The sequence below is a fragment of the Apium graveolens genome, chromosome 6 (assembly GCF_009905375.1).
Source record: "Apium graveolens cultivar Ventura chromosome 6, ASM990537v1, whole genome shotgun sequence".
NCBI lineage: Eukaryota > Viridiplantae > Streptophyta > Magnoliopsida > Apiales > Apiaceae > Apium > Apium graveolens.
This window is the reverse complement of record NC_133652.1, coordinates 43,109,552-43,181,640: the sequence shown is the minus strand read 5'-3', so window position 1 is coordinate 43,181,640 and position 72,089 is coordinate 43,109,552. Positions and strand designations below refer to the sequence as shown.

Below are 72,089 nucleotides of genomic sequence, written 5' to 3'. Positions count from 1 at the left end.
CTGGGCTACCCTAGTCTCCGAACTAATAAAAAGATCAATGTGCATATCCCTCTCAATAGCTAACTAAGTGAGGGCTCTCACCCGAGCCTGGATGTCTGGAGAAGTTGCGAGTACTCCCTAGTAGGGGGACCAACCGGTACACGGTCTAAGTGTACGACTAAATCAGGACTCTGCTCTCGAATCAAGGCCCTATTAACGGCCTGATGCACATGAAAAGGAATAGGAGAGAAGGTACCCGAAGCATGAACAGTCGGCACCAGTGGTTGAGGGGATGCACTACTAGGTCCACATCCTGTAGAAAAGTCTCTAACAGCAGATACAGGGCGCTGAACCTATCGAGATTGAGCACCCGGTCCAGCGATGTCACTAGGTCTAGAGTGAGTGACAGGTGGAGGTGGTAGTGGAGTCTCCTCGTCTATAACATCAAGAGTCCTTTCGGAGTTTGACCTATCGGAATTGGATCTATTATCTCAGGAGGGAGAACTAGATATCACTATAGGCCACTGTCAAATATATATATATATAGGGAAGACACAATAAGGTTAGGGCAGTTCCATCAAAAGATCAATAGATGCAAGGGTCACGCCTTCGAAACCCTCGACTGACTCTTAGGTTCGCTCATCTATATAAGTTACTGACTCACACTTTTGAACACAATTCCGACACCTTCCTGACACTATTCCTAACCTAAATCAGGGACTTAAAATTGTAGCTCTGATACCAACCTATGACAACCTCAACCCCGGGGTCAGGAGTTGACGTCACGGACAACAATAATAACAAACATAATATAACCCAACTCAATATAAATACATAAACACGACCCCCTCCTTCCTAAAATCTTTGTCAGGTTTAAGTATGACTTAGGTTATAAAACTATACAACCAAACTTATTCAACAAGTCTGACACACTAACTTATTACAACAACTCATCAGACATCAGACCACATCTGGTCTGACACAACTACCTCTGCGAAGCTAGATACGGGAGGGACAAGAACTCTGCCCTGACTGTGACGGATGGGTCTCCTAGGCATCTGCAATATATATATATATATATATATATATATATATATATATATATATATATATATATATATATATATATATACAAACACACAAAACAAGCTGCAAGGGTGAGCAATCAATTGCTTAGCAGTACCATTTTATGAATAACAAGTAAAGCAGTTTATGATAAACAGTTATAGGAACAGAAATCATAAATCATTTATGAAAACTGTAAAACAGGTATAAACTGGATATCTACAACTGTTAGGTCCCAATGTGTTTGTAGAAGGGGGGGTTGAATACAAACAGTATCGAATAATCGAATTAAATGCGGAATAAAAATGTGAAACAAAATTCAAGTTAAATAAGAATATTATTAAACTTGAAAGGTGTTACAACAACTGTATTGATTACAAGGAATTAATCTCAAATTAATTATCACAAATCTAAAATAAATTCGACATGAACTTTTTCTATTTTTGCAATAAAAAGATCAAATGCTAAACGTAATTTGAGATTAAGTTCTAGGGATTTTGATCCGCTAGATAGTTACATAAGAACAAGATAAAGATTTCTAGTGGTTTGGATTTAACTTTACAAACTAGAAATTATGATCTTGAAGTTTGCAGATGAAGGATAAAATATTTCTTCTGCGGCTGCTTTGTTTTTGTTCTTAAGTTGTGTTCTGTATGTTGGATAATGAATGTATGATGCTTCTGTTCTTTTTAAATCAATCAACAGACTCTCATTGAACTGGCAAGACAATCCTGAGCTCAGCAAGACAATCGGTAGGACTATTGATTGTACTAGCAAGACAATCTGATTGAACTATAATGACTTTCGGTATGACAATCAGTTGAACTAGCAAGACAATCTCCTTCCCAGTAGAACTTTCGGTATGACTATTGAAATGACTTGGCATGACAATCGGTATGACAATCCAGATTGTCATGCTAGTTCATTTTCAATTGTCTTGCTGATTTAAGACTGTTTTTAATCCAATTAAACTTCTGAAAATTCTTAATATTAATTCTGAATTAATTAATCAATTAATTCAATTAATAAATAAATTAATCTTTGCAGATATAATTTATTTTCTTAATTAAATTATATGACTTAATTAATTAATAGAGAATTAATACTAATCCTGAGCAGCAACCATTCTTCTGAAAATCTTCTGAAAATCACTGAGAATTATGAATCAATTCCACCACTTCAATGTTGACACTCGATGTACTGTCTGGTTCATGAGTGACTAACTTCCGTGATGTTTCTTCATGTCTTGACTTTGATAATTGATTTTCTTCAGATTAAATCCTTATAATTCTTTGATACCCTGACGAGATCTCTGTCACTTGATTAAATCCACAATCTTGATTTATATCACTGAGGCTTGATCAATTTCTTGAGCTTTTTCCAGTGAATTAATTCCTCAAGTCTGTAGATGAACCTTGTTTCTGAATCCTTTGACAGATGTTACTTTGTGAGATCTCTTTGACGGTAGATCCACTATTTACTTATTACATTCTTATTTGAGTTGAGTTAAATCCTCGAATATACAAATAGGCTATGACATATGCCTTACAATCTCCCCCTATTTGTTTGTTAGACAATAACAACAAATACCTAGAGGATAACTCAACTAACAAATAAGAAAAAGATATAAACAGAAATGCAAAGTAAATAGCAGAAAAGTTATGGATTAGATTTAACATATTCCAGATTCCAAATAGATGTTACTCTAGACTGAACATATCTTCAAGTAGTTTCATCTTCATTTGTACAACCACATTTCATGTTGAGAAGCGCATATCTCTCTTGTTTCTCCCCCTATGAGAATTAACTGATTAAAGAAGATCACCTTCGTTTACCACATCTCCCGTACAATAAGATCCGTAGATAAAAACCAATGGTACTCCCCTTTTAGAAAACAGCTTATTCCCTTACTAGAAAATCACCTTGTGTTTACCACCTCTCCCGTACAATAGGATTCGTAGTTACAAACAACAATGGTGTGGTGTAGTGTACATGTTTGATCTTTTTCTTCCTCCCTGCTATTTCTCCCCCTTAGTTGAGGAATCCTCCAAACTATTACTTAAGCTTTTATCTCCCCCTTAAAGAAGGAAAGTATGCCATCATCTGAAGGAGTTCTCATATTTCACTTGGTTGGAAAAGAAATAACAAGTAGTTTCATCTTTCTTCCTCACTGTGAGTGTGTGATTCTGTTTAGTGTACCTCACATGTGTTTCACTCTTCTCTCCACTCATGTTTACACTCATTCTCACAAGTGTATCACTCATTCTCACAAGTGTATCACTCCTCTCATAGCTCCAAACTTCAGCTGTACCTGCAAGGAAAATCACCTTAGCCATCTTTAAGGAGGTCACAGGTGGTGCAATGGGAGTTCGCAAATCCCCATCCTTGTTAAACTCGTCAGATGAATCTGAGTCATAATCTACAAGTTGCTAGTTTCCCTTTTAGGGTTCCAGATTTGAATTCTGTGAAGGTAAACAATGATCCAACGAATTTAGCATAAAGATCAAAGTTCCCTTCTAATTTCTGTGAAGACATTTCCTTGTGACTCATTAGGTAATATCTGAATCATTGTCAACAAGTTGTCGATCTGCACCTATGTCAGATCCACTATCCGCAGATGCATCCAGGGGATTTAGGCCTGGGGAGGTAGACACCGACCACTAACATATGGCTTTTGGATCAGTATCCTCTCCTAACACCTGTAAAGGAAATTGGTCCATTAACGAACCTTGAACAATCGAATCTGACCTTAAAATGGTCGAAAATCTTGTTTCTGTCAACTCATCCTTTGTGTGTGTAACATTTCCTTGTGTATCAAGAATTGTTTATGTTTGAGGTGGTGACACTATATCGGATACCCTGGCCGACAGGCAAATTTCAATAGACACACCCTTTTGAGAGAATGAATCTAGTAACTGTTTTTGAGCCTTTTCAGCCATTACATATTTTTAAGAAGATGTATGGGGGCTAGCAATTGTCTCGGTTTAAATACTACTCATCTATGTAGGAGACAGAGCTACTGGGTTGACTACAGAACCTTCCTTATGTGGTGCACTAAGGCACTATCTCCCTCACGCTCATTCATACTACATTTAGTGGTAAGAGAGTGTTGGTTGGTTCTGTTTCTGTGTTTGTCTTTACAGTCTGGGATAGACGTTGTGGGTTTTCAACCTCATGACTTTCAATGAAAGAAAGCCATTGGAGACTGAACCTGTATCACAGAACATAGGGCAATATAGAGAGATAAAATGTACTTAAGATCTATAATGAATGAAAATTATACATTTAATCTTTTGAGAGTAATGATGTACAATAGTGATTTCAAAAGATTTTACATGAAATAAGAAATCACTAATGTAGAAAGAAGTTTGATTTACTCCTAAAACTCACTGCACATATAAAACAATATGATTGTGCCTAGTGATTAGAGAGTTATAAATATGACGATTGCTTGAGCAGTACACTAGTTCATACCAACTTGAAGTGAGATTGTGAAGAAGAGATTGCATAGTCCAATAGATCTGCAACTGCAAAGTCCATGAACTGAGGTGCATTGACTTCCTCTTTTGACTCACCAACCAGGAGTACACTTGTACACATCTTACTAGAGTCCAATTCCAAGTGTAATGTGCATCAGGTGCCTGATATGTCGTAATATTCTCAAGTCTCGTCACTGGTGCTATATGTTAGATACTACTTCCTGATAATAACCTAGCACAATATACAAAATTTCACTAATAACATATCCAGCTTGCAAACAGCCATATCCCTCAGATAAACCTTTGTTGTTATCTCCAAATGTAATCAGAGGGCCAGCTTTCTCAACCACATTTAATAGCAGGGCTCTATCTCCGGTCATATGTCTTTGACTATCCACTGTCAAGAATCCACACTACCGGTTCCACCTGTTTAATGCCCTGTACTACAAATGGATTAGACCTTCTTCGGAACCCAAACTTGGTTGGGCCCGGCATACTTGTAGAATTGTCCTTTGTCAGGCAAAACAACATTCTTAATTTTCATGGTCTCAACTTTCTCAATGACTGAACATTTGACCTTGTAAACAGCCTTAACAAATTTCTGTTTAGGCTTAGGCACAAATGTCTCCTTTCTAGCCTTAAAAGGACTAGCAGTCTTAGACCTATCATACTTCTTATTATTCACATGCTGACGAGGAGTAGTCTTATCACTAGAAACATGCATACCATTAAAATAAGCATACATCAAATTAAAAGCACAAGACATACAATTAGCAACACCACATATTTTATGAAAGTGATTAACAGCAGGCAATTTATGCATGGTAGACATGGCATTTTTGTTATCCAACTCATGTATGTCTGAGTTAGTCTCAGTTGCTTTCACAACTTTGACTGGAACTTTCGACACACTTGACTCGGAAACAACCTTCTCATTAGCATGATCTTCAGCACGTATTTCTTCTTGAATAACAGAAGAGGTCGCATCAAATGGTTCAGCAATTGATGCTTTATAGAGGGGTTCATCAACACCCTTAAGCACATGTGGTACTTCCCTACCTTTAGCACAGACATGAGGAGGGGAGTTTATGCCTAATTCTCCAATAGCAGCATTGTAATCATAAACTATTCCAGATGTTTGATTAACAGCTTGCTTACTGTAGAACTCTTTAGCCTTCGAACAAGAATTGAAGCAGGCTCTAACCTTAGTCTTAAGACTGGTGATCTTGTCTTTGAGAATAGTTTCGAGTTGTCTATAACAGTCAACTATATTCTCTAGAAAAGATACTTGTTTTTTTAACTTGTCTTGATTAATGTGCACAAGTCTTAATTCATTGCCCTCTTTCTCAAGGTCTTTGATCTGCTGACTTAACAGTTCATTATCACGACGAGCACAATCTAAGGAACCTCCTAGATGATAAACTAATTCAGCATCAGTAAATTTTACCTCTTTTCTTGACGATGAAGCTTTTCCATCAATAGCCATAAGAGCAAGATTATCATCTTCTTCATCTTCACTATCAGTATCATCCCAGCTTCTTCCCTTTGCCAGGTAAGCCCTTTCAGAGTTACTCTTATGATTTGAATCATAAGAGTTCTTCCTTACTTGCTTTGGCTTCCTGCATTCTGTGGCAAAGTGTCCTAACTCATTGCAGTTATAGCATCTAATGGTGCTCCGATCAACCATCCCTGTTTTGTATCCACCACTACTGGTGTTAGAGGATGAAGATCCACCTGTCTGGAATCTGTTGTAGTTAGACTTGTACTTGAACTTGGGATTTCTCTTGAATCTGACATTGGAGAATCTCTTGACAATTTGGGCCATTGACTCATCTTCCAATTGCTCCAGCTCTTCCAAGGAATAAAAATCATCACTGGATTGATTTGTAGTAGGAGGATCATATTCTGCTACTATCACATTTTCCTCAGCCTTGGAAAACTGTACCATTCTCTCCGACTATTGAGATTGTTGTTGTTGTTGACCTTCAGCTACAAGAGCAGTAGATGTGCTGACCATTCTATCTTTCACGTAGACTTCCTCAAACTGAATCTGCTCCAACTCATAGGTTTTTAACACACCATAGAGTTTATCCAAAGAAATTTCACTCAGATCTCTAGCTTCTCTTATGGCAGTGATTCTATGTTCAAGATGAGTTGGCAGTGTTAAAAGAAACTTTTTGTTGACCTCCCTGATTGAATAATATTTTCCATTTATGTTCAGGTTGTTGATCAATGCATTGTACCTCTCAAATACTTCAGTAATTCCTTCTCCTGGATTGGATTTAAAATGTTCATACTCAGAGGTTAGGATCTCCAACTTGTTCTCCCTAACTTCCTTTGTACCTTCATTAATCACCTCAATAGTTTCCCAGATGTGTTTGGAATTTTTACAGTTCATCACATGTCTATTCATCAAGGGATCGAGGGAATCAACTAAAATTAACTGAAGGCTGGCATCCAAGGAGGCTTCTTCTTTTTCAGCAGGAGAAAAATCCTCAGGCTCTTTTGGATAGATTCTAGCTTTGGTAATCACAACATCATCTTCTATCACCTCTGGTTCAATAACCATCGGAGTTTTTGGACCCTTCTTTAACAAGTTCAGATATTTGTGATCTGCAACTTGTAAAAACAAGAGCATCTTCTTCTTCCACATAATATAATTTTCTTTATCAAATAGTGGAATTTTAACGGTTCCAACTTTTTGTGAAGTCATTATGAATTTTTGAATAAATAAAAATTCAAGGAGTTGAAAAATCACAAAAGTCTAGGATCTTGATTTGTTCGTTAATTAGAAGGATCTGATACCAATTGTTAGGTCCCAATGTGTTTGTAGACGGGGGGTTGAATACAAACAGTACCGAATAATCGAATTAAATGTGGAATAAAAATGTGAAACAAAATTCAAGTTAAATAAGAATATTATTAAACTTGAAAGGTGTTACAACAACTGTATCGATTACAAGGAATTAATCTCAAATTAATTATCACAAATCTAGAATAAATTCGACATGAACTTTTTCTATTTTTGCAATAAAAAGATTCAAATGCTAAACGCAATTTGAGATTAAGTTCTAGGGATTTTGATCCGCTAGATAGTTACACAAGAACAAGATAAAGATTTCTAGTGGTTTGGATTTAACTTTACAAACTAGAAATTATGATCTTGAAGTTTGCAGATGAAGGATAAAATATTTCTTCTGCGGCTGCTTTGTTTTTGTTCTTGAGTTGTGTTCTGTATGTTGGATAATGAATGTATGTTGCTTCTGTTCTTTTTAAATCAATCAACAGACTCTCATTGAACTGGCAAGACAATCCTGAGCTCAGCAAGACAATCGGTAGGACTATTGATTGTACTAGCAAGACAATCTGATTGAACTATAATGACTTTCGGTATGACAATCAGTTGAACTAGCAAGACAATCTCCTTCCCAGTAGAACTTTCGGTATGACTATTGAAATGACTTGGCATGACAATCCAGATTGTCATGCTAGTTCATTTTCAATTGTCTTGCTGATTTAAGACTGTTTTTAATCCAATTAAACTTCTGAAAATTCTTAATATTAATTCTGAATTAATTAATCAATTAATTTAATTAATAAATAAATTAATCTTCGCAGATATAATTTATTTTCTTAATTAAATTATATGACTTAATTAATTAATAGAGAATTAATACTAATCCTGAGTAGCAACCATTCTTCTGAAAATTACTGAGAATTATGAATCAATTCCACCACTTCAATGTTGACACTCGATGTACTGTCTGGTTCATGAGTGACTAACTTCCGTGACGTTTCTTCATGTCTTGACTTTGATAATTGATTTTCTTCAGATTAAATCCTTGTAATTCTTTGATACACTGACGAGATCTCTGTCACTTGATTAAATCCACAATCTTGATTTATATCACTGAGGCTTGATCAATTTCTTGAGCTTCTTCCAGTGAATTAATTCATCAAGTCTGTAGATGAACCTTGTTTCTGAATCCTTTGACAGATGTTACTTTGTGAGATCTCTTTGACGGTAGATCCACTATTTACTTATTACATTCTTATTTGAGTTGAGTTAAATCCTTGAATATACAAATAGGCTATGACATATGCCTTACAACAACTAGCATGCTCTGTAAAACATAATATCAGTCGTGTGCTGTGTAAATACCAGAGTCCAATTTTAGCATGCTATTTTCCTTTCCAAATCCATTGTTCTATTACAGGAACAACAAAACCATATGTTCCGTTACGGGAACCACAAAATCAAAAATCTGATATACATTGGACGAATCCTAGGGACAGCTGATCATTCTATCCCACCACAAACTTATTCCGGAACTCGGAGACTAACCAGGTCTCTGTCACGCTGGACTAAGCGGTTCAAACAGGGCGCGCAACCGATTTAGCCACTTACGCTAACCTGTTGGGATGTTACGGGCCTCTTACGCAACCATCCAATATCTGATCCATTTTATCCAGTTTTCAAAATAACTTTTACCTATCTCTTTTTAAAACAATTCTATCACAGCACACTTTCCAAAACCTTTTTCCATATTAATCACAGTTTAGAGATAGGCATTTTCAGGAGTTACTTTTCCCCAAAATATAATTTAAACAAACATTTTCAAATACAGGGGATACGTAACTTAAAACATTTTGTTCCAATATGCAATTTAAATGAACAGTTATTCATATAGTACTGAATCGTAAAAGATTTGTTCAAGGGTACTTGCCTTGTAGAGCTATACAACTAAATGCTAGTCTTACTTTAAACCGACTTTAACTCTCGAGGCCTTCGACTGGAACCTACATAATCGAAATACCCTATTTTAGACGACCAGTAATGCTTGAAACATCCTCGCTATCAACTCTACCCTAACGATATCAATTATTTGCTCGTAATTATAAATATTATTATTATACATATAACAAGTAGGGTTCATAAAATATTTATAACAATTATATAAATATATACGCGTGAATGGCATTCCCGATAATTATAGATTACGTTCCCGTATTTTCAAAATTAATTTCTCAAAAATCGGGCAGCGTCTCCTTTATTTATCGAACTTCCCGTCAAAACATAACCAATGTAAAAATCACAATTTCGCAAACCAGATTTCGATACGACTCTAATAATAAATAACTATTTCTCATCTCGAAAATAATTTTATGAACTAAATTATTATTTTATAATTGTAGGAATCATAATGAATCATCACCGTACATCGTCAACGCATCGAAATTCATCGTTGACGGCGGCAAAATTTATTGGTGTCCGATAATATTCGGATTTCCAAATAAACTCTACCAATAAATAAAAAATTTCCCGCACAAAATATATTTTTATTTTACGAATAATAATCAAATATTCATGCAGAAATAATAATAAAAATTCGATCAGCAATAACCGAATCAAAGTAACCTAACCAACAAAACACTGCACACTCGCGCCTCACGCACCACCAACACACACACAATCGCAGCACGCATAAAACACACACATACGCACAGATTACACACACAGCACACCATTACACACACACATATATACACAATTGTGTATATGTATATATATGCAAGCACGCAATCACAATATCACCGAATCAGAGTCAGCGGCCACTCACCGGAAAAGCACGGCGGCGGCAACCAAACTAAGCAGGGGAAGAAAAAGAGAGAACGGGGAGGAAGGAGAGGAGGGAGAGAGAGTAGAGAAGAGAGAGAGAGAGAGAGAGAGAGAGAGAGAGAGAGAGACCGAGAGTGTAGAGAGAATGAGAGAGACGCCGAGAGAGTGTAGAGAGGGAGAGAAGATATTACGGGGAAATAAAAGTTTTATTTTATTATTTTTTTTCTAAATCACCAGATACTGCCACGTACACAATAGAGGGACACACAGGAAAACTTAACCTGAAAATTAAACATCTGTCCTGCAAGCCTGATTTTTCGATATGCATTCGCAATTTAACGAACAAACTTACGGGTAGATTTATCCCGAAAAATTACAAAATAAATTTTAAAATTCTCAGAATAATTAAAAACTAATAAAATAAAATTTTCATAATTTTTAAATCATTTTTGAAACGCGCATCAGACCGGCATTTTACGATTTAACAAACAAACGTGCAAGTGAATTTAATCCGAAAAATTTCTGAAATATTCCAAACTTAAGAAAATATAAGTTTCGTAATTTTTGAAGTATTTTGGAATTTAATACTAAATTTACTCATAAATACAATCGGAAAATCATTTAGGAATAAATAATTGATGAAATATTATTTTCTAAATTTTATAAATAACCTAAAATAATTATTGCAATTATAAAGAAATAGAAATAATTTAAAGATAATTCCAATATTTGCAAAAATAATTCTTCAATGAAACCATTTTAAAAGTAAAAAAATACAATACTGCTCAACAATTAATTATACAAATAATTCTCGAACACCAGTAAGTCATACCGAGTTAATAGTAAGGGCAATACATAGCTGACGGAACCACAACATATTTTATTTATTTAATTATTCAATAATTACACTTTTAATAATACAGAAATATGAGTTGTTATAGTTGATATTTTAAATTGAATAGAATATCGTACCATTTTAAAATTTTAAACCATAAAAAAGTAGGTATCCTAAACCAAATTGAATACTTATGCAAATTCTTAATTATTTTTTTCTCCAAATTCTGGATAAATTTTTTGGACTAAATTTTTAAATCATCACTTAATTAAACATTAATTTGTGAGCTTTGCGTGGCTTATAAAATCGTCAAAATCTTATTTACGTTACCGAGTATAGAACCGAAATAAAATCTAATGAAACTCGATATTTTTTTGTTTGTTTGCACTTTAATTTGTTTATTTTCAATTTCAAATTAATAAATAATTGTTAAATAAAAAATAAAATATTCGTGCATTATACGCCAAAACATTAAAAATTTGGTAGCCGTTTAATGGTACTGTATTTAGGTTTATATAATACTTGAATTTATTTAATACACGAGATTGCTTTTGTATTTAAGTTATTCATAATAGTTTTTTTAAAATTTAAATAAAGATAATTTGTTCATTTTGACTCAATATTATACACTATTCATCTTGGTTAAAAGAAAATTATACTATTAGTTCACATTAAAATAAATTTTACACAAACTAAATATAATAGTTTACTATAGTCGGTGTTTTGGGTTTAAACAAAATCATAGCTACTATTGATTCGGCTGAAAAAATTATTTTTATTGAACTGATAATTCGTTGATCGGAATAATAGCATTAGCTTGAAACAAAGTAATTTATCATATTTATCCAGGCTAAGAAAATTATAGAACTAATCCACGGTAATATAATTTAAATTAAAATAATATTCGATTAGTTTAAATAAAATAATATATACTATCCATATGAGTTGAACAAAACTATATATTTATCCTTCCTTAAAAAAAATAAAATCAAACTAAATATCGTTAGTTTGATTTGATCAGTATAATGGGTCTCGGGATAAAAAAAATATTAAATTAAACTAAACATGATTTTAATACTATTGAACGAGGATAAAAATCATCTTTTAAATTAAAATTAATTATATTTCGTAAATATAAATAACAATAATAATATTGATAGGGGTAAATAAATTGTGATAGTATAATTAAATACTGCAAGGTATGGACTGCTAGGCCCAATAAAAAGATATGTGATACTCAGACCGGAAAGGTTAAGCCTGATGGGCTAGATCAGGCCTAATGAAGGCCCAAAAGCCCTGATTATTAATTAATTTCGTAATTGATTAATAAGGGAAAAATCAGCTATTGAGAAGAGTCCTGATAAGGATATAAATCCTTATAGATTAGCCTCAAGGGGACCTAAAAGGATAAGGAATCAGTTTCCTACTATCTAGGACTCCAAAGTCCATTCTAATTATGAGACTTGCCCACCAGGTCTCCTATACCAAGTCCAATTCTAGGACTCCCAACATCTATATAAGGGGTCTCACCCCACAAATCAGAACTACGTTTTTTGGCTTGATTCTCTAATTCACAGAGATACGTAGGCATCTCGTAAAGGCAGAATTAAGCTATGAAACACGAGAACAGCCATTAAAGGCCTTGAGCTCCTGAATCTTAGCAATAAATACAGCAATTATATATATTAGTTTTTAATCCATAACATTTGGCGCCGTCTGTGGGAAAGCACAACAACAACCATGGCGAGAACACGGAGAACAATTAGAGCTCTGGAGGAAGGAACACCATCAGGGACAACTCAGGTGATTTCGTCAACCGTGGAGATTCCTCCTCACTCCACTTATGCATCTGCTCAAGGGGAAGCCCAGACAGGGGCAACTCAACCTCAACCACAAGGGACAACTCCCCCGACTATTCAAGGGATGCCCCTTCACCCTGAGGTTGGAGGAAGCGGATATGATGGGCGAAGCGAAGCACGAGGGCAGTCGCCCCCTATATACGAGGTTTGGGTCCTATCCCTGAGGATCGGGAATTTTCTGGTCCTTACACTGAGAGAGACTCCGAATCTTCGGATGATGAAGTGGCCCCGAGAAGAAGGCGTCCTGGAAAAGAGCCAATAGCCAATTGAAGGCAACGCCCCCAAAGCACCCCAGGGGCGAATCCCCAAGAAGTGCAGGAAAGGATCAGGGCTCATGAGGCTGAAATCCAAAGGCTGAGGCGTGATTTGGAGGCTCACCAGGCCACCAGACCCCAGATACCTCCTAGGGGGAGAAATCCTCCTCCTGTCATAGACCTGGATGGTCCGGTAAGAAGAAGGGTTGTTGTCCCAAGAACTGATCCAAGCAATCTCCTTCCCCTTGGAGATCTTGATGATCCAACTCCACCCTTCACAGAAGAGATAATGAATGCCCATATCTCAAGGAAGTTCAAGATGCCCACTATCAAAGCCTATGATGGCACGGGAGACCCCGCTAATCGTGTTAGGACGTTCTCTAATGCACTGCTGCTGCAACCCGTGAATGATGCTATAAAGTGTCGGGCCTTCCCTCAAACCCTGTCGGGTATGGCTCAAAGATGGTACAGTCGCTTGCCCCCAAACTCTATTGGATCGTTCAGAGAGTTAAGTCAGGCTTTTATTAAGCAGTTCATCAGTGGAAAAGTCCATGAGAAAAGTTCAGCATCTCCTATGAGTATTGTGCAGGAAGCTAAGGAATCCTTGAGAGATTACCTGAATCGTTTTAAAAAGGAGGCTTTAAAAGTCCCAGACCTTGATGATAAGGTAGCTATGATAGCACTGCAACAAGGAACTAGGGATGAGTTTTTCAAGATGTCCTTGGCCAAACGTCCCCCTGAAAATATGTTGCAGCTCCAAGAGAGGGCAGGGAAGTATATCAAGGTTGAAGAAAGCATGAGGAAGACCGTAGTAAGTAATGAGCCCACTGGAGGCAAGAAGCGGAAAACTGATCTGGAGTATATCGCTAAGGATAAGTATCCTAGAACCGAACAAAACCCTGATTCAACCCCCAAGAAGGGAGGACCTGGGCAAAAGTTCACCGAATACGCTAAGCTGAATGCTCCCAGAAGCCAGATCTTGATGGAGATCGAGAAAGATCGAGATGTTCGTTGGCCTAAGCCCTTGAAGGTCGATCCGTCCAAGCTAGACAAGAGCAAATATTGTAGATTCCACAAAGATGTTGGCCATGACACCGATGAGTGCAGGCAATTGAAGGATGAAATTGAGTTTTTGATTCGAAAAGGAAGATTGAACAAGTATACTAGAGAAGGAGGGGATAGAAATAATAATGGAAGGAAGAACTTTGAAGATCGTAGGAGGGACCAAGACGATCAGGGGCTGAATCCCCAACCTAGAGGGCCGGTTATAAATGCAATTTTTGGAGGACCGCGACGCCCTCGAGGACCTGTGATAAACACGATCTTTGGAGGTCCAACTGCTGCTGGATTGTCCAAAAATTCCAGAAAGGCATATACTAGGGAGGTTATGCATATTGTTGGAGAAGCCCCGAAGAGGGCCAGGACAGAAGTAACATTGGCTTTTGATGATTCTGACCTAGAGGGAGTCAAGTTTCCTCATGACGACCCGCTGGTCATAACACCAATAATAGGAAACAGCCCGGTCAAGAGGGTCCTTGTTGATAATGGTGCTTCTGTGGATATCCTGCTCCATGACGCCTTTCTAAGGATGGGGTATAACGATTCCCAGTTAACACCAACCGACATGCCGATATATGGATTTGCTGGAGTAGAGTGTCCTGTAGAAGGGATAATCAAGTTGCCAACCACCATAGGTACGGAACCAAGGCAAGCAACGCAGATGCTGGATTTCGTGGTGGTAAAGGCTAGTTCAACTTATAATGCTATCATGGGGAGAACAGGGATACATGTCTTCAAGGCAGTCCCCTCTTCCTACCATTCAGTCATGAAGTTTCCCACCCGAAACGGGATTGGAGAAGAGAGAGGAGATCAAAAAATGGCTAGAAGCTGTTATGTGGCCTCTTTGAGGGCAGATGGAGTCAGGGGGCAGGTTCTTCCTATTGAAGATATGGATGTTCGAGAAAATGACGAGAATAGAGGAAGGCCAGCAGAAGAATTGGTTTTGGTTCCTTTAGACCCCGAGAATCCAGAGAGGATGACTTTCATTGGAGCCACATTAGAGGAGCCCCTTAGAGGGAAATTAGTGAAATTTTTGCAAGGAAATAGTGATGTGTTTGCATGGTCAGCAGCTGATATGCCAGGCATAGACCCGGAGTTAATTACTCACAAGCTAAATGTAGATCCAAGCCGGAAGACAGTGAAACAAAAGAAAAGAAATTTTGCCCCGGAAAGGCAAGAGGCTATAAAACAGGAAGTAGAAAAGCTCTTAGAGGCTGGTTTCATTGAGGAGATTCAATTTCCGGAGTGGTTAGCAAACCCTGTAATGGTGAAGAAGGCTAATGGAAAGTGGAGGATGTGTATAGACTTCACTGATCTGAATGATGCATGCCCCAAAGACTGTTTTCCACTGCCAAGAATTGATACTTTGATTGATGCCACTGCTGGACATGAGATGCTGAGTTTCATGGATGGATTTAGCGGATACAACCAGATCAAAATGCATAAGGATGACATTCCAAAGGTATCATTCATCACTGACTTTGGTGTTTATTGTTATCTTGTTATGGCGTTTGGTCTCAAGAATGCAGGAGCCACCTATCAAAGGCTGGTAAACAAAATTTTTAAGGATCTCATTGGTAAGACTATGGAAGTCTATGTTGATGACATGTTAGTCAAGAGTCTAGTAAAGACTGATCACATAACCCATTTGAGGGAAGTTTTTGAGGTCCTGAGGTACCACAAGATGATGTTGAATCCTACGAAATGTGCTTTCGGAGTAGGATCTGGAAAATTCTTGGGATTGATGGTCTCAAAGAGGGGAATTGAGGCTAACCCCGATAAAATAAAGGCAATCCTGGACATGGAACCCCCAAAAACTGTCAAGGATGTTCAGAAGCTCACAGGAAGGGTTGTTGCGCTAGGACGATTCATCTCCAAGTCAGGAGACAAGTGCTTGTCATTCTTCAAGTCACTAAAGAACATCAAAGACTTTGTATGGGGTGAGGAAAATCAGAAGGCATTTGAAGATTTAAAGAAGTACATGGCCCAAGCCCCGTTGTTGGCCAAGCCAGTTCTGAATGAAGTTTTATTCTTGTACTTGGCTGTTTCAGAAAGCGCCTTGAGCGCGGTGTTGGTTAAGGAGGAACTGAAAGTCCAGAAACCCGTATACTATGTCAGCAAAATTTTGCATGGTGCTGAATTGAATTATTCAACTATTGAGAAGTTTGCTCTAGCCTTGGTAATGGCTTCGAGAAAACTGCGTCCATACTTTCAGGCTCATCAGATTGAGGTGCTGACAAATCAGCCACTGAGAAATATCATTCACAGTCCCAAGGCAAGTGGGAGATTGATTAAGTGGGCAATAGAGCTGGGAGAGTTCGATCTCAAGTATAAGCCACGTACGGCAATAAAAGCCCAGGCACTAGCTGACTTCCTGGTGGAATGTACTATACCCAACCAAGAAGTCGGGGGCAGGAAGATGCCATACCTCAAGACAAGGGAGTCGATAATGGGGGCAAAGGAGTCGATAATGGGGGCAAAGAGAAGGATGAGAAAGAATATTGGGTTCTCTATTTTGATGGAGCATCAAAAACAAACTCCAGTGGAGCAGGGTTGGTTTTACAAAGCCCTGATGGGTTCTTGATTGAGTATGCTATGAAGCTAGACTTCCCAACCACAAATAATGAGGCAGAGTATGAAGCCCTGATAGCTGGCCTTGGTCTAGCTGGGACACTTAGAGTCAAAAACTTAAAGGTCCGTGGAGACTCGAAGCTGATCATATCCCAGGTAAAGGGAGAATTTGAGGCAAGGGATGATACGATGGCTAAGTATGTCCGCCTAGTAAGGGCTGTGATGACCCAATTTAATGAATGCCATGTTGAACACATTCCAAGGAAAGAAAATGTTAAGGCAGATGCGTTATCAAAGTTTACTTCATCTAAGATAGAAGAAAGTTCAGGAAGTGTGTACTTCCGTGTTTTAAAGACGCGAAGCATAGATGTTAAGCTTGTGGCTCCCATAGGCCTGGGGACGTCATGGATCGATCCCATTAAGGCTCACATTCAAACCGGATGGTTGTCAAGCGATGCAACTGAAGCACGAAAGTTAACTGTTCGAGCACTAAGATACTCTTTGATAGATGGGATTTTGTATAAAAGATCTTTTGTGGTTCCTTACTTAAGGTGTCTCAGGCCCGATGAGGCACGCTTGGCTCTCGAGGAAGTGCATGAAGGTATTTGTGGACAACACTTGGGGGGCAGGGCCTTGGCTCATAAAATAACCCGTTTAGGCTTCTATTGGCCAGAAATGATGGCTGATGCCAAAGAACATGTGAAGAAGTGTGATCGCTGTCAGAAGCATGCACCAGTTGTTAGACAACCCCCCGAGATGCTGACCTCTATCAACTCGCCTATTCCCTTTGCTATGTGGGGGATGGATATTCTAGGGCCTTTTCCTATGGCCACGGCACAAAGGAAGTTTCTGATTGTAGCCATTGATTATTTCACCAAGTGGATCGAAGCCAAACCTTTGGCCAAAATCACAACTAAGCAGGTTGCACAATTCCTGTGGGAAAACATTATGTGCCGATATGGAATTCCCCGTATCCTCGTCACTGACAATGGAACACAATTCAACAACGAGGAATTCAAGAAGTATTGCGAAGAAAATGAAATTGAGTTACGATTCACCTCTGTGGCTCACCCACAAGCCAATGGGCAAGCGGAAGTAGCAAATCGAATAATCCTGGATGGACTAAAGAAGAGGATCGAGAAGTCAAGAAATAATTGGGTGGATGAGATACTTCCCATATTATGGGCCTATAGGACCACCTGTAGAGTCACGACAGGAGCAACTCCCTTCATGTTGGCATATGGGGCAGAAGCAGTAGTTCCAGTGGAAATATCACATTCCTCTCCAAGAATCCAGGCTTTTAATGCTGAAGAAAATGAGGAAGGGCAAAGATTAGCCTTGGACTTAATTGATGAGGTACGGGACGAAGCACATGCAAAGATAGTGGACTATCAGAAGAAAGCCTCGTTCTATTACAACCTAAGGGTTAAGGAAAGGTTCTTCAAGCAAGGAGATTTGGTCCTTAGAAAGGTGGAAGCTTCTGGTGTAGGGCAGAAAGGGAAGCTTGCCCCAAATTGGGAAGGGCCATACAAAGTTAAGAGTGTTCAGGGTAGAGGAACCTACAAGCTGGAGACTATGGATGGTTTTGAAGTCCCGAGAACTTGGCATGCACAAAACCTGAAGGTTTACTATGTGTAAGGCAGTTGGATACGATTCTCACTTGTCATGATGGAGAGTAGGTTGAAAAGCACCTTGAAGCTTTGCTTGCTTAGGATTTATATGTCTTATTATGAAGTTTATTAAGACTTGTGTAAGGGATGAATCCCAAACAATTTTTGAAGCTCAGAGAATTTTTCGAAATATGTTTGAATCTCTATGGCATGGCAAGTAAATTAGATGCATGATATGAAAGCCCTATAAAAAGGCCCAATTCAAAAAAAAAGGTTAAATCTTGTTGGGCCTGGAGGTATGTCAAGCCCAGATAAGGGCCCCAAATATTCAAAGCCCAGCACCCGGGGTCCAAAAACTGGAAGAAAATATATATGAGTATTATCTTCAAAAACCAGAAATAAGTCCCAAATCCAAAAAGGATTTGGATAAATGAAGGCCCAAAAACAAGGCCTAATCCTACTTGAATTAGGAAAAAACCCAGTATAGGGATCAATAAATCAAGCCCAGGGTCAATACTAAGTGCCCAATTAAAGATCAAAGCCCAGAAGGGCCCAAGTTAAAACCCAATACAAGGTTTCATAAATCTAGCCCAGGTTTAGGGCAAAGATCAACCCAATAAGAGGTAAGCCCAGAAAAGGGCCCAATTAGCTGAAAATTAAGTGGCCCCAAATTAAAGACCAATTTAGGGTGGACCAAAGAAGCCCAGTTAAAAGTAAGGGGCCTAATACAAAAACCCAGTCAAAAAAGGGGAAGGCCCAAGGTAAAGGCCTGGTTTAGAAAAGGCCCAGGGTCAAAAATAAAGTACCCATAAAAGAATTCAGGCCCAAATCTTAGGCTCAAATTTGAGATTGGAAAAAATCCAGCCCAGACTTAGGGCCCAAATCAAATATATGGAGTCACAGAAAGTAATATATCCCAAATTCCAGACCCAATTCGATCAGGTTTCATGTTGTATTCATCGTCGAATAAGTTGAGATCGAAAAGGCTTCGACCAAGGCTAGAAAAGGAGGTTAATTCGGTCAAAAATATTTATCAAGACCAAAATGTTCCTGAGGAAATAATCATGCCCAGTTGACAACCCAAGTGTTTGAAAAGCCTTGTATGAATCCCACTTGATTTTTAGGAAAAAAGGGTGAAAAGAAGCCCAGCTAAATTTTTGGCCCAAATTGAAAGCCCAGAGTTGGGAGCCCAATTGAAAGGCCTCTGAAGCCCAATATAAAAAAGAAGCCCAGTTAAAAACAAAAGTTAGCCCAATAAGAAATGAGCCCAGTAAAGGGCCTATATAATTGATGTGGGAGGCCCAGGGATAAGGCCCACTAAATTAAGGCCCAAAGATCAGCCCAGTTTTAAGGGCCCAAATCCATGTGTATATTCCTGACCTGTTCGACCAGAAAACACAAAGAAGTCCTGGTCGAATTGCTTGAGGTCGAAATCCTGTCGATCAGGGTAAATAAAGGCCTTAATTCGACCAGGACCAGGACCAATTCGACCAAAAAGTGTGAAAAATTCCTGGTCGAAATCCTCGAGCTCGAAATATCGTCGACCTGGGCATCTAAAAGGGGGCTAATTCGGTCAAAAATGGAATCTTGACCGAAACAGAAGTTTCCTACTCGAAAATTCTTGGTGGAAATATTTCAAAAAAAAAAAACAAACAAACAAAAAAAGGGAAAAAAATTCCTGGCCGAAATTCGACCAGGACTTCTGCTCGAAATACTCCTGCTCGAAAGGCTGTCGACCAGGGCAATATGGAGGTTAATTCGACCAGGATCCTGGTCGAATGGATTCCTAGTCGAAAATTGTATAAAAAAAAAATTAAATAAGGAAATTCCTTAAATAATTTCTGAAAAATGTTAATATTTTCAGAAATAAGGAATAAATTCAGAAAATTAAAGGATAAATCCCAGAAATTAGGGAAAAAATCCAGAAAAATAAGGAAATTCCTTAAATAATTTCTGAAAAATGTTAATATTTTCAGAAATAAGGAATAAATCCAGAAAATTAAAGGATAAATCCCAGAAATTAGGGAAAAAATCCAGAAAAATAAGGAAATTCCTTAAATATTTTCTGAAAAGTGTTAATATTTTCAGAAATAAGGAATAAATCCAGAAAATTAAAGGATAAATCCCAGAAATTAGGAAAAAAATCCAGAAAAATAAAGAAATTCCTTAAATAATTTCTGAAAAATGTTAATATTTTCAGAAATAAGGTATAAATCCAGAAAATTAAAGGATAAATCCCAGAAATTAGGGAAAAAATCCAGAAAAATAAGGAAATTCCTTAAATATTTTCTGAAAAATGTTAATATTTTCAGAAATAAGGAATAAATCCAGAAAATTAAAGGATAAATCCCAGAAATTAGGGAAAAAATCCAGAAAAATAAGGAAATTCCTTAAATAATTTCTGAAAAATGTTAATATTTTCAGAAATAAGGAATAAATCCAGAAAATTAAGGAAAAATCCCAGAAAATTAGGGAAAAATTCCTGGAAATTAAGATGATTTCTGAATAAAAGGAAGATTCATTGTAAATGTGTAGGTCGCTCCACACTTTACGCAAAAACAAAACCCTGTAAGGGAACGAGTAGATTTAACTTCTGCGAAACCTAATCAATGTTTCCCAAAAGTTGGGGGGCAAATGATAGGGGTAAATAAATTGTGATAGTATAATTAAATACTGCAAGATATGGGCTACTAGGCCCAATAAAAAGATATGTGATACTCAGACCGGAAAGGTTAAGCCTGATGGGCTAGATCAGGCCTAATGAAGGCCCAAAATTCCTAATTATTAATTAATTTCGTAATTGATTAATAAGGGAAAAATCAGCTATTGAGAAGAGTCCTGATAAGGATATAAATCCTTATAGATTAGCCTCAAGGGGACCTAAAAGGATAAGGAATCAGTTTCCTACTATCTAGGACTCCAAAGTCCATTCTAATTATGAGACTTGCCCACCAGGTCTCCTATACCAAGTCCAATTCTAGGACTCCCAACATCTATATAAGGGGTCTCACCCCACAAATCAGAACTACATTTTTTGGCTTGATTCTCTAATTCACAGAGATACGTAGGCATCTCGTAAAGGCAGAATTAAGCTACGAAACACGAGAACAGCCATTAAAGGCCTTGAGCTCCTGAATCTTAGCAATAAATACAGCAATTATATATATTAGTTTTTAATCCATAACAAATATATATTTTAATTAGTAATATTATTATTTTTTCAAATTTAAATACCTCTGAATAATTTATGTGCTACCAATTTAATACGGGTCGTGAGATCTTTTTGTCAATATATGTGTATATATATAATTATTATCAAATCATATCATATGTAAAATATGAATAAACAAATTCTGCATCATAGAAGTTGTAATTCAATTAATATTTAAAAAATTATATAAATTAAAAAAAATATGTGCATCGCTCGGGTTCTAAACTAGTTATAATATAATAACAAAAATGAGCTATATTTCATTTCGGTCCAACAGTCACTTTTTATTATTATTAAAAAAAATAATGTTATACATGTGCTAACTACTAAATTGCTAAATTATTAGATATAATCTCTTATTTCGCTAAACTACGACCAAATTTATTCAAATAAACTACGATCACAGCTTCTTCCTAATTCTTTTATTATTATTTATCATAAATATATATTTATTATATATTTATATAAATATATTAAAATTAATATATGATTGAATAAACAAAATTTAAAATTTATTTAAATATTAACGAAAGTCGTGCATCGTACGGGATTTAAGCTAGTAATAATAATATAAAAATAAATGATTTTTAATATTATATATCTTCTTATCTCATCTATGGATATGTAATAATCAGAATGAAGTGTATATTGATTAAACAGTTATCCCCTTATATTAGTTATTAAAAATAAAAAATATAGTATCTTAATTATTAGAAATAGTCTTCTTATCCCATTAAATTACAACTAAAACTTATCCTAGTAAATTAGGATCACAGCTCATTCCTAATTTTTTTTACTATAAATCTATAATTATTATATATATATTAAAATTAATATATGATTGAATAAATAAAATTTAAAATTTATTTAAATATTAATATAATCTTCCGTCGTACGGGATCTAAGTTAGTAAAAACAAATGAGTATTTATTTTATGCATCTTCTTTCTGGTTCAAATTTTTCGTGAAACCCTGCACAAAAATATGGGGACAAAAATATTGGATTGTTCTTATTTTTTCCTAAATGATAACACCCCATCAAAACATAAAGCGGCATGTGAAACGTTGTCTACAAGTTCACTCCGATGACTCATTTCAATTCATTTATTCGATCTTTGCAGTTCCACTATTCATTAATTATATTAGCAACAATTTTTTTCTTATTTAGATAAAAAAAATACACTACACTAAATATCACCGAGCTATGATTTTTCTTATAATAATATGTCACACTATTAGTGCGAAATTCAATTGTTATTATCATGGAACTATAATGCAAAAGCCAAAACACAAAAAACAGCAAATTTTAATATCATGAACAAACAGTCAAAATTCCAAAATAAAGCAAGCCCAGCCTACTTCTGGACTTCCCCTTGGGCCTAATAACAACCAGCCCAAAGCAAAGCCGGTATGCATATTTATAGCTCAACCACTTGCTCCACCTCCAAAATTCATTATTGCATTGCATCTTTTACTCAATCACGGTAGAGTATAATTGTGATCTAATTGATAATGAAGAGATCACATAAGATGATGCTTGGACCATGATCGGAGCTTATTAAAAAAAACGGTCTGGTCCGGCAACAAATTGAGTCGTTTGATGAGTTTATCGGTAACACGATACATGATATAGTTAATGAACCTGGAGAGATCGAGGTTCGATCTCGGGCTCAGCATAATTCCGATCATCAATTGGATTTTGCTGAGGTATTTTCTAGGGTTTGTGGTATGTGTGTGGAGTATAAACGAACTAATTAGTCAAGGAGACTATTAGTATTACTTCTCAGGTTGTCATCTGGACTAGTTATGTTCGATATTGTTATAAGGTACTTGATTCTATATTTTAAGAAAATCAATTTTTGGAGAGTCAGTAACTTAACATCCACTATTCGAAAAACTCTAGGACATGATAATGCTATGAATTTAATTTGTTTTGGAAATTGAGGTCGAATTTTCAGATATATTGATCAATTAATCAATACTTGTCAGGACAGGGGATATAGTTTGGAGGTTGAAGGAAAAAATAAAAATATACTTATATTAGTGAACTTGTTTATTCAGGATAAAAAAAATATATTATACAATTGAATCAGATTAACACAAAATTAAAATAAAAATATAGTTCGACCAACAAAAACAAAATCATATTTTCTAATTATTCAGTCCAAATCAAAATTATCTTATTGATCCAGATTTAAAAAAAAATAAAATTAACCTAAAAATAATTAGTTTTATTTGGTCGGTGTATTGGACATCGGGTTAAAACAAAATAATATAAACCACTTATCCGAGATAAATCAAATTAATATTAAACAAAGTATAATTCGTATCATATTAATGTGAACTAAAAAATCAAATTTAATTAAAAACATTAATATTATTTTTAAAATATATATATATATATATATATCAATAAAACTATATCGTTAAATCGATAATATTGTATTTTTCAAATATCTTTTATAAAATTATAATTAATCGATTAAGTAATTCATGCTATAATAATATATTTTTTAAGGTCTCACCATAATGGAGAAGTTACATTTTTATCCTCAATAAAATAATAATTTTGTTATAATAATATTTCCCATGCTATCACTTTAAATAAGTTTAAATTTTCTGAAAAGTTATGAACATATATGTATACTAATATAATTATAATAAAATAATATTATTTAAAATTTTAAATGAACAAAATTTAAAATTAAATTCAAAATATTTTTTAAAAATATATATTATTAAAAAAATCTGGGTATCCGTGCATGCCTAGAAGGCTTCTAATTTAGAAGATGTTTAAACATATAATATGATATAAGAAAACTCCTCATGTTCACATTTAGGAGTATTAGATTCCGTACGTACTTTTACCTTGCTTGATAACTTGGACAAAATAAACATATAGAATTTAGAACATAAGATTAATATCTATAGGAGACACTAACATTAAAATTTGGGGAAGTATGAAACTTAACAGAAATAGTTTCAAGAATACAAGACTATATATAATCGAGTTTCGAGATATAAAAGAAAGTGAATGTATATATGTTGGAGCTACTTTATTGCTAATTTTGAAGAAAAAAACTGTTCTTAGATAAGTTTTGGAGTAACTAGATTGAGCCCGTGCAATACACGGACATATTCTATATTTCATGAATTGATGTTATTTTGACCGTAATGATTGACGATATATTCATGTTTCTTTCTGATGGATTGATTAACTAAATATCTGTTTTTATGAAATTGAGATCGATGACATAATTAACGTGTTTTCTTTCAAAATGAATTGAATGTGCGGTCTTGAAATGGAAACAAACGATCAAAATATCATGCAAATGAAAGCACACATTTCTCATGAAAATGATTACAACTCATAAGAATGAAATATTACTAAGTTAATTAAAGAATTACTACAGTTGTTTACATGGTACAGTTACAGATACGATGAATATGAGATAATTCTTACTTTACTTAGCACAAAATGTAATGATTGAATATGAAAACCAATATATTAAATTTAATATTATACAATTGACAATATGAATACATTTTCCAATATACTTCATTTTCTATGTTAAATATATTAATAATTAAGTCAGTAATTAATGGTTATAAAAATTAGAAATTGGAATAAATCGGTTGATCTACCGAATTGCGATTTATCAAAAATGAAAAATTTATCGAAATGTTAAATCAAAATAAAATCGGACATATTTTTATATATTTTAAAAATATATAAGTAAATTAATTATACTTGAGATGTGTAAAATTGCCATATTATAATTTCTCCATCTATACCAAGTTAGAACATTATTTTGTGTGCATTATTAATTAAAATAGTAAGAGTCTTAATAATCTTTATGCCTCTCTCTTCATTTTCCTAGTCTTCTTCCCTTATCGTTCCGGTTTTTAGTCGGCGGTCGTCTGTATCTTCATTTAAAATCACCGCTCTTCATCAACTTAAGGTTAAGTATATTTCTTCTTCTACTTCTTCTTTGCAGAGCCTCAAATCATGTGCTTGATTCGTCGAATTTTGACCGAAAAATTGCCAATTTTGATCGAAAATGACAAAAATATTTTATTCTCTGATTTTGCTCTATAATATTATTTGGTTATCTTCTAGCGATTAATCGATGAAATTGTCAATTTTTGTAACACTGCAGTAATCTTATAAATCTTTTATTTATACCTCTATTTTTTTTAAACCGGTTAATATAAGAAATATGAATTATCTTACTATTGTAAAAAATTGTTATAACCGCAATGAACTTGATATTTTAATATTTTATCACATATATTCAAAATCTTAAAACCAATATTAGTTAATATTCAATTTGACCATATAATAAGAATCTCAACTTCAGTATAAATCCCCCTCATACCTCACTCTTTAATTTGTATAGAAGGATCTCTTATAATTCTTGGGTTTAATACTTGATACACTAACATTATCGTTTTCAGATTATCTAACATATTAAATATATTTGTTGAAATAAATTTATTTTATATAGAGTCTTAAAAAAATAAGAATTTAGTTTATATATTGGCAAATATGATTAAATTTTAGATATATATTTATGGGTTGTTAATATTCAATAATAAATGGTAACATATATAAAATTAATAATATTAATCAGTTAGGTGTAATTAACATATGTTATTAAACATGACAATTATTGATTTTTATTAATAAATGGTAATAATGACTTAGGTGTAATTAATACATGATATTAAATTTCATAATTATTTGTAATTATTAATTAGGGGTAATTTAGTAATTTTAAGTGGAATAAAATGTCTCATCCAACCCCCTATTTGCTCTATTATATATATAATAATAGATAGATGAGTATGCAGGATTTCAGTATTTTACTATTTTTTCCTGTGTTTTTCGCTGATTACCTATAAGATTACCTTTGGTCAGATATCTGTGAGCAAGCCGGTGATGATAGAATCATATGGAGAAGTAGCAACTTCAGAGCATCTCCAATAGGGGTGTCAAGGAGGTTGTCAAGCTTATGTGTCACCCTTGGTTGTTTACCTATTGGAGTTGGGATGTTGCCAAAAGGTTGCCTACTAAGGTTGTCAAATTTTGGCAACCCCTTGACAACTTCCTAAATTAGCAAAAAGTCATAAAAAATATATAAAATGTATATTACTCAACCCCCTTTTATATTGAACTAAATATAAAATTAATATAGAGGGACCACATGGGAAACCTTTAAAGTTGCTTAACTATTAGAGCAAAATTTTAATAAATATTGCCAAGAGTGACATGGATGTGATAGAAAATTAAAAAATAATATATTTAATGATTTGTCATGGTTGAGAAATCTTACATACTATGCTCCACTATATACCAATCTTTGTAATAACCATAATTTTTGTAATTATATGTATATACAATTTTTTCCATTTTAATTATTTGGTTAGATAAAAAAAATATTTTATTATATAGATTTGTTATTAAATATAAAAATGCGTATTTTTATATTAAAAATAAACATTTCTAGTTATCCAAAATATTTAAATAAGGTTAAAAAAACTGTTTTAATTTATATGTGCATAATTTTAATTTGATATATATTTATTTTATGACTAGAATTTAAAAATAGGTGTAGTTATGTTGTGTATATTTATTAGTACTTGTTATGTGTATTTGAAAAATTCAGTCAAACACCACATGTTAACAAAGAAATAATGTTTGTTTAAATTTGTGATCACGTACCCACTAACCCATTGAATCGGAGTATTAGTTGAACCAACTTGTGTATAAATACGCTATTAGTGTTAGGTCACACACACTGTAGAGGGGGTGAATACAGTGTATAGTACACTTAAATCGAACTTTAAGAACTTAAGTAACAGAAAACAAACTTTATTGAAATAATAAACTCTGTTACAGTATGGAACTGTTACCTCTCAGTGATGAACAAATATCACGAGAGCTGCTAGGGTTACAATGAATAATCTTTTCTAATAATGATAACACTTATAGTGTAAACCCTATGTCTGTGTTTATATACTACACAGTTACAAGATAATCGCTAATTGATATGGAATATAATTCTGCTTCCTAAAATATATCAATCAGATATCTTTTCTTCCAAGTATTCCATTTTTCACGGAATTCCTTCTTCATGCATATCTCTTCTTATGTTTATCTCGATCTTCTTTCCTTTAATCAGCTACTGTCCTTATCTGATTGTCCTTCAGCACTTAAGTTCTGATATCTATCTTCTGATGATTATCTCCTGATAATATAAGTACTGATATCCTTAAGTCCTGACTTCCAGTATAAGTACTGATCAACAGTTAAGTACTGATTTATCCTGTTCACGTAAGATCTGAAAGCTAAACATAAAACATATTAGCCATGACATTATCAAATTTATCTAACAATCTCCCCCAACTTGTAAATTAACAAAATATACAAGTTTAACAGATATTTGATGATGTCAAAAACATTAAGTATAAATGCATGAGAAATAGACTAGATAACTACAACTTACAGTCCTTTAAGTTTTTACCAATTTCAACTTCTGATAACAACTTCAATCTGTATAAATATCAGAATTTAAGCAGTTGTAGATCTTCGACTTGGCTTCTTCATTTTCTGATCTCTCTGATGTCAGGAGTTGTTCTGAGATAGTTCTTCAACAAACATTTCTCAGCATATCTTAGTTCATCAATCATTCTCCTTTTAACACCTTTAAGTTCTGCAGTATCTTCACCAGTTTGAAAGATTTCAGCTCTGAGATCATTAATCTTTGCTTTTCTCAACTCCTGATCTAGTCTTATGACATAAGCTTTGTCAGACTCAAGATTGAATTCAAGTCCCTTAATACCAAGATACGTTCTGATCTGTGCAGTATTAGGCTTCATATCAACAATATCACCATTGTGATCTCTGTACTTTGGAACATATATGCTGTCAGACTTAACAGAATAAAGCCTTTTCTGACTCTGAATCTGTTGTTTTAAGTAGTTTGCAGCAGTCTCTGTTATTCTGTCATCCACTTGAAGTAAGAAAAGTACATGCTCCAATTCTTCAAAATACTTCAAAGGAATGGCATTTTGTCTTATATGATAAATCCTACCATCTGTCATGAAATACAACATGATGTATTCTTTCAAGTAGGTATGGTAAACCATCTGTACAGATTCCAGTTGATTCAATCTCTCATGAGTTGCTCCAATACCTGGTTCACTCAAGGAAGTTGGATCATTGGTAGTGTTGTGTACTCTTCTTTCATCAGCACTTCCCAATCCAGTTTTATCTCTAGCTTCCTTTCCAGTAACTACTCTTGCTTCAAAATCACTTGCAGTAGTCTTCAAAGATTGAGTCTGTTTTGCTTTAGTGAATCCTGGTAGGAGTGTCTTTGATCTATTTTCTGATATCAAGTTAACTTGAGCTCTGTCAGAGGTTACTTGCTTCTTCTGAATATCAGAACTTATAATTTCTTGACTCTGAACAACTTGAGCCATGTTAGAGGTTGTTTTAAGAACTTTTCTTGAAGTCAGAGCAAGATCATCTTTTCCATCAGTAATTTCTTCTTCCTCAGGAGGTACATAAGCCTTGATAGGTTCACCAACCTTTTCTTTACCCTTGGATCTTGGATCTATCTGTGGTTGTGATCTAGCCAATGTTGCTTCAATATGTGTCCTTTCTTTGATCACAATGCCTTTAAGTTTTGGAAGTAACTTTTTACCAGAAGCTTCAGATTTAGATGTGACTTTCTCTGATTTAAGTCTGGCTTCTTCTTCCTTTAAACTTTCCAAGTCCATCCCTGGATTTTCTTGAAGAAATAATTGTCTTGACATTTCCTCATCAAGATCTAGAAGTTCATCAGAACTTATCCTTTTACCAGCAGCAGAACTTATTCTTTTCCCAGTATCAGAACTTGTTCTGTGACTAGCTTGTCTTGATATAAACCTTCTACCTTGACTATGACCACTACCCATTCCAGAGTTTCCTTGGTCATCTTTTCCATCATCCTTTCCTTGCAGTGTCTTGTTGGTTTTGCATTTGGACTTAATTACCTTCTCCCCCTTTTTGGCATCAGCAGGTAATAAAAGAGAGATAAGTAGTTCCACTGAGGTCTGGATTTCAGTAAGTTGCGATTGCTGAGAAGCTTGATTTGTCAGAATTTGATCAATCTGAGCTTGTTGTTTCTCTTGAGTTTTCTCAATATAAGCAATCCTGTCAATGGTAGGTTGAAAGAACTTTTTCTTATCAATTTTCCAAACTTGTTCCTATTTGATAAAGTTCTCCTGAATCTTGTGTAGTTCTGCATGAGTATTGGAATGAAGACCTTGTAGATGTTTAGTACTCAATGCAGTGACTCTAAGCTGGGTTTTAAAATCATCAGAATTTAACATTTCATCAGCTTTAGTCAAGTGCTCAGCAAGATGTAAAGCATTTGGAACATATGAAACTGAGTTCCATTCCTTAGTCCACTCCTGACCTGCAGGAGTTTCACTCCAAAGCACTGGTGCATCCCTGATAACAAACTCCTTTACCAGTTCAGACTTAGGAAGAGTCGGTGGAGGAGTATGTCCTGAAGGACCTGCTTCATCAGCATCTACAGTTGTAGCAGCTTCACCAGTATCTCCAACATTTGCAGCATCAGAACTTAAAGAATCAGTATCGTCTGATAAGACAACAGTGTGAGTAGCAATGGAGGCTTCAGCATCCTCTAATTGCTGATCTGATACTAAGTTCTGATCAACAACCATATCCTGATGCTCACCTAAAATCTGATCATCAGCATCTTGATGCAGAGAAGGTGTTGTTGATAACTCTGGAGTTTGAACAACATTAGTAACAGGTGTTGTGGAAGGATTATTTGTTGTTGGAGCTTCTAAGAAAAGTATTGCAGGCACAACTAGGTTCTGAATATCAATTTCAGCACTTGTGCCTGGATCAACAAGAGACACAGATGGTGAGTTAGCCTTGTCAGATACAGCTTCCTGAGATGGAGTTGATGGAGAAGAAGTGACTGAAGCAAATTCCTTGTCTAGTGAGATCGGAGATTCCTGATCTCCTTCCTTAGCTGCTTCCTCCTCATCATCTGAAACTGGCCTTTGTGCCCTCTGTTTCTTGTACTTCCTTGTTGATTTGGATTCCTTGGGAGTTTCAGGAACTATCATACGTCTAAGCCTCTTGAGAAGCCTAGAACCCCCAATTTCAGAATCCTTCTGAGAAGTTGCTTTCTCAGCTTCAACCACCACAGGTTCTGAAGAAGGAATCTGTTCCTCAGAATCTGATTCATCTCTCAAAGTAATTCTCCTCCTCTTTTGAGGTGTTTGAGGAACAGTCTTTGTTCTCTTTGGCTTAGAGGATGTAGGCTTCACAGTAGGTGCTGAAGAAGAAGGTTGAGCAGTCTGTGAAGTGGAGAGATAGGATTTGAGATAAGTTCTGAGGGTAGGTTGAGTAGAATGAGAGGTAGGTACTGAGGTTGATGGATTTTGGGTGGTTGGACATCAGTGTAAACAGATCTATAAGTATCAGGATCAGCATTTACCAGGATCTGTTTTACAGACTTAGGAATCTGTAATGGTCTAACCACTTTCTTCTTAGTATCAGCATTTACCAGGTCATTAAAGTATCATTTTGCAACCTTAAAAGGTGGGGTTTGAGTGCTGACTAAATGAGGTTCATCAGTACAGTAAGTGTAAATAAGTTGACAGAATCTAGCAAAATAAACAACATCTCGATCCTCTGTCATCCTATCCCCAATAAAACCAATTATTCCAGTTACAAAATCAAAATGAGTTTGATGGATAATAGCATATCCTATGTGCTGACTCAGAATTGGGATAGCATCAAAATTTGAACATTTGTTCCCAAAAGCTTTGGTGATGCAATCAAAGAAGAAACTCCATTCTCTTCTGATATTAGCCCGTTTTAACTGTCCAAGTTTCGTCAGACTCTTTTCATATCCCAATTCAGCCATTAACTCCCGAAGGGCTGAGTCCTCTGGAACTGAGAAAGTACAATCCTCTGGAAGATGTAAAGCCCTGCGTACTGTACCAGGAGTGACTACAAAGGATGAATCACCCACTTGGAAGATAATACTGGGAGTTCCACGGTTACCACCATCATCAAAAACTCCAGTCCGCCAGAACCTCAGAACTTGGACTTGAAAATAATTCAGGCTGAGTTAAGGCGTACCCAACCTCACTATGTGCAAGAAGATCTTGCACAAAGTGCAATTCAGATGGAGCGTCAGCGTGATCAAGAATTGCAGCATAGTTGTTTGGAACAAACTTTGCTCCATCAATGATTAAATCCTTTGGTGCCATGTGAAAAAATTGAGAATTAAGTATGCCTGTTAGGTGTTTGATATAATGTCTGTATGAAAACAACGGAAAAAGTAAAGTGAAGGAGAGTAAAAGTAAGAAGAGAGATAAAAGATGAAGAAATTAAAAAGATTAAAGAAATCTTCTCTCTGCTGTACTTATATAAAAAAAATATTACCGTTGGACACCTGTCAGACATGCAGCAATAATGGATAGTTACTGGGCTCGAGAAAATAGTAATCATGGCTTACCCATTTGCCGAGTTTCAAGGAAAAAACTGTTTCATTTATCAAGGGAAACAATTTTAATTCAAAATTTAACCCGTTATCACTGATTGAATTATTTTTCACTGCAACATTAATATTCTGAAAATAAATCATGTTAAAAATGACCGAGATAATTTCGATGAATAAGTGCTGACAGAGAATCAGAACTTAAATAAAAATAAAATTTAAATGGTCATCAGAATATCAATCAGGATTTATCAACACAAGATAAAATAACTCAGAGACAAAATCTTGAAGTAAAAACAATTTTCATTAATATATCAAGTCAATACATTTATGAAATGGAAATTACATCAATACTTATACAAGATTTTCCCTAAGCTTCTAATCCTAACATCAACAGCTTTAGTCCTAGCTAAGAAGCCTGACAAAGCTGAGGATGAAGAAAAACAGGAAGAAGACAAGATTAAGTCATCTTCCTCTTCCTATCTTCGACAAACAAGATGGCGAGTCGTATGATTCGCTCTTGCTGACAGATACGACGAAGGTGAAGGTCTCTTCGAACGGCCACCAGATCACGTTTGATAACCTCTGGAAATTGAATCCAGAGATTGTGAGGGATGTTGGTGATAGGGTAGGGAGTTGGAATTCCATTCAAAAAGACATGCACAGTCTCATCACCGTAATTGTAGAACCAGCCAAATTCAGCCATTTGTGATAGTAAATGAAAAACAAGACTGAATTTGTGATAAAAGTATAATGAGAAGACTAATGTGAAGTGGATGTTTATATAGGCAAGAGAATGCCAAGAGACGCAAAGATATTTAATGCTGACAGGTAGAATTAATTCTACCTCGTCTCCCTAGACTTTGAAAAAGAATAACAGTCATTGGAAAGAGGAATCATGGTCTAGACCGCACAAGACACAAGAAACAGTGGATTGTGCAAGTACAAATACCATTAATCGTAATCATAGTGACTATTAATCTTCCACTTCAACATATTCGAGTTCGAACTGAGACTGTTATCAAATTTTATTCACAGATAAGCCAAGTAAAGGATTAGACTGAGAAATCAGAACTTAGACCTATACCAGAACTTAACAGTCATCAGAACATAATTTCTTAACTCGAAAAAGGAATGCCCATCTTAGTAAATACTCATACAAGTTCTGAGTTATGGACGTCAGAACTTAATCATCAGAACGTGTAACTTAGAACTTGTCCTCAGAATTTGTGCAATAATGACACAATGACTGTTTATCTAAAATAACATAGACCACCACAGAAATTTTCATCATTCAGATGGAGTGATTAGTGTGTGCATTAAGCTAAAAACAGACAAAGAGTAAAGTCTGATTCACTTCAGTACATCTTAGAAATAAGGCATAACTAAAATTTTGCTAAAGATCTGTCATTGTCCTGAAACCTACTGATGAATGAGTTCATGCTAGAGTCCATCTCAACTGTTTTGTGCTAATTTTATGCATCTTTTGCAATTCTGTTTTACAGTGGCTTCTCAGTGTAAGTGAGTCACGACTGTTTATCAGAATTTATGCTATTTTCAGAGTATTTCTCCAGTAATCATAGAGTGTGAAAAGTCACCAAGAAAATATTTTGCTTTTCTGATGCATATTTACTTAATACCAGCAATGCACTTGGGTCGTCCCTTCCACATATTTACTCTAGATCTCAAAGGAGTACCTGATTTTAATCTTTGATCTTTTTGCTTTTTCTTTTGATAAGAGAGGTTTATCAGTACTTAGTACATTCAGAAGTTTTACTAGTTTCAGAACTTAACAGATGAGTAGCATTAGTCTAATTTGTGACTTAGTAATAAGATATACAAAGTAAACTTAACTAAGCTCAGTTATCAGAATTTGCTAGTGTCATAAGATTGCCACTGAAATAATTACTTCTTCCATGGAATCATTTGTTTATTGAAGACTACTAGGTCAGTATCTAGCACAGTTATCCTCATAGGATTGAATAGGTACTAGAACAAACATATCACTTATCATAGTTTAGAAACATATATCAGACAACAGTCAGTACTTAAAGACATTTATCAATTAAGCACAGAATATACAATGAGATTAATTCTGTAAATACTGAGCATAAAGTCTGATTCATAGAACAAGTCTAAGCAGATTTAGAGAAAGAACCTGAAACCATTCCAAGTTCATTTACCAATCTTGTAAAAGTAGCTTCACATAATGGTTTTATGAAGATATCTGCCAATTGTTGATCTGTGGGAACAAAATGCAATTCCACTGTACCTTCATCCACATGTTCTTTGATGAAGTGGTACCTGATACTAATGTGCTTTGTCATTGAGTGTTGAACTGGATTACCTGTCATAGCAATAGCACTTTGATTATCACAGTAAATAGGGATTTTGAAATATGTTAACCCATAATCCAGTAACTGATTCTTCATCCAAAGAATCTGTGCACAACAGCTTCCTACAGCAATATACTCTGCTTCTGCAGTTGATGTGGAAATTGACTTTTGTTTCTCGCTGTACCAAGAAACCAATCTGCCTCCAAGAAATTGGCAGCTTCCACTTGTGCTTTTCCTGTCAATTTTGCAACCTGCAAAATCTGCATCTGAGTAACCTATTAGTTTAAAATCTGATTCTCTAGGATACCATAATCCCAGAGCAGCTGTTCCTTTAAGATACTTAAAGATTCTTTTTACAGCTGTTAAGTGAGGTTCTCTTGGATCTGCTTGAAATCTTGCACAAAGATAGGTAGCATACATGATATCAGGTCTACTAGCAGTTAGATAGAGTAGAGAGCCAATCATACCTCTGTAGTCAGTAATATCTACTGATTTACCGGTATCCTTATCCAGTTTTGTTGCAGTGGCCATTGGAGTGGATGCACTTGAATAATCTTGCATTCCAAATTTCTTTAGCAAGTTTCTGGTGTACTTGGTTTGACAAATAAAAGTGCCTTCCTCATTCTGCTTGACTTGAAGGTCCAGAAAATAGCTAAGTTCCCCCATCATACTCATCTGATATCTTGACTGCATTAGTTTGGTAAACTTCTTGCAAAGTTTGTCATTTGTAGATCCAAAGATGATATCATCAACATAAATCTGGACCAGAAGTAAGTCCTTTCCATGGTTGAGGTAGAACAGTGTTTTGTCTATTGTCCCTCTATGGAATCCACTTTCCAGAAGAAACTGAGCTCAAGTCTCATACCATGCTCTAGGAGCTTGCTTAAGTCCATAAAGTGCTTTGTCAAGTCTGTAGACATAGTCTGGATGTTTGGTATCTACAAAACCTGGAGGTTGTTCAACATATACCTCTTCCTCCAATTCTCCATTGAGAAAAGCACTTTTCACATCCATTTGAAAGACAGTAAACTTTTTGTGAGCAGCATAAGCCAAAAATATCCTTATGGCTTCTAACCTAGCAACTGGTGCAAATGTTTCATCATAATCAATTCCCTCCTGTTGAGAATATCCTTTTGCAACCAGCCTTGCCTTATTCCTTGTAATTATGCCATCACTGTCAGTTTTGTTTCTGAATACCCACTTTATACCAACAACAGATCTATTCTTTGGTCTTGGTACTAGGGTCCAGACTTTGTTTCTTTCAAATTCATTCAACTCTTCCTGCATTGCTTGCACCCAATCAGCATCTTGAAGAGCTTCTTCCACTTTCTTTGGCTCAGTCTGAGAGAGAAAAGAATTGTAAAGACACTCATTTGAAGTACCTGTTCTAGTTCTGACACCTGCATCAGGATTTCCAATTATCAAATCAGGTGTATGTAATTTTGTCCACTTCCTTGTAGTTGGAAGGTTTTCTCTAGAATTGGATGCTCCCCCATGATCCATGCTATCTTCATTTTCATTTTCTGATGCTCCCCCTGAAACTATGCTCTCTGAGTTGGATTCTTCAGTATTTAGATTTTCAGCACTATCAGAACTTGGCTTATCAGAACTTGACGAATCAGAACTTGAAGAGCCAGATGCATGTTCGGATGTTTCTTGAGATGTAGTAGGATCTTGAGTATGCTCCCCCTGCATAGGTGCATCTTCCTTTAACGTAGTTACCACGGTTTCAATAACATCAGAGTTTAATCCATCAGAGTTTGCAGTATCAGGACTTAGACTGTCAGGATTTTCAGTATCAGAATATGAGTCTTCATTTTCAAATCTCAGCTGATCATGGTCAATGAAATCTTTAAGACCAGTGATCTTCTTGTCATCAAAAGAGACATTGATAGATTCCATGACCACTTCTGTTCTCAAATTATAGACTCTGAAGGCTTTTGTGGAAAGTGGATATCCAACAAAGATTCCTTCATCAGCTTTTAGATCAAACTTTGATAGTTGTTCAGGATGAGTCTTGAGAACAAAACACTTGCATCCAAATACATGAAAATATTTCAGATTTGGCTTCTTTTTCTTCACCATCTCATATGGTGTTTTTCCATGCTTGTTAATGAGTGTTGCATTTTGAGTAAAACAAGCAGTCTGCACAGCTTCAGCCCAGAAATAGGTTGGAAGCTTTGCTTCTTCAAGCATTGTACATGCAGCTTCAATGAGAGTTCTATTCTTCCTTTCAACAACTCTATTTTGCTGTGGAGTTCCAGGAGCAGAAAATTCCTGCTTTATTCCATGGCTTTTGCAGAACTCTTCCATTATCAAATTCTTGAACTCAGTGCCATTATCACTCCTTAAAATTTTCACAGAATCTTTGACCATTTTATCCAGCTGTTTGACATGATCAATCAAGATAGATGCAGTTTCACTTTTTATGTGCAAGAAATACACCCATGTGTATCTGGTGAACTCATCCACTATGACCAATGCATACTTCTTCTTTGCAATAGACATGACATTTACTGGACCAAATAGATCAACATGTATAAGATGATAAGGCTCAAGAATTGATGAATCAGTCTTGCTCTTGAATGAAGATTTTCTTTGTTTGGCTTTCTGACATGAATCACAAAGACCATCAGGAGCAAATACTGTGTTTGGCAATCCTCTCACAAGATCTTTCTTGACCAGTTCATTTATATTGTTGAAATTTAAATGAGAGAGTTTCTTATGCCAATTCCAGCTTTCTTCAATTGATGCTCTACTTAACAGACAGATTGCAGAGCCATCAGTACTTGTTGAAAGCTTCATAAATGTTACCACGTCTGTATCCTTTCAGAACAACTTTGTCTTTAGATTTACTCACAATTTCACAGTGTTCTTCAAAGAAATCAACATGATAACCTCTGTCACAGATTTGACTTATACTCAGTAGGTTGTGTTTAAGTCCTGAGACCAGAGCTACTTGTTTAATTATGACATTTCCAAGATTGATATTGCAATATTTTTCCAATGTTGCCATCTCCATAAGAAACACTTGGGCCAGCTTTCTCCACAAAGTCTGATAGCAGGGCCTTATTTCCAGTCATATGTCCTGAACATCCACTGTCCAGAACTAGAATATTTTTCCTGTTGCCCTGTAATCACAAAGACCACTAATTATTAGTTTTAAGGACCCAGACTTGCTTGGATCCTTTGGCCTTATTAAGTTTGTTAACATTTGCAGCGGATTTAGCATCAGAGTTTATGTTAACATTTTTCTTATCAGAATTTACACTATCAGACTTTGAATCAGAATTTACACTAGAAGGAACAATGGAAACTTTCTTCAAAGAAGGTTTTATTTGATAATAATTATAGTACAAACTATGATATTCCTTACAAGTATAAATGGAATGCCATAAACTACCACAATGAAAACAAGGATTTTGTGGTTTGTATCTAACAGACTGACTCTTAACTCCTGATTTTGAAGGTAAGGAGTTAATATTCTTATTCTTCCTGCAAAAAGAAGCCAGATGGTTAGAACTTCCACAGTTATGACATGTTTTCCTAGGAGCATCAGGAACAGGTTTATAATCATTGCTTTTATTCATACCTTCCTTTCCATTCCTATTTTTCCTAGGTGATTTTACCTTGTTTGCATTCTTGACATCTTTCAGCTTATGCTTAAGCTGCTTCTTTGTCATTAAGCCTATGTTCACTTCAGCTGTCTTTTCCTGTTTTAGTTTGTCAGAAGTTAATTCCTCTTTAACTTCTGATTTCTCATTTTCAGACTTTACAGTTACAAAATTAATAGGTTTAAACTTTGGCTTTTGCTTAACAACAGGCTTAATTTCTTCAGTTCCTTTATCATTCTTATCTTCTCCATAACCTAAGCCCTCTTTCCAGTTTCCACTACTTAGCAAATTTTGAGTTGTTTTGCCAGAGTTAGTCCAAGTCCTGATAATCTCTCTTTCCTTTTCTAACTCAGTTTTTAGAGATTCATTTAATTTTAGCACTTCATTCCTAACATAAAAAGCATCATCTCTATCCTTCTGAGTTTGATGGAACATGACTAACTCTTTTTCTAAGAAATCATTCCTTTTCTTAAATGCAAGATTTTCAGAAGTTAATCTTTCACATGTTAAAGTTTGGTCTCTATAGCTAACAAATATGGTTTTAAGATATCTTCTCAACTCATTAATATCATCAGTATGAAAAGCATAAGTAGTCTGAGGTACCTTTGTTTCAGCAGCTTCAGAACTGCTCTCAGCACTTTCTTTATCAGCATTTGCCATCAATGCATAGTTCTCCTCACTTTCAGAGTCTGAGGTGTCTGTCCAGCTTTTCTGCTTTGTGACAAGAGCCTTGCCTCTGTCACCCTTTACCTTCTTGCAGTCAGGAGATATGTGGCCTTTCTCACCACAGTTATAGCATTTAACATTGGTGTAATCTCCTCTGTCAGACTTTCCTCCTCTGCCTTCAGATCTTCTGAAATTCTTCTTATCAGAACTTATGCTTTTCCTGGAAAACTTCTTTCCCTTCCTGAACTTCCTGTATGCAATCTTTGTGATTCCTTTCACCATAAGAGCACACAGCTTCATCATCTCCTCATCAGCATCAGTCTCAGGCAAGCTTTCAGAATCTGAGTCATCATCACTCTCAGAACTTGATGACTCAGTATCAGACTTTATGAAAAGAGCTTTACCCTTGTCTTTCTTTGAGGAAGCTGCTTTGGGGAATTCTTCTTCAGCCTTAAGAGCAACTGTCCTTGACTTTCCTCCTTTCCTCTTGCTTCTTTGTTCCATCTCCAGCTCATGAGTCTTGAGCATTCCATAGATTTCGTCAAGAGTTGTTTCATCAATATTGTAGTTGTCTCTTATTGTCGTTGCCTTCAAATCCCAGCATTCAGGAAGAGCTAACAGGAACTTAAGGTTTGAATCTTCAAGATCATACTCTTTATCAACCAATGACAAATCATTCAAAAGTTTGACAAATCTATCATATAAATCATTCAATGACTCATTAGTCTTTGAGTCAAAGTGTTCATACTCTTGAGTGAGTATTGTCTTCCTGTTCTTCTTAATTGTGTCAGTTCCCTGACACCTTGTTTCCAGAGCATCCCATATCTCCTTAGCAGTCTTGCAGTTGATTACCCTGTTTGACATTACATTATCAATGGCACTATGCAGTAAGTGTCGTACCTTAGCATCCTTAGCAATTGATGCTATGTCCTCAGCAGTATAATCACTCTTCTCCTTTGGTACGGTCTTTGCTGCTTCACCTGCAACTGCAACAGCGAGTTTGGTTGGTTTGTGAGGACCTTCCTTGATTCTATCCAGGTATTCTAGATCTGTTGCTTCCAGGAACATGGTCATCCTTACCTTCCATATGGGATATTCAGATGGTCTCAGTATGGGGACTCTGATGGTCTCATACCGACCCTGAATTTGTGTCTTTGGTGGTTCCTCAGTTGTGGTAGGCTTAGTTGGAGTTTCTGTGTCCAACATGATTGTGTTTGGATCTTTAACTGTATGTAAGTTAACAGATAGGCTCTGATACCAATTGTTAGGTCACACACACACTGTAGAGGGGGTGAATACAATGTATAGTACACTTAAATCGAACTTTAAGAACTTAAGTAACAGAAAACAAACTTTATTGAAACAATAAACTCTGTTACAGTATGGAACTGTTACCTCTCAGTGATGAACAAATATCACGAGAGCTGTTAGGGTTACAATGAATAATCTTTTCTAATAATGATAACACTTATAGTGTAAACCCTATGTTCGTGTTTATATACTACACAGTTACAAGATAATCGCTAATTGATATGGAATATAATTCTGCTTCCTAAAATATATCAATCAGATATCTTTTCTTCCAAGTATTCCATTCTTCACGGAATTCCTTCTTCATGCATATCTCTTCTTATGTTTATCTCGATCTTCTTTCCTTTAATCAGCTACTATCCTTATCTGATTGTCCTTCAGCACTTAAGTTCTGATATCTATCTTCTGATGATTATCTCCTGATAATATAAGTACTGATATCCTTAAGTCCTGACTTCCAGTATAAGTATTGATCAACAGTTAAGTACTGATTTATCCTGTTCACGTAAGATCTGAAAGCTAAATATAAAACATATTAGCCATGACATTATCAAATATATCTAACAATTAGCATATCATTTATCTCTGTATAACATCTTCTCTTTTGAGGTACGTTGTATTTCCCATGTTTTTTACTTATGTGTTTTACATGTTTACTGCATACTTCTCTCTCTCTATATATATATAATTAAATTACATTTTTGTAAACTTAACTACTCTAATTCATTTGTTATTACTTTATTTTATTATTTAGTTTCATGGTTATGTGTATAACACTATAGTTTACTTAATTTAATCATTTAGTTTAATTTTTATTATTAAATGTTTTAGTTAACAATCACCATTTTTTTAGTAAATATTTAATGCATGAATTTATGGTTATAATTATGTGTTTTGTGCATGCATAATAATTTATGTGTTATATGTTAATTATATGTTTGATTTAGATATGCATTTAGATTAGTGCACTAATTAAATATATGCTCATTTATTAAATTGGTTATACTTAATTTGTATAATGATATTTTCACACGTAAGGTTATGAAAATTTTATACACCAATATTGATATTTTGTCCACTTACATAATCCTGAGCATATGTTACCTATTTTATTTATCTTTGTTATATTATTTTAAGGATTATATAGATAGTAAATATTAAACGTACATCTATTTTATTCTGAATTTAAATAATTTACATAGACTTGATTTATTATTATTATATATAATGTATTTAAGTGTTGAGTTTTTTTATTGGTCGGTATACTATTTTAAACTATTATATGAGAACTAGGGAACTTTGCCCGCGCGCTACGCGTGCTAGCCAAAAAAAATATTTTTATTATTTTTTACGATTAGCACCAAATAAATTATTTTACTATTTCTTTTTATAATTTGAATATTTTATTTTTAGCCGAAAATCTTGTTGTTGAGTTTAGATAAAAGTTTCTCAAATAATATTGCCACGAATAGTTGCGATATGATGTTAGTTAAATTTTTTTGTTGCTAATATATAAGAGAAAAACAAAATTTTTAAATTAGACAAATAATATGAATTACTTAATGTGGTTTAATTTTATGAAAAAAATGTATAGATACCAAATTGTGGTCAAACTGAAATACAATTGACACATCTCCTATTCTTTTATCAGGCACAAAAAAATTTTAGTTTTTATTTTTACTACAACTACAAAGTAACTATCACTTGAATAAAAAACGGAGGTATTATTGTTATTCACCGGGTCCATTTTGTTACTTCCTCCTCTATATGCACCCTTACATCATTGATTTTGTTTTCCACATATGGTATCACATATGATACTTCTGTGTATATCTTTAATTTTGTTGAACATTAGTGATGAGTGATTAAGTAATTGTTTGAATCTGATTTCATTCATCTATGCATATTCTTCATATCATAAAATCAAATAACTATTAAGTAAACATATAATGATTTAACATTTATAGATGAAATGAATTATATTAAAAACTTAGGGATTGAGTTTGAGTTGATAGAATATTTTATATCAATTGTTACAATTATGCATTTGAGCAATCTATACTGTAGCGACTGGGATTTTCGCGACGTGATTAAGTGAATAAAGTATAATTCAGTATTGTAATTATAAATTATGTGCAAAATGAATTTTGTTGGTTAATTGTCTTTATTGTATATTAGTAACTGGGAACGTAAAATGACCTTTCCAGTTTGATAAGTCAGCTACGCATGCTAGCAATTTTTTTTATTAATTTTTACGATTCGCACCAAATAAATATTTTTACCATTTGAATAGTTTATTTTTCACTGAAATATAATGGTGTCGAGTTTAGGTAAAACTCTGTCAAATAATATTGTCATGAATAGTTTAGACAATACCAAAATTAAATAATGTGATTTAATTTAATGAAAAAAAAGATATACATACAATACAACACTCACATTCATTCTTAGATGGCATCACATATTCTGCATCTAAAAAAGTATGTACAACGGCAAGTTATTAAAGATTTTCTAAACTTATGTATTATATTGATATAAAGCATAATTATAGAATTTTTTGATTTTAATTAAAATACGTTAATAGAGCATTTATATTTCCATTCAATTTATAAGGAAAAGTAAAATATGAATTTAACATTTAAAATTAGGTTTTTAGGATGGACAAAATAGTTGAATTATACACAAACATATTCCAAAAACAAAAAGAAAAAGCAAATCAGCATAGCTCAATTACAACTCATACACTCTCAATTTGAAACAGACAAAACTCACTTAAAATTCACAATTCACACACTCTCTCTTTCAATTTGAAGCTGATTCAAGTAATTTATGCTTAGAGCTTGAAGTGTTGCATTCAGTACAATAACTAATCCATACCACTTCATCGGGGGTACTCATTCCGAAAGAAGTAAGTTGTTCAATTATGTTTTACGTATTCTCATTGTTAGAATAACAATTTAATGTTCGATTGATCGTTTAATGTAAATTGATGCAGAATGGATATAAAAGAAGTTCAGATATGTTTTATTTGTACAAATATGGGTAATTTTTACAGAAAGGGGGAATTGATATGTATTAGAATGTAGCTTTGTACTTTGTTAAAGTTCAATTGCTCATTATGTGCTAATTGTAATTGTTATATACTAGAGTATCTGTTTTGCTTACTTTGTTCAAATTATGCAGTTTCTGGCATTGCCATTTTATGTAAACTATGGGAGTCACCCCCCTGGTGAGGTTAAGTTGTTAGGACCCTTGAATATTGTTTGGACGGGAAAATATCCGAGAAACTCTAAGAGCATCGAAAATCTGTCTGATATGATGAATTTCTACTTAATGAAGCCCTACCATATGGTTCTACTGGAATATGAAGGAGGAGCGCAGTTCAAATTTCAAGTATATAATCCGTATGCGGTGGAAATGAAATATACAGAAGTGGCATGGGATTCTGACTTGACCTAGACAGATACCGAGCTAGAAAGACTGAGTACCACTTTTTGTTGTAATGCTACAACTAATTTCTACACTGTTCAGCACATACTTATTGAAGGCAAACATTTGTTGGGCACATCATTCACAGAGGTAACAAATAGACGTCCATATTTCAAAATTTATTTTAAAATATTGTCATTTTTTTAATATGTTGTCTCTAATAGTTTTGTTCTTTCTAGGTTATCAATTCAGATACTTGCGACAAATTGGGGTTATGTGAAAAGTCTCCAGTCATTACATTTTATTTTGAGGATCAAGAATGGCCTATACATGTAAAATGGGTTACTGACGCAGTCCTTTTTACTAATGAGTGGAATTGGTTCATTCGAGATACACAAATTAAAATTGGTGATACCAGTGCTCTCTACCATACTGATGAAGCACTGAAGTTTAAAATATGTGTTTTTGATGAATCCGTCATTCCAAAAGATGGAACTTATGGAGGTATCTTGTCATTAACATCTTCTATTTAAAAACCTGAGATTTTGAAATTGTTTCCCATGTTGCATTTTAACAGGTGAGGCAGATGATGTTCAGCATTATGCCAAATTTTTCAAGGTTACTACAGATCATACGTTACAGTTCGGGGAACTGGTCTGTTTGTACTTTGTTCTTGTTTTATAAGGATTCAATCACTAAAATGAGTTATTGCAGTAAATGATAATCTTACTATGCAGGAAGTACCACATGTGTTTTACTGTCTTCATGGTACAAAACTTTCCAATAACTTAAAGATTTTTCTCGGTGGTGGGATGAGTGCAAAATTTAAATTTTGTTTTGCGGAGAAGAAGATTTATGGGATGAATCAGTTTTTACGAAAGTATGTTATACGTGAGGGTTATATCATATTTTTTAAATATTGCGGTAATTCAGACTTCCAGATTTCTGTTTATGATACGACATGCGTGAATCACCTTCGTCATTGTTGTGGAACATACCGCTTTGAAGATTTCATGTTTCCTTCATGTTCTGACGAAGTAATTGAGATTAATGATGGTTTCGATGTAAAATCATAAGCACTTACTATTTTCTCTGTATGATACCAAAAACATAAGAATGGTTTATGTGTTTGTGTCATAGTACTTTTCGTCATAAAAGTCTTTTTGTGTTTCATATTTGAACCTGTTTACATTTGGTCATAAATTTTTACATTTGTGAGTATTTTGATGATGAATTGGGAATTGTATGTTGGTTTTCAAAGACTCACTCACAGAGAACTATTTATGATGAGAGTTATGGAGACTTGCAGTTACCAAAGTTTTAGCTAACTGGCTTGTAGTTATTTAACTGAACATTATAGAACAGGAAGTTATCAAAGTTTGATGCTTATATAAGGGAAAGGTACATGACCTCACACATACAATCACATTAACACAAACACCATCTCTTACACCTTCTCTTATATAACGTGAAAAATTACTTCACACAGTGCAAAGAGGAAATGATGGTCAGGGATTAAAAATGTGGCAATGGAGGAGTTGAACTAATTGGCTGTCACTTGCGCAGATTTCAACACTGATCTGGAAGATGCAAATTTTTTCTTCTCAGAGTTGTATGCATCCATGGAAAGCAGGCAATCTGATTTGTTTGCTTGTTCGGTTGGCCTCCAGGAACAGTTAAAGTATTCTTTACATGTCTGTTTCTTTTCATATCTTACCAATTTCTGGACGTTTGCTTCATAATTTTATCTCTATCCTTTACAGCAATATAGAAGATATTTTGCAGAATGGATCAAGGAAAACACGTGGAGAATTATCCCAAAGCAGTGACAAAATTCCACCATCTTATATGGGAAATCCACTCATATTCCTAGGTGATACGTCCACCTCCCTACGTGGTCATGAGACAACCTTGAAACTAAACGCTGCAGAGATGGTGAATGGATTTCAAAAGTTTGGAGATGGGTGGAAGGAGCATCTTGCTAATTTGAATGGCCAGGCTGGTCAGTTGATTGAAGCAATTGGTAGAATTCGCATATTAGTGGATGATTATGGTCACAATATATGATTCATATTCCAGTGTATTATTAGAAGAATGTTAGTATGTTAATGTTTAATCAACGTTACTATAAATTAGTGACAATATTATTTTGCAGAAAGTGTTTGTAAGATTATTGGATCAAAGTGAACATTGTTGTTATCTATATTCAAATTGCAACATTGTCTTCCAATCTACATGGAAAAGAGTATCATTTATTTTGTATGTTATTCCCATTTGTAATAGCAACATCTAAAATTATATTCACATGTCATAAGTAAATATTGATTTCGGTAATGACATATAACAAATGATTAGATGAGTAAAACATTCATATGAGTCTACATTAAAATTTATTCCAATTCATAAGAGAAAATTTGGCTGAATACTAAAATCTCAAAACAATCATCTTTAAGATGACAAAAACTCAAATGTAATGCAAAATAGCAGACATTCCAGAACACAATCTGGCTAAATCTTATTATGAATAAATTGATTGCAAATGTGTAGGGAAGACTTCACGCCAAAAGTAGTTTATTTAGACTGCTCCACCAAGTATGCTGTAGACACAATAGTACACAACATGTTTATTAGAGTTTATACAATTCAATCATGTTTATATCTCTCCCAGTACTAAAAATTTACATTACCCAAAAAGTGTTTATACCTTTGCCTCAACACCTCAACAGCCGGATGATTAATATTGAAATAAATCTGTGAACATGATGAACTTCTTATCTGCAGTGAACCTATTAGAAGCAATTTACCAATAAGAGTTAGTTTTCATCATGAAAAACAATTATAGTTTCTAGTAAAGATATGTTGATTGACAGTAAATGGAACCATTATGGATTAGTGGCCTCATTGTTGTCAAGATCACTATTGGAGGATACACAACATTTCCTTCTAGCGCCATTGCTACATCATCGGTAAATTGATCCCAAGCACAAATCTTAACCACGTTGCTGATATGGAAACAATAATAGACAATCATATAAGCATTGGAAAACACTGATCGAAACTACATTTATTGGGAAAGCATGGTCTTACCAGCCATCAAATAACTCAAAATGAAGAAACTTTTTCTCATCAAACCGTGTATAAACTTGCTTTACTGGTTCAATATTTTGAGCCATGCCAAAAATATCTATGCAATGTCATCTAATTAGAATTTGTAAAGGATCATTTTAAATAAAAACAATTATGTGATAAGATACAGAAATACCTATAGCATGTACATGGACCTCATGTTCAGAAAGTGACATTGCAAGTTCAGAAATCTTAGGAATAGTCTTAAGCTCAAACTTGTGCCTTGGAATGGTATTTATTTCAAAAGGAACAGGATGGACAATGGTATCATGTGCAAAAACAATAATCTTATCAGAAGATACAGGTCTCAAAAGTCCTTCAGGCTCCATTACTATAAAGTTGTGAATATCATATGCATTTCCTTCAAGTATGATATTGCTAACATCATGCCAAATCACACGATTCACAAATGCAAAGACATGACAATCCTGCATAACATTGGCTAATTAAAAAACTCTTCTATATAAACATTGATCATATACAACTACTTTATAAACTAAACGACATTACCTCAGAATCAAGCAAAATTAGAATAACACCTCGGAATTGCTGACTGCCAGAAAATGAAGGCCACATCCGAGTAATACGTACACAAACCCTCCAATCATTCCTAGTGCTATCAACTGATGCAAGATTATTTTCCATGCCGGCCATGACAAAGATGAACAACAACCAAATGATTATTAAAAGGCTATATAATTTAAACACTCATAGAACATATGTTAACCATATATGTAGAAGGATTACTATGTCAACCATGGATTTAGGTACATGATTGATGTTAATCCAGTTGGCGTAATCTTTACATATGAGTTTGTTAGGATTAGGATTCTGCATAAGTAATCCAATATTCTGAAAATAATTATAATAACTTCACATGGCATAACAATGTCTATGAATATTTTACTTTTAATTCTACTTAGATTTTGTAATTCGTCAATTTGATGTTACCATTTTTTTAAGTTAAAATACCAAAAGTAGAAGGCAATCAGACATGATTAAGTCTGTTTTGTTATGCATCCCGTGTCTCATGATTTTCTTTCAATATTATCTAAAAACATTTGCTAAGTTTATACAGTTAAACGTTGAGAAAATATTAAGCATCAAATGTTACAATCAGGGATTTGAGCAATCCATTTAAATAGTTAAACACAGAACAAACATGCTGTATTAGATAATCATGCGAACAATGAAGAGTCGGTTGATTTGAATATAGGAGATGCAGTACAAAATGCTGAAAATGAACAGGATGATAATAAGGCTAGGGAACTCCAACAATAATCAGAAATCAGCAAGGGCATACATTCAAACCATCTACAAATCCAACATAAAGTTTTAAACATAAACAATGACTTGTCTCTAAAACTTATTTAGATATCCTTAACGAAAATTCTGATTGAAATAAAAAGTTTTCTTTCATGCGACATCCGTGCAATGCATTCTCTTTCCAAATATCAAAAACCACATTCGACTCTCTCCTCCAGCAAAGGAAACAATAAGAAATATGTTACAATATTTAATTTCATATATCTAGTCACTTGTGTTCAATCTTATGGGACATTACTTCTGTAACAAATGCTATAATTACCTTATTTAATTCATCAATCACTATCGGCACCATCATATCCCATGCCCTCAAGCCTGTAACACACATAAATGTATTAAGAGATTTATACCCAAAAACAGTTAGCGCACAAAGTTTTCAAAATAATATTTTTACACATACCAATGCTTAAAGTTAAAAACCTCCTGTACTCCGGGGTTAATGTAGAATTTGGAGGCCGGAGTATTAGTGATAATAGCGACGCCTTAACAACCAAAAATAACATGTTACAAACGTACAATGTGCTTGTCTAAGTAAATAATATAATAAACTATCTTAACTCCATAAATTTAATATTTGTACATGATAACTTTGGCACTTGACAGAACAATAATGACTGGTGTCTCTTCACCATCTTCATACAGTGAAGTCATACTTTCAGTCAATGCACCCCATATATCCACTTTGAAAGAAACACTTGTAACAAAACACATAGAAACGAACAAAATTTAAATTTAAGTAGATACATAGTTCAATAAATTTCTACACGTGTAACTTAATTCTTACTCTGGTCCTTGAGTAACATTGAATCGTATAAGAGGTTGAGTTCCAAAAATTGTCTCAATGTTCACCCTTGGCTGGAGATCAGCAACAACTCCTATGATATCTGATAAAGAACAATGGCATATACTTAAAACAAATGCACTTTTTACATTATTGTGTTAGTATAAAGCATATGAAATTTATTGATACCTATGGCGAATGTCCTATCGAGAGCATAAGATTCAGGATTTATAGCCAACTGAGGTAAACTGACAAATTCAAAATTGTGCCTCTCTATGAAAATCCGGTCTAAGTCGCTTGGATACATAGTTTGGACTGTGGTTAAAGGTGTGAAAACAATTTTTAGCGCAGAATGAACAGGCCTCAACATACCAGATGTGTTGGTAGTAATGAAATTTGTTATTTCATACATCTGACCCTCAACAATAGTGTTGTCAAGAGAGTTCCATATATCAGCTCTCACAAAAGCCTGCATATGATCATTCTTACAAACAGGAAAATATGTAGGTTACAATAGTATACTCGCAACTATAAACGTGACAACGTAAAACGTAAAACAATCTGTTTTAAACATCACTTACCCGAGGGTCCAAAAGAATCAAATTACATCCAACAAAGACTCCTTCTCTATTATTAGTATGCCACAATCTTGTGACTCGAACTCTTATCCTCAAGTTTCGGCTGTAAATGTCCAGTGAAGAAAGCGAATGAACTATAACTGGAACTGAAAGAATTGAATTTTAAAATATATATTAAAAGAGAACATAATAGCAAACTCCAGAATTCATAATCGTTCACCATGTAATACCAATTGTATGCAGAATACTAACCCATGATGCTTGCAATATGTGGTATGCAACGTTTCTTCTATAGCTCTGAGTTATAATACAAGAAACAACTATGACAATATCGGAATTAAAACAAAATGCTATGAAAAAGATTTAGATGCATATCTACAACTTTAATTTAGAGATATGATCAGATTACATGTTTTATGCCGCCAAAGTTGTTATATGTCATATGTCAGACTATTAATATGGAATGAAGTTAGTTACTCTGAAATATGTAAAGTCAATCATGCAGTGAGAATATGATACTTCTTGATAATTTGATTGTACCAAAATATATATTTTTTAATTGTTAATTTTCTTTAGATGATTTCATAAATCAAATTATTAGTTGTTGTACAAAATCGTGAACATAATGATTGACGATTATTGAATATCATTGTCCTATTATTGAAAAAAGGAATTAAGTGTAAAGTAGACCTAAAATCTTCCACAATTAATTAGTATCAAGTACACATACAATATATTTTTCAACCTTAGAAGTTCATAATAGGAGGCCTAATCAATTCATTTTGTAGATTTGATCGAAAGCATAATGATACATTGATTTATAACTTGGTAATTACTTATGCAAATCTGTCAAGAATATTATTTTACCAACAAAACGATTGACGTAGATAGTAGAAATTTATTATTACAATATAACATATCATATTCATATACCCATACAGTGAACACGTAAGTGAGCCGATTACACATTTTAATTTATTAACAATTTCAGATTATGCATGTCTATTAAAGTCAATGGTTATTTATAATTTGCATTGTGATGATATTATAGCGTGAAAAACAAATGGCAAAACTTCATAAGAAAAATTATTTTACATATTAATTAGCTCGAATAAGCAGTAATATCTGTAATCCGTAGTAAGAGCATTTTAAATCTTAAAATATCCACAGTTGACAATTTAATATGTACCAAAATTTCATAATAATATTTTATTTCAAAACATTGTGTTGATCAATAATTAATTGAAATATCTACATTTGTCTTAGACGTATATTATTATTTTTAATCCAATTACAATTAAAAAAAACAAATTGCAAAAATATATATAATCCGGCTCCAAATAACGAAAACGATACCAATTGTATATTGGAAACTATTACAAATTTAGCATGGGAAGATAAGTGAACATATATAACAAAAGGATACATAATAGTCTATTAAAGTCGAAGGACCTTAGTAATGTGTATAGTGAGAATATTATGCCGTAAAATACAAAATTTAAAACTTAATAACAGAATATTAAGAAATTAAAAATCTTGAATAAATAGTAATATTTATAATCCGTAATAAGGGCATATTTAGTCAAATAAACTTTTTGTAACAAAAACACGAATTGTCAAATTCTATGTTATGATTGCAACATATTGTTTAACAAAGAATCGTAGTTTTTTTGTTATTCTTATATGGGCATAATATTGCAATGATATTATGGCGTAGAAAATAAAAGTTAAAACTTATTATGCATATTAATTAGCTCAAAGTAATCAGTATTAAAAGCATATAAGAGCCTGCCGTTTAAATGAGCTTTAACTTCGTTCACCTGGTTTGCCGGCTATTGCGTGAGCCCTTAATGTTTACCCAGTGCGCACCCGAAGAGTAGTGGCTGCGGAATATCTACGATAAAAAAAATATGTATAAATATTTGATAACAATATTTTAATTCAAAATAATTTATTGATCATTAATTAATTGAAATATCTATGTTTGTTTTAGACGTCTATTATTTTTTTTAATCAAATTACACTTACAAAATATTTTATTGCAAAATATATATAATCCGGCAAAGAATTAAAAAAAAATTCAATTTTATTTTTAGCATGGGAAGATGAGTGAACATGTATAACAAATTGACACATAATACTCTATTATGAATTCTGGTTATTTGAACTGTGTATTGTGAAGATATAATGGCGTAAAATACAAAACTGAAAACTTAATAACATAATATTGAGAAATTAAAATTCTCGAATAAATAGTATTATTTATAAACCGTAATAAGGACATATTCAGTTAAATAAACTTATTACGAAAAATAATTCATGAATTATTAACTTTTATGATAAGATTGCAACATATTGTTCTAAAAAATAATAAATATTTTTTTGTTAGTAGATAAATGATATTTACTTGCTCTTTCAAATGTTATTTTTAAATTATTAATATATTCATAATTATGTAACTAAATTATGTGATATTACTTAATATTCATAATTATGTAATAACTTATAATTCTTTTATTACATCTTTCCAACTAATTAAACACAAATCATAATTACACATAGAGATGCGTGCTATTTGACTTTTTAGTGGTTCAATAGTTTTTGGTATATTGATCAAAATAAACTCTTGCATGCAAAGCCCCATTTAAAGTGAATACTACAACTAAACCGCAATCCAACTCTGCACGGAGCATCGGCTTATAACTTTTCCATCGGATAATTCAACAGTTGTCATGGAGGTATGTTTCTACTCTATCCTTCAATTAGGAACCTGATGATTGAATATCAATATCTAATAGATGTTTACAGTCTTCGATTTGTTCAATCATGCTCATGTCAATATACAAATATGTATAGTGAATAGCCTACATTTATGATTCTATGAAAATAGTTTTTAAGATTAGTTTAGGATTGACAATGTAATCTCGTGATAACATTGTGTATCGATTAATATTGGGCATTTTTTTATATAGTATGGTCATATTGTATGTTGACTTATATGGTGAAAAATCAATCCAATTCTTTTAACTATGTCGTTGGTAGTCTTAATCTGTTATGCCTAGCAGTGTATGTTGTGATTTTGGTTATATTGGTTTACTACTGGGATAACCATTATATATATTCAACTCTGCTATATTGATTTATAATAGTATCTGCCATGATTGTATTAAGAGATGTTTAGCATTGCGGCTGGACTTTACATCTGACCTGATTCACAGTATCAAGAGCTACTTCAATATTCTGTAATCCATTAACAAAATGATCGCGCTTGGATTAGAAGCCAAAAATACAATAACATTACAATTGTTGTATTGTACAGGTCTCGCTAATTGGCCAATTAGACTTAATAATTTGTTGTTACTAATTATACTTATGTATAATATTCCATCTCAGCAGCAAAACTATGAGTCTGTTAACATTCCAGCATTCATCATTGAGGTCGATGCCACAATGCAACCTCTCATGGATGAATTGGTAAATAACTTACTCAACTGTCCCAATACATGTACTGACTATCATAATTGAGTATTCCTGTTAATTATTTGCTTATGTCTTCAGAAATTACTACTCTCCATTGTTTCTACATATGGTGAAAATCTTCCTGGTAATGGATTAATAATGCTACCAAATGGCCAACATCTACAATTCTCTTATGAGAAAAATAGGGAAAGCTTAACTGGAGTTGGAGAACTCAACAATTTGTTCAAAAAAACCATTGGTTATAAACTTCTTCTTTGCTACAAAGGTGAAGGAAATTTTCGGGGTCACATTTTTGATAAGACGGGATGTGAAATAGAGTATATCATACCAGAAAAACCGAATTCCTATGTGGCCAAGCGAGGTAAAAGTCTAATCTGCTCTTCACTATATGGTTGAACATTGCATTATTTTAAGTCATGATTGTAATTATACTTTTTACAAACATGATCAGCCAATGTTGCTGGAGCTGGATGGAAGATTTTAATTGAAGCTAATAAAAATACAATCTATGATGGCTTAGTTGTAAGTTATTTTCTTATAAACTTGCAAAATGATTTAATCGGGCAAAACTTTCTATTTACATAATTGAAATACATAGGATAACTATGTTTTAACTTTTGATGCAGGATATTCCACATTCTTTCATGGCACGCTTTGGCAAGCATATTCCCGATGTTGTTCTCTACTATTTCCCTTTGGATACAGTGTTTACAGGTTATTTTTCCAAATATGACAAAAGGTTCTTTGGTCTCTATAAAATTCCAGCATATATTCAACTCAACCTGGGAGATTTTATTGATGCTGTCATTTTTGACAAATATGGAGTGCAAAGGATGTTTGCACATCAGAGCCCAAATCCTGGTGAGAACTCTAATAATAGAAACTCTGTTATAGAGTATGGTCATATTAATTGACGATCATTGTGTTAGAAAATGGAAAGTTTGAGGCATGTTTTAGACATGTTCTTAATGTAATTTCCTAAATCTAATTGTTGGAGGTTGTTCTTTGTAATGAGAACTTAAACTTTCATGTTTGGATCTAAGTCATTTTCTTAGTGTAATCCATAAAGAAATTGAGTTGAAGTTAGTAGTTTGAAAAGGGCTGTGTGGGTTTGTCCCACATTGATTAAGTAAGCGAGGAAGTTTACTTAATGTTTAATTATAATATTTACTGACTTATTATATTTTTTTAATATGAATATTGAATCTGAATATCAGGATTTAGAGTAATGCACTGAACTGATTATCCACCGGGGTACAAAGTGTGCATTATCCACCGGGGTACAAAATGCACTGAATTGATTATCCACCGGGGTACAAAATGCACTGAATTGATTATCCGTCGGATTACAAAGTGTACATTATCCGTCGGAGTACAAAGTGTATATTATCCGTCGGAGTACAAAGTGTACATTATCCGTCGGGGTACAAAGTGTGCATTATCCACCTGGGTACAAAGTGTGCATTATCCATCGGGGTACAAAGTGTACACTATCCGTCGGGGTACTACGTGAGCATTATCCATCGGTGTACATGGTATGGATTATCCATCGTTGTACTAAGCATTATCCACCGGGGATGGGCTGTTTCTAATTTCCCTTGTTCTTGTTATTGGTTATATAACTGCCTCATTGTGTTAGTATAGTAGTAATTTACTATTGTTGCAATCCCGACAATCAACACATTGCTGAACTTACATAAACTATTTTTGGTTTATACTTAACTGATTGTTTAACTCCATTCATATACACACATTTAAAGATACAAATGTTCTTTTTCTTGATGCAGAGAATGTCCAGGGAAATTAGTTCGGGAATAATGGAATGGAGATGAATTCGAGTGAAAACATTTCAAAACCATGTTTGCGTGTCTGCCGATATTCCAAAGTTTTTAACTTATGCTGTTAACAAAGAATGTAATATTAATACAGTCGCCAATTATTTTGGCATGGATTTCACTTTAAGACGTATCATTGCAAACATGGCATTTGCCATGTTTGGTATTACTGAATTGTTATTCATTTTGATAATTATCGACTGAAGATAACATTGGGCTTATGTATTAATTCCTTGGGTGATTTACATTAAGGTACTTACCTAATCATAATATCAACTCATGGCCTATGAATTACACATATGTAGTTTTGGTTTAATGAAAGTGGATGTAATAACCCACATGTAGATTTAAAAACTATGTGAGTTACACTTTTATTATAACTAATATGTCATGATACTCATGAAAACTATAGTTTCACAATGATGGTTTCAATGACCACAAATTTGGAGACTCGAGGATTTCGTAAGTTCTTTGCTGTTACAAACTTACCACATCTAACAACTTTAAGGTTATCTTCCTATGACATAATTGATTATGGCCAAAATATGCCCAATTATGTATTCTGCCTAATTTGTAATTGTGGTTTTGACATCACAAAATCTATAATTATATAATTGTTATCTCTATCATATCTTTATTTATTGTAACAAAATATTGTATGCCAAAATCTATCTTGGACTACATACCAAATTAACTTCATTTACATGTTCAAAACTTATATATTACCACACATTCTTCATCTTAATTTGATCAACAGCAAACAATAATATTCCATTCAACATAAAGTCTAGAAATTACAAAACTTAAACTACCAAATGTTTCAATTTCGTACTAAATTCAATAAAACTGCAAAACATCAATCACAAACCTCACTAAGCAAAATCTTGAACAAAAGTATCTGCACTTTGCAATGACCACAACCTGAATTCCATATGTGTGACATGGTTAAACGTTGATTATAAAATTCACCTTCTTCACGGTACTTCTCTTTCACAGTCAACTCACAAAGTGAATATCAAAGTTGTTCACCAAAAGGATTACCTTCAATTCTGTTTATCGGGTCTTTATTTCTTGCATTTGGACAAAATTTATAAAGAGGAAGCAAATTGTCTACATCCGATATGTACCAGTACATATCCTCAAGCAAATGAACAATGTCTACTAACTTCAATTTAAAATCAACCATTCCAACAATATGAGACATTTCTTCAACAACCTGATCTTTTTCATATGGTCTGTACACGACTCTAAAAAAGACAAAACTAAAATAAGATGGAAAATGATTATCGGAGAGAAAAGAGAGAGTTTAAAGATTATGATCCACATTATTACGCATGAAAAGCATTTGAACCGAGTTATAAAATAATGCTTGCTCAACTTCAAGAGAAATGGAAAAACGAATAAAGCCATGGAATTGGTCATGCCTAACTCGTAGATAATGATTCTTCTGAAGGCGTAATTTTCTTTTCTTGGTTATTCGTTGAAACACTGTTATTAATAGCTAAAATATTCTCAATATTGCGACCACGTACTCTACGTTTCACAACTGTAACAAACAACATAATATAATGTTAGCAATTTAGTAAACGTAACAGAGCATACAAAAATCTTTATTTCAGTATAAAGTTATAATATAACGTACACGGAAAATTGGTAATATCTGAGAGTGTAGCAGGTTGATCCATGCACCTAGCAATTGGAGTGTTATTCTCTTCAACTGTAACCCCCGAAATAGGTGAAATTTATACACTGACATGCGTGTTATTTGATCTACCAAGAGGTCTCAAACCCACACTTCTGCTCATACGTTTCAAATCTACAACACAAAAAAAACAGAACAAATAGTCATACAAACATTCCCACTTCTGCACTTTACATTGGTAAAAAAAATCCAAATACCTGTGAAGGAAGTCCGGGTGGTTCTATTAGACGAAACATCAGCAACAAAATTAGATGGATTGTGTGGACTAGAATCTCGCAATACATTTGTATTACTATTGAATAATGGTTGTAAAGGAGACCTAAATTCAACTACAAAATACATATGAATCATGAGTTCCCAACATTCACTAATATAACAGATAATAAACAAATATAATGGAAAACATACCAGATGATAATGCAGAACCTGGTGACTGTGTATTCAAGACTGTAACATTGGGACTCTGATTTTCTTTTTCAACACATATGTTTCTACGCTTCACAACTGATTCAATGAGACGAATATAAGAGCATGAATTACATTACAATCTACATATAAAATGTAAGAGGAAGAATGATATTCACCATTCGACTCAGAAACAGGAAAACTTGGGATAGCCTGCAACAGAGAAGATTGATTTGAGCCCTGATTTGATGCATCTTGGCTACGAATCAAACGTTTCAACCCTACGGACAAAAACATAAAATCATTCAAAATCATATAACACTTAACGTGCATGATAGTTAACAGTTATTCATGATGAAATCAAACCTAAAAATGATGTCCTTGCAGAGCCTGAGCCTTCCAGGGAGCGTGAATCCATGCTTGACAGGAGATCGGCGGATCAAAATCGTTCGATTGAGAAGAACAGCAGAGGAAACCTATTAATCAGTTACTATATTTAGCACCAGTTTGAGAGATAAAAAAATTCAAAAAAATTTGAACGTACTAATCAGTTGCTACAATTAGGGGGGTCTAGCTGTATAATAGGTTAGTTTGTATATGGGTTATAAAATATTTAAATCTTGAAAGATCCATGGATATGTGTATAATATAATGGTTTATGTGTAAAAAAATTAAATGTGTTATGGATAGTGGGTCATGGGTAAATTCATGGGTAAATTTAGTGGGTAAATTCTAAATGGGCATTAGTAGCCTTTAAGATAATATAGATGGTCGTATTTATATGTCAATATGAATTTATTTTGTTACCATTTAATTGTTATTGTGGGTTAAGTTTTATAAAGTTAAAGTTTTGTTAAAGTTTTGTTAGCTTAGTGGCATACACAAGTTAACATTATGATTATTTTATTAAGTATGTATGTGTGTATTTCTAGGTTCATTACCATGGGAGATATTGCTATTAAGGTAAGATAACTCTTCCCACTTTATTTTATTTTAAAATCGTTTAAATATTTTTGCACTGCTTTTGTTTTAAAATTTATGGATCAAGTACGTGTTTTACAAATAAGAATTTCCATTGAGCTATGAACCAGTTAGTAATCGCGTATAGTTCCGGAACTAGCCTTTGATACCTTACTAGCGAGTGCTACTTATGATGCTTTCGGGAGCGCACAGTGTAACAGCCCGCACTTCCGGACTATTAACTCTAAATACAAAACTAAATTCTAATACAATTATTAATCCAAAATTCAATTACAAAGGTGTCTATTACAGAGGTCACTATTACAAAAGCGCAGCTAACGGAAACGGTCCAAAAGTCAATCTACTCCAATACTAAGATCCTCGAACTCCAATGCTATCCAACTCGAACTCTTAGGCGAAACCTGAAATTGTAAGAATGAGCTATACAGCCCAGCAAGAGACCAATCGATCCAACTAGTAGGCCAAGTAACACACACACATATAACAAAATACGATAATCAATATGATACGATATAAGAAACAAACACTTTTGATACATATTCTTATTCTTATTCTTATTCGATACACACAATACACATAGCACATAGACAACAATAATTCCAAAATCAATAACTCATGCCAAGACCACTACAACCCGGTGATAACGGTCCTAAATTTTCTGAAAACTGTCACTACAATCCGGTGACTGCGGTCCTAAGTTCTTATTCGATATTTTCACAAACCATGGCACAAATCAAAGATCTCAAATTATCGTCTAGACATCACATATACACATCGATACATATTCTATATCACATAATAATATCAAATATATGATCACTTAGCCCAAGTTTTGATAATCAAATATACACACATAACACACAATTTGAAAACACTAATAAGATCGATCGAAAACTTACCTTAAAATCTGACCAGATCTGAATATAGCCTTTTTGACCTACTAAACGACGTTATATTAGAAAATACGAAACACGAAAGTTGAAGATAACGAAAAGACCTCTCCGAAAAGTCCAGAATCACTGAATTCCGACTTACGATGAATTTTCTACGAATTTTACAAGACTGCTGATTTTTGCTGAGAAGAGCCCTACGAATTTTATTACTTAAAACGAGGAGGATGAATAAGGTGTATTTATAACGAGACAAAACCCTATATCTTAAACTACAAGTTATCCATATTAGAATTGGATCTAAATTTTAGGCCCATTAGTCTAACTCAATTCTAAATCCTAATCCTTATCCAATTTTAATACTTTTTATTCTATTATTCAATTATTATTCTTATTCTAAAAATTACGGGATATTACATACTACCCTCCTTAAAAAGAATTTGGTCCCCAAATTCACAACAATCCTAAAGTTCGAGACACATCTACCACATCTACCCCCTGATCTACCAAAGGTCAAACTATGGTCCACAAGATCGAATCCTAGGGAATGTACTAGTCACATACCTAATACACTCCAAAAGACAGCCTGCTCTGGATACCAACTGTAACGGCCCGCACTGCGGGACCATTAACTCTGAAATCGAAACTAAAAGCAAATACAATTTCTTGATGAAAAAGTCTATTACAAAGGTGTCTATTACAGAGGTCACTATTACAAAAGCGCAGCTAACGGAAACGGTCCAAAAGTCAATCTACTCCAATACTAAGATCCTCGAACTCCAATGCTATCCAACTCGAACTCTTAGGCGAAACCTGAAATTGTAAGAATGAGCTATACAGCCCAGCAAGAGACCAATCGATCCAACTAGTAGGCCAAGTAACACACACACATATAACAAAATACGATAATCAATATGATACGATATAAGAAACAAACACTTTTGATACATATTCTTATTCTTATTCTTATTCGATACACACAATACACATAGCACATAGACAACAATAATTCCAAAATCAATAACTCATGCCAAGACCACTACAACCCGGTGATAACGGTCCTAAATTTTCTGAAAACTGTCACTACAATCCGGTGACTGCGGTCCTAAGTTCTTATTCGATATTTTCACAAACCATGGCACAAATCAAAGATCTCAAATTATCGTCTAGACATCACATATACACATCGATACATATTCTATATCACATAATAATATCAAATATATGATCACTTAGCCCAAGTTTTGATAATCAAATATACACACATAACACACAATTTGAAAACACTAATAAGATCGATCGAAAACTTACCTTAAAATCTGACCAGATCTGAATATAGCCTTTTTGACCTACTAAACGACGTTATATTAGAAAATACGAAACACGAAAGTTGAAGATAACGAAAAGACCTCTCCGAAAAGTCCAGAATCACTGAATTCCGACTTACGATGAATTTTCTACGAATTTTACAAGACTGCTGATTTTTGCTGAGAAGAGCCCTACGAATTTTATTACTTAAAACGAGGAGGATGAATAAGGTGTATTTATAACGAGACAAAACCCTATATCTTAAACTACAAGTTATCCATATTAGAATTGGATCTAAATTTTAGGCCCATTAGTCTAACTCAATTCTAAATCCTAATCCTTATCCAATTTTAATACTTTTTATTCTATTATTCAATTATTATTCTTATTCTAAAAATTACGGGATATTACACACAGTCTATGATATCTTAGCAAGGGGCGCATTATTGACGAAAATAATGAACTTTTGATACTGTGTCACCAGACATTTGTGGCATTAGCGAGCTGTGGAATTTTATGTCTTATGTCATATGGATTTTGAATAATAATTTTGGTTTTATAAAATTATGATACTTGATTCATTAGTGTAGAATTATTTTCTTGTTAGGCTCTTGGCTCATTACTTACAAATTTTCAGGGGATTAACTTTTGATTTTGGGACATCTTGAAGGTGGACATGATTTGAGCTTGCTTTGAAATAAAATTTTAGTGATTATGTTTGTATTGGAGCTGGGAGAGATTTGCTTTATTTTCAGTTCAGATGATTTTATTTCTGTCTCGGATTTTAGAATTTTATGAAAAATTAATAACTTATTCTTGTTATGGATTCAATTTGAAGTTTTAGCTGAATATTGAAGTATAACTATTTTCTTACGATCTTTCAATGAGGGTCATGAGAAGGGGGCATGACGGTGAAGAGATCACTGAATCTCTGGATTTTAATCAAGTTTTCATAGGAAAGGTAAGTTGATCGTATGTCTCGTCGAATTGGTATTCTGAACTGTTGAGTATCTTTCTCGTAACTTCTTGTTCTGCTGTCAGGTTCCTATTATGCTTCAGTCAAGCTACTGTAATTTGTATGAGAGTAGCGAAAATGATTCCGTTTGATCAAGGTGGTTATTTCATCGTCAATGGCAGTGAAAAAGTTTTGATTGCTCAGGAGAAGATGTGCACCAATCATGTTTTTGTATTTAAGAAAAGGCAGCCAAACAAGTATGCCTATGTTGGAGAACTTCGCTCTATGGCAGAAACCCAAAATAGGCCTCCCAGTACCATATTTGTTCGAATGCTCTCAAGGACTAGTGCCAAAGGGGTATGGGCAATAATATTGCAATCTATTTGTTATGACTTCGCCGATGCTCAAATGATGGAGTTGCTTAGGCCTTCCTTGGAAGAAGCATCTGCTATTAGAGATCAAGAGGTATTTATTTGAGCCTTTGTTTGTGTTTGGGGATTCTGTCCAGTGGATATGTACTATTATAACCTAGCTATAGTTTTCTCTCCTTGTCGACCTCGTTACCGTTTTTCAGTTCAAGGTGCTAACTTTTCCTTTTGTTTACTTCATTTTTCCGATTATGTTAGGTGGCACTTGATTACATTGGAGAAAGAGGAGCAACTGTTGGTGTAACAAGAGAAAGGCGAATAATGTATGTCTTTGGTTTGTAGTTTGTGGGTCTGAGGGCCTTTTTGATTCAAAAAAAATCTATTGTTAAATGCCACAATAGGTATGCTAAAGATATTCTTCAGTAGGAGATGCTTCCTCATGTAGGGGTTGGAGAAAATTATGAAACGAAGAAAGCCTACTATTTTGGGTATTGTCATGGCTACCCTGTGTTTGTCCTCTGCGTATGGGTTGTACACATTATGCAGAAAACTAATTTCTTCCCTGTCAGGTATTAGTATATCATTCACCGCCTTCTACTATGTGCTCTTGGTCGAAGAGGGGAGGATGACAGGGATCATTATGGCAATAAGAGAATGGATCTTGCTGGATTTTTGCTTGGCGGTCTTTTCAGGATGGTCTGTTTGGTTTAAATATGGATACCATAATGCTTTGGACTTCTTTTCATTTTTGCGTTCAGATTCTTAACTGTGTTAAGAACTGTAATGCAGTTATTCAGAAAGTTGACAAGAGAAATTAGAGGCTATGTGCAGAAGGTTATATCAATACTCATAACTTTGATGACTTTTGCGATTATATTTGTCTTAAAAATCTCGTATATTTAACTTTTTGTGCTTATCCAGTGTGTTGATAACGGGAAGGACGTCAATCTGCAGTTTGCAGTCAAAGCACAAACGATTACGGGAGGTCTCAAATACGCACTAGCTACTGGGAATTGGGGGCAGGCAAATTCAGCTGTTACAAGAGCCGGTGTTTTACAGGTTTAATTTTGGGTTTTTTTATCTATCCCTCTATTGTGTTTCTGTTTGTTAGCCCTCTCAGTTGTTTGATGTTTAGATCAATTTAAGCCATGTGATTTGCTTTAGTGATTACTAGGTTCCTAAATGTTTTTTTCAAAGTATATTTCCTTACCTATTCCAACAAGATAATAGTATATCAGTCTAGGTTGAAAGTTAATTTGTAAATCCGTATCTCGTATAATTACTGTAATGGTTTTGTACCATATTACTCTGATTATTATAATCTTCGTGGCCGCATGATAAACTTTTGGGCCATGTTTGTTTCGTGGGATTATAATCCCGGGATAATAATCCGGGGATAACTAATCCCATCAAAATTAGTCATATGGATTAAATAATCATATTCTAAGTTTGTTTGGAAGGATTAAGTGTAGGATTAGAATATAATCCTTTAAAATTTTATCCTATGTTTGTTTTGTGGGATAGTACTTGAGATTGGAATATAGTCCTTTAAATTTTCCGATCCTATGTTTGTTTCATATGGGATAACAATGAGGGGGATTATAATCTTTTAAAAAATGACTTGTAGGAGGGGATAAAATAATACCTCCTCCCACCAAGCATTAGATGGGATTATAGTCCTATCCTCTTCTCCAACAAAACAAACATGGGATAGGATAATTTAAAGGATTATAATCCTTGGATAACTCTTCACTAATTTTTTACAAAACAAACATGGGATTGGAAAATTTAAAGGATTATAATCCTATCTCCTGCTTAATACCATTAAACAAGCATGGCCTTGGTGCAAATTGTAGGTGTTAAATCGCCTGACTTATGCGTCAACTTTATCACATTTGAGAAGATTAAACTCTCCGATAGGTCGTGAAGATATTTCACTTTTCTATACCTTTGTTGTTGTAGCTTTATAGGCATAGGCTGCTCAGAAATTGCTTCTTTATCAGGGAAGCTAGCAAAACCTAGGCAGTTACATAATTCCCAATGGGGAATGATGTGCCCTGCAGAGACACCTGAAGGACAGGTAAGAAACCTATATAATAGTGAGAAGCTGAGAGTTTGCAATTACATTTATGTGTTTCTTTTGTTGACCCTTAAGTGCTGTCATCTTGCTTCCTTGTCTTACATTAGGGGTGTGGGCTAGTAAAGAATCTAGCTTTGATGGTATATGTAACAGTTGGATCAGTGGTATCCCCAAATCTGGAATTTTTAGAAGAATGGGGCACAGAGAGTTTTGAGGTGAGTGCCTTAAGTTATGCGAATGAAAGCTGTATTTTTGCTACAAATGTAGTCTCAACATATTTCCATCGGTAGGAAATTACACCTGCTACGGTCTCCCAAGCCACAAAAATCTTTGTGAATGGGTGCTGGGTGGGTATTCACCATGATCCCACCTCTTTGGTGAGAAGATTACGACAGCTGAGGAGACAGGTATGTATTTGGATTTGTATCTTTTTGGTGGGATAAAATATTGATAATTGATAGCCAGGAAAGCATATAGCCGAACAGGAGATGGAGAGAATAATTCTGTCTTTCTTTAACCGAACAGGTTGAAGTCTATAATGAGGTTGGAGTGGTTCGAGATTTCCATCTGAATGAACTGCTTCTAAACACTGATTATGGCCGTTGCAGTCGTCCACTGTTCATAGTGGAAAAGCAAAGGCTTCTTATTAGAAAAAAGGACATTGAAGCATTGCAAAGAAAGGTGTCCTGTTGTGGTGATTATTTTGTTCTGTTTTTCTTGTTTTGATTGTGCTGACATCAATATCAACTTTTTCCCAGGAAGGGTTGGAGGATGGTGTATGGTGTGATCTTATAGCAAGGGATTTATAGAATACATTGACACTGAGGAAGAGGAAACTACTATGATTTCCATGACCGTTAATGTATGCATCCAGTCCAGAGCCTAGTTTCAAAAAATCACTTACCTCACATATTTCATTTGTATAGGAGGTTGAAGTTCAGTCAAATATGTTTTGTGCAGGATCTTATAAATGCAAAAGAAAATTCAGAGGAGGCTTATTCCAGTACTTATACTCACTGTGAAATCCATCCATCACTAATTTTAGGTGTTTGTGCTTCTATTATACCCTTTCCAGATCACAGCCAGGTCTGATACTGATGCATAATGAACTTCTTTAACTTGTCATGATAATTTGAGTTGTCTGATTTTTTTATTTTTCTTATAAATATGTTATAGTAACACATCTCTCTTCTTTCTTTAAGTCCTACGTAATACTTATCAATTAGCAATGGGCAAACAAGCAATGGGAATATATGTCTCCAATTTTCAGTTTCGTATGGTATGTACATCATTAACATATATTATTAAAATTTTAGCACTTCCTTCTGGAATCTTCATCTTATTTTAATTTAACTTGTTTTCCAGGATACATTATCTTATGTTTTATACTATCCTCAGAAGCCTCTTGTTACTACCAGGGTGATGGAGCATTTAAACTTCAGGCAACTTCCAGCTGACATTGTAACTTCTCCATCCGTTTGTGGATTATATAACTTTCTATATTATGTTTGCAATTATTACGTATTTCTGTATGATATTCTTCCCTAGAATGCCATCGTTGCCATTGCCTGCTACTCCGGGTATAACCAAGAAGATTCTGTCATAATGAATCAGTCATCAATAGATCGTGGATTCTTTCGATCAATATCCTACCAGTCATACAAGTGAGTGTTCAGTAATGGCCTTACGATAATTACATCTGCTGTTTAAATTTCTTATTCATGTTCTTTAAACATGTTTTTAGTGTTTTAACCTCTCCCTTGTCACTTAAATTTTTGACTTTTGAGCATATTGATAGGGATGAGGAGAAGAAGACGGGAACACTTAATAAGGAGAATTTTTGCCGTCCAGATAGAGCTAATACTATGGTAATTGAGAATTGAGTTGTTATCTATAGTGACTGCCTATGTATTGTGTTTCTTTGTAAGGTTTCTAAACTCAATTCATTACAGGACATGCACCATGGTTCATATGAAAAATTGGATGATGACGGTCTTTCTTCCCCTGTAAGTACATAAGATTAAATGTCCCTTGGCTAAATTTCGTTTGGAAATTGACCCTTGATTTGTCTTTTAGGGGACAAGAGTTTTAGGTCAGGATGTTATCATTGGAAAGACCTCCAGTTGAACAGGATGATACCATCGTGCTGGGTCAAGCTGCATCGCTATACACACGCCGTGATCATAGCACAAGTTTACGACACAGTGAAACTGGGATGGTAGATCAGGTGGGCTGATTAGTATGTGGAAAATAAATTTAGAATTTTTTTTTATTTTTTAATTATGTTGAACGGTCCTGAAAAAAAAATTGTGTTGACCGTTGGTCTTTCCTTACTAAAACTTATAGAATGTTGCACAATGCTTTTGTAGGTATTACTAACAACAAATGCTGATGGTTTAAGATTTGTGGAAGTAAGGGTGAGATCTGTGAGAATACCTCAAATTGGAGATAAATTTAGCAGTAGGCATGGTCAGAAAGGAACGGTCGGCATGACTTATACCCAAGAGGATATGCCATGGACTGTAGAAGGCATCACACCTGATATTATCGTAAATCCACATGCTATACCCTCTCGGATGACTATTGGTCAACTTATTGAGTGCATCATGGGTAAGGTTGCAGCTCACATGGGAAAGGAAGGAGATGCCACCCCCTTTACCGATGTTACTGTATGTTTTGCTAATGTGGGCATTTCTGATTGCTATCATAGAAACTGGTTTTTTAATATTTCATGTGATAATCTAGGTGGATAATATAAGTAAAGCTCTTCACAAATGTGGTTATCAAATGCGTGGTTTCGAGACCATGTACCATGGCCACACGGGAAGGCGCCTAACGGCTATGATCTTTCTTGGCCCTACATATTACCAGAGGCTGAAGCATATGGTTGATGACAAGATTCATTCCCGTGGACGAGGACCAGTGCAGATTCTCACAAGGCAGCCTGCAGAAGGACGCTCAAGAGGTGGAGGTCTTCGATTTGGAGAAATGGAACGGGACTGCATGATTGCGCATGGAACTGCTGCTCATTTCCTGAAGGAAAGACTGTTTGATCAAAGTGACGCCTACAGGGTTCATGTATGTGAGAGATGTGGATTGATAGCAATTGCTAACTTGAAGAAGAATTCATTCCAGTGTAGAGGATGTAAGAACAAGACTGATGGCGTACAGGTAATCATCAATTTTCTTGCCAATCCTTCAGCTTAATATTGCCACTGTATGGCTTTCACGATATTTGTAATGCAGGTTCATATTATTCCGTATGCATGCAAGCTTCTTTTTCAAGAGTTGATGTCTATGGCAATTGCTCCCAGGATGCTTACCCGAGATGTTAAAGTAAATCTGGGAAAAGACTTAAAGAAGAAAGGAGCCTGAGACGCTAAAAGTATATTAAAACTTTTGGTTTCAGAATATAGAATACTGGAATTGTTATATTGTACGGCGTGGTTCCAACCAAGTCCCTAAAATAGTGCAGAAGATTTTCATATTTAAAGCCCGAGGAGAACGTCATGATAATTTCAGTTTGAATATTACATCATGTTGTCGTGATGTTGACTCCCCTAAAGGGGAGCACTAAAATTGTGTACAAATTTTAAATTTTAAAATACTTTTTTTTTAATTTCCTTTTGCATTCAAAGTGAAATTCTATTACATGAAAATTAAGAAATTTACACAGTGAAAAATATATATTGGAGGTGAAAAAAATATTTCTAAATTAGTGATATATTTAATTAGATTTTGTGACAAATATTTTGAAATTTAGTAGATATTATCTGGATTTCAACGAGCATGAAAATACCAAGAATCTACCGAAATAATATTCAAAAAAAGATTTGGGGTTTTAAAAAGATTTTGAAAAATATTTGGGGTACCAATTTAGGTTTTTAAAAATTGGAAAGATTGCAAATCTAGTTCAATGGTCTCACTCGAGCAATAGATCAACTTATACATCCAATGAGTCCAACATAACCTGTAAACAAGCCTTGATTTAGTAATTTGTTTGCAGGAATTGTCTTGAGCGTCTTGGCAGCAAATGAGTTCTACTAGTGAGCCATGTAGAAGAAGAAACACGTACGACGACCTCTAACATCTTCTCGGATCACATGAAAGAGTTCAGCTGGAGTAAGAATGGCTCCTTCATGGTATGCTTTTGACTTTTCGGTTTTGCTAATTTGTGGTAGTACTTGTAATACAGTTATCCAAAAAGTTGTCAAGGGATGTTTGAGGCTACCTGCAGAAGGTTATATTATATTCCCTCCGTCCCTCCCAAATATTTATATTTGGATTATGAACGAAGTTTAAGAAAAATGATAAAATAGAGGATGAAAGTTAAAAAAATGAGTAAATTAGTGACCATTAATATTATATATATAAAGTTGGTATAGCCTAGAGAAGTAGCGTATGTAGTTATTTCAAAAATTATAAAAAAATTATTATTTTATAATTTTTTAAAATATAAATAATTAGAATGTTTGTGCTTCCTAACACATTTTACGAGTTAATTCACTTATTATACCAAACAAATTTGCGCTGATTACTTTTCACAGTTAAAGAATCAGTTGCTCATCAACTGGGTCGGAGCCGGAATCCCAACTTTGGGGCGGCGAAATTTTTTTCCGAGTAACTAATATATATATTTAATTTAACATATATTAAATAAATTAATAAATATTATTTTTAAAATTTTAATGTATAAAATATAACTGAATTCGTGTATCTAAATTCGTAACTATTGTAAATATCACTAATATTAGTACTAAATTCATAAAATTTATATATTTTTGAGGGGGCCAACATTCAAAATAATTTTTTTTTTACTACGAAATATATAAATATGTAAAAATATTTCATAAATTTTAATACTAATTTCACGATTATACCGGAGTTTGGGGTGGCGGCCGCACCCGCCGACCACCCCCAGCCTCCGTCCCTGCTCACCAACCAAACAAATTATTGAAAAGATATGAACCGATGATGATCAGCTGGTTCTTTTCGAGCGGTGGCCAGAGGCGGATCCTCTAAGGGGCAAGGGGGTTATCCGCCCCCCTTAAATTTTTAGTTTAGTTAAATATGTATATTCAAATTATATAAAAATTAAAATTGACCCCCTTAATTTTTGTAAAAAGATATTGCCCTGCTTAAAGTTTTTTGATGTCAAAAGTCTTTTCATTGAGGTAACATTTATAAGTGAAAGTTATACATTTTTTGTTTTACAAAATTATGAGTTCCAAATGAAAGTTGCAGTTAGGAATAGATGACAAAAAAGGACGAGAATAGATATTAAACGAGCATTTCTAGTTAAACCACTTTAACACCATTAATTTTGATTTTGATATAATTATAATGAAGTTAATATGAAGTTGATTTCTTGCATATCATGTCTCAATCCACATAATTCTTTATCAGCTTTTGATTAAAATTCTATCATTCAGAATTTGATCAAATATGTCTTATAATCACTTGTAGATCGGCTTTTTAACTATATAGTTGACACAAGAACCAAAGTTGATTTTCAAAAATTTGAATGGTATTCTTGACCTCGTTCAAAAGATGGTTGAAAAATACAAATATAGAGGTGTAATTCGGTCCGGGCGAGCCGGGTTTAATTAAGTCGAGCCGGCTCGTTTAGTTAAACGAGCCTAAACCTCAGTCTGAACCCAACTCGTTAATTTTCACGAGTCAAGTCGAGGCGGGTCGTTTAGCTAAACGAGTCGGTTTTATTGAGTCGGGCAAGCCGACTCGATCTACACTAAATCGAGCTTAAAACGCTACCCGAATTCGGCTCGTTAATTCCACGAGTCGAGTTGAGCCGACTCGTTTAACTAAACGAGCCGAAACCTCTACCTGGACTCGAGCTCGTTTGCGAAACGAGCCGAGACGAGCCTAGTAAAACGAGTTCAAGCCGGGCGAGTGCCCAGATCATATTACAGCCTTACACAAAGATATTAAATATCATTGGGTTTATATGTTGGTAAAATTGTCAGTGATTCTAGCGATTGCAACTGCAACAATTAAGAGAGGATTTTCAATTGAAAATATTCTCGATATTATAATATATAATATCATATTTTTAATTTTTTTCGAGCCGAGCTTGAGCAGTTGAGCTTATTTTGAGCCGAACTCGAACATAATATGCTAAATGCTCGGCTCGAACTCGGTAAAAAAAATCCCGACCCCCCTTATATTGGAAGCCGGATCCGCCACTGGTGGTGGCAACAAATTGGGAACCTGCTTTCCCAGCATTATATTATCAAAAATTGTGATGATAAGTATATATTTAGCTAATTGCTGGTTCATAATAGTAGTGGGATAATCTACGAGCACGTATTGCTATAAGTTCACCATTGAAGTTTGTCGAGTACTTCCAACCTCTTAACTCTTCAATGAGGCTAGCATTGCTAGAGAATTCCCAATTCATGACAGAGTGTTTTGCGATCAAACCTCATATGTACATTACATAATATGACAAAGAAGTGTAACAACAAATATTCACGGTTAATGAAATAAGACTTGTCCAGAAGAATGTGCCTTTACACTGACTTTCCTTGGTAGTCGTGACTTGTGAGCATAATGTAGGCCAAAATGTTTCCCACCATTTCATCATTGATCTTTACCACTAAACTAATATGAACATTTGAATTAGATCATCCAGTAACTTCGTAGAAGATGCGAAGGGAAAAGAGTTGAAACACAAAAGAAAATAGGGAAGAAATACGAGAATCAAATAAAAAATTTCTTCCACGTTATTATTTCAACTCTTTTCCTTTCATATCTCCTACAAAGTTAACGGATGAACTACTTGAAGCGATATCATATTTGCTTTGCTTGAGATCAATGAAAATCTGTTGATGAAATGGTGGGAAATATTACGGCCTACGTCATTCTCAAGACTATCAAACAAAGCCGGAGCAAATGCACAGTCTTCTAGAAAAGTCTTTTTTTGAATATTTATGTTCACACTTTGTTGTTGTATAATGTCTATCTGATATTTGATTGGAAAACCCTGCGATCAATTGAATTTTCTTTGACAATGCTAGCCTCATTAAGGAGCCAAGGGCTGGAAACACCGACAAACACCAATGGTCAATCTACAACAGAATTGTTAGTGTTTGTGCTCTAAAGACAACATTATTATATTTATATTATGAAACATTTGGATTATTAATTATGATTTTATAGATTATTCTTTAGTTATTTATTATACCTTTATTTTTTGCGATAAAATGTTAGATTAATAAATGTCCTTGGAATATGATATGTAAATCTAAATCTCTAAGTACGTGACTTAGAAATGATATTATGAGAATAGTATTGATATTCCTAAATGTCCCTAGTCAAGTATTATTGTTAAGGGACGATAATAAATACATTGAGACTAGTGTGTTTGTTGACTGATGATCACATCTCATTGATCATATATATGGTGATACTAAAGTCAAAACACAGACACATGTATTAAATATATGGTGTTGGATTGACCCGTTGTGAGATACTACATGTTTAAAGTGTCATAAGTTAATCTCACAGTGATAATGACGTATTGGTCCTTTGACCTGAAATCATTATATTTCTATACGAGAATTAATATACTTTGATACTACTGAAAGTTATCTTTGACCGGGTAATAATAAAAGTAGACATTGGTTATATTATGAATCGTATGAGAAATATAAATGATCTAGATGGGATTTAGCCCTCCTTTATTAAAGGAGTGATATTATTGGACTCTTGATTGAGTAAGACTATAAAATGCATGGTCGTGCTCAAATAGTGATTTGTTTAATAGTTTACTCATTGATCAAGTAAAGAAGGATTAAACGCTCGCAGAGGATGACACAATGCATGCCTCGAGTGATCTATAATATAAGGCTAAAGGGATTATATTAAATTGTACATTATTCACCAAAAGATTTAATTGAATCACCAATTATTATTATTACTTGGGGAGCAATGATGTATTACTAGATGCCACTCATTATTTATAATTTTATTATTAGAAAATAAAATTATTGCCAATGTAATAATAACCTAAAGGGTCACACACAAAGAACGTTTAAAACGGAGTGTTATTTAAATTATGAATTTAAATATTTTATTGTTAATTCGAATTTAATTATATAATTAATTAAGTGAGACTTGATTAATTGTATATATATTAGAATTCGAATTTAATAATAATATAAACCCAAAATCCAAATGGGTCCTTTTAGAAGCCCATTAAGATTAGGGTTATGCCCAAATCGTCTCTCCCATATATATAAATTAAGATGTATTTTTTTAGGGTTTGGTGGATACATCACATTTTTGAGAAAACCCTAGCAGCTCTACATCATAGAGAGGCTAGAGAGAGAGAGAGAAAATAGGCAACCAAATCGGCTAGTACCGGTTCCATTGATCGTTGGACGATCGGGCGTTCGTGTGGATACCTTGGAGAGAAGATCTTCGAAAGGAGGGATGCTGTGTTGGTTCATCAAGATATGTACATTCATCACTATCATACGAAAAGCTTTATTAAGGTAAACATCTAATCTCCGAATAAATATCTTGTTTCACATGGATCCTGCGTTTGGGGTTTCGTTTTTCATATTTATTTTTGATTTTTTCCGCTGCGTTTGTGTCACGAATCCCGACAATGGCATCATAGCTACTTTCGAAATGTTTTAATTCGATTGTATGTTTACAATTTTGATATAAGTGAGCATGTATATAATTTTTGGTGTGTGTATATGCATGTATATGTGATTTTGAATATATATATATATATATATAAATGATATTTATGATATATTTTATAATCATGTGATGGTTGTATGTATCATTGTGTGATATACTTTGTTTTTAT

At 34.2% G+C, this 72,089-nt stretch overlaps 1 pseudogene; it reads left to right on the top strand.

Annotated features, from left to right (window-relative positions):
- The first annotated feature begins 60,715 nt into the window (after positions 1–60,715).
- Positions 60,716–66,828, top strand: LOC141664961 (DNA-directed RNA polymerase II subunit RPB2-like; annotated as a pseudogene).
- Positions 66,829–72,089: the final 5,261 nt, after the last annotated feature.